Below are 72,089 nucleotides of genomic sequence, written 5' to 3'. Positions count from 1 at the left end.
ATGATTTTATGATTCTATCTCTACTCTAAGACCTGTGATTCTATTTCAAAAATTCAAAATTGAAAGTAAATTTAATATCAAAGTATATTTATGTCACCATATACAGCTCTGGGATTTATTTTCTTGCAACCGTACTCAGTAAATCCCAGAACCATAATAGAATCAATGAAAGACAATGAGCTAACAAGACGGAAAAACAACCGATGTGCAAAAGACAGCAAATCCTGCAAATACAAAATGATCAAAACCTTTCCTCATATTTGAAAATCTTCCAAACCTTTGTCGTTGTCAGCCAGAACTGTTTGAACATAGAACATAGAATACAGAACAACACAACACAGCTCTTCTGGCCCATTATATTGTGCCACACTTTTAAAAGTTTGAAGTAAATTTATTATCAAAGTATATACTTTATATGCCGCCACATACAACCCTGTAATTTATTTTCTTGCAGGCATTCACAGTAAATCGAAGAACCATAATAGATTCCAACAGGGCAGACAAACAATTAATGTTTGGCCAATCTCCTAAGCAACAACTCATCGTTTATTTACTGGACATTGAAGTTGATAAGAGGGAACGGATTTGCAAAAGTATATGAGGCTTTCTGCAACAATTCTGTTTTATTATTTTTTGTATGACAATTTTATCTTCTTCTTTCAACTCAATCTAATATCCACTTAGAGTCCTGGAAAATGTGGTGGTCAAGATGCTGGTCAAAGCCAGTGATTTTCCACGGTTAATTATCATTTGAATTATGCTTTCAAGAATATAGATCTGTAAGTCAATGGATCATACAAGTGACACTTTGATAACGTTCCAGTGATTTGAGTGCATGATGTTTGATCAAAATTAAAGCTCAAAAATAGAATTAGTTGGATTGAGATGTTGCAGAGTCAGGGGAATGTGGGTTTTAATCCCATTGGTTACTGAGAAATGGTAACAGGAAACATAACTCACAAAATGGATGTGAGATTTTTAAATATGTTATTTTACTATTTCTGCCATCTCAATAGAGCCCATGGATAGTAAACCTATGTCACAAATGTCCAAAATGGCATGCCGGCTGGGTACCAGCAGAATAAATTATTTTTAGTTTTCTTCTCTGGCCTTTGATGTTAATCCTTACCTCCTGTACTTAATAAAGTGGTCACTGAGAAAATGTTTGTGGTCTCCTGCTGCTATAGTCCATCCACTTCAAGGTTTGACATGTTGTGCATTCAGAAATGCTCTTCCGCACACCACTATGGTAACTTGAGGTTACTTGAGTTCCTGTCATCTTCCTGTCAGCTTGAACCAGTTTGGCCATTCTCCTCTGACCTCTCTTATTTAACAAGGCATATCACACATAGAACTGCCACTTACTGGGTGTATTTTGTTTCTTGCACCATTCTCTCTAATCTCTAGAAAGTGTCAGGTGTGAAAATCCCAGGAGATGAGCAGTTTCTGAGATACTCAAACCACCCCATCTGGCACCAACAACCATTCCACAGTCAAAATCACTTAGATCACATTTCTTCCCCATTCTGATGTTTGGTCTGAATAACAACTGAACTTCTTAACAATAATTGGATGCTTTTATGCATTGAGTTGCTGCCAGATGATTGGCTGATTATATATTTGTATTGGCAATCAGGTGAACCTAATAAAAATGGCCTCTGAGTGTATGTTTAATTGTCAAATAAATTCTTTAATCAGGTATTGGTCAGGATACCAGAATTTTAACCAAGGGCATAAATACAACTATGTCAGAGAACTATAATAGTAGAAGATATAATTTAGCTGAAATCCTAGTTTCATCTAAATGTCCAAGTTCAAACCAATAAAGTAGTGTCACTTTTTTTCAGTATAAATAATAACAAGGCTTCTTATCACCATTCTTAATCATAAAACTGATATCATGGTCAAAGGAATCAATGAATAGGAAGCAAATAGAACTGAAATTGAATAAAACACAAAATAAGTAAATACACTGCAGATGTACTGTATGTATTTTTCTAAACTACTTTTGCATAACTACTTCTATTGTGCTCAATAAAAGGGTAAACTCATTAGTTGCTTAAAAGCAAAAGAAATTTGTACTTTTGATCTCTGTTATTTCTGCTACAGTAATAGAAGTAGTCCACAAAAGAATCATAAACTGTCATGACAGACCACCCATGTTCCAAACATTGTCTAGCTAGCATCTGCAAAGAATAGTGCTAGCTTGGACCTATTTAAAATGGATGAATTATCATCGCTGCTGAAGCAAATGACCTGAAGGAGAAAGTCCTATGAGGCATACAGGCTGAAAGAGCATGCACAAGGAATACAGGATTCCTGGTGTTAAATGTAGGGATTAGTCCTTGGTTCTTCAATTCCTTTTCTACAATTAGAGTCATAGAGCACCACAGCACAGAAACAGGCTCTTTGGCCCATCTAGTCGTAGCAAACTATTAATCTGCCTAGTCTCATCTACCTGGCACCCAGACCATAAGCCTTCCATACCCCTCCCATCCATGTACATATCTTTTTTTCTGGTGGCATCCGTTGGTCTCGAGAGACCATGGATCTGCGCCTGGAGTTTCCAGGGCACAGCCTGGACAAGGTTGTATGGGAGACTGGCAGTTGCCCAAGCTGCAGGCCTTCCCCTCTCCACGCCACCGATGTTGTCCAAGGGAAGGTCATTTCTCTTAAATACTCTTAAATGCTCTTAAAACTTCTGTTATATGATGTATTCATATCCATATTCTTCACTTAGCTGGCAGCTCATTCCACAATCACACCACCCTCTGAGTGAAGAAGATCCCCTCAGGTTTACCTTAAATGTTTCAGCTTTCACCCTTAACCCATGACCCCTAGTTCTAGTCTAACCCAATCTCAGTGGAAAAAGCCTGCTTGCATGTATCCTATCTAAACCCATCATCGTTTTGTATATTGCTATCAAATCTCATCTCTTTCTCCTATATTCTAGGGAATAAAGTCTTAATTCACAGTTTATCTCTATCCAATTCCCGAACATGTACATTGTCACTTTGTCACATTGTCCTCTGTTGCCTGCAAGGAGTTTGTACGTTCTCCTCATGACTACATTGGTTTTCTCCAGGTGCTCAGGTTTCCTTCCACAGACCAAAGATGTACTAGTTTGTAGGTGAATTGGTCATTGCAAGATGTTCCTTGACTAGGCTAGGATTAAATTAGGGGGTTGTTGGGTGGTGTGGTCTGAAGGGCCGGAAGGGCCTATTCCATGTTGTGTATGAATAAAATGTATTCAAAACTATATCTATTGAGCACCTCTCTACCATACCAATATTTCACCTTCCATTACTGAATGATCCTACTCACACAATAATTCCCCTATATTTTTCTTGTAGCTTTTATTTTCCCACTGTTGAAATAGCTTTTTGATATTTAATTCTTCTCAGGGGATGAAGGGGAGATGAAGTGAGAAGCTGGGAGGTGATAGGTGGAAGAGGTAAAGTGCTGATGAAGAAGGAATCTGATAGGAGAGGAGTGTGGATCATGGGAGAAAGGGAAGGAGGAGAGGCACCAGTGGGAGGTGACAGGCAGGCGAGTTGAAGAGGAGGGCTAAGAGTGAAACCAGAATGGGGAATGGAAAAATGGAGAAGGGGGATGTGGAGGAAATTATTGGAAGTTCATGATATCAGGTTGGATCCTACCCAGACAGAATGTGAGATGCTGCTCTTCCACCCTGAGAGTGACCACATTGTTCCAGTTGGATATATTGCAACCTTCTGGTCTTAATATTCAATTAAACTAGTTCAGGTAACTTGCTATTTCTGTTTTTATCAGAACTGCCATTAACATTACCTTCTGGTAAATATTAACACAGATTTTCTTTCTCCACAGACACTGCCTGACCTGCTGGGAATTTCTGGCATTTTCCTTTTGCTTACCAGTTCAGCAATAATTCTGATCAAAATTTCACAGCTTTTACATCTCCTGTTTGCATCCTTTACTCTAATTACCTTCCTTACTCTTTTCATTTAATAGCTCCACAAACATTGGAATTGCCTAGTCAATATTGCTTTCTCCTAACCATATTGCCTTTGTTACATCCAACCCTCCTCCACATTCTTTGTAATTTAGAAGTAAATTGTTTTCTCACCTACCTGTCTTGATCCAATGTGATAATTCTAGTTCTCGTTCCACAGATGCTTGCTGATTTGCAGAGTATTTTCAGCATTTTCTGTTTGTAATACAATCCATACACCCTTCCAGTTTGTTATTTTTCACTGCTGGGAGTATTCACGTCTGAACTCCACTGAAGCTTCTGCTTTTTCAGTTAAGAGTAAGGCCAGTTCCTCTTACCCTACTGGATAATTCTTCTTTCTCCTCTGCTGACATTTGGGCTCCTTTCTTATCATACATTTGGTAATGACACTATCAGCCCAACTGAGCAGATCAGCCTTCTTCCCCTTTCACTAATTACTGACACCATTCAACACCTTGAACCTGAATTTTCAAACTCAAGGTTTCTTGAACCTTTGAACTTGAAGTAGAACACAGGGTTAATGACAGGATTCTTAGCATTTTGTCAACGAGTCATAGAGCTGTAGGGAAGTACAGCGCAGAAACAGGCCCTTTGGCCCATCTAGTCCATGTTGAAACCATTTAAACTACATACTCCCGTCAACCTGCACTAGGTCTATAGCCCTCCGTATCCCTACTATCAATGTACCTATCCAAACTTCTCGTAAATGTTGAAATCAAGCTTGCATGCATCACTTATGCTGTCAGCTCCTTCCACACTCCCACAACCCTAAGTTCGCCTTTAAACTTCTCACCTTTTACCCTTAACCCATGACCTCTGGTTTTAGTCTCACCCAACCTCAGTGGAAAAAGCCTGCTTTATCCTGTCTATACCTCTCATGATTTTGTATATCTCTATCAAATCTCCTCTCTTCTATTTTCTAAATAATACAGTCCTAACTTATTCAATCTTTCCATATAGCCCAGGTCCTCCAAGCCCAGCAATATCCTTGTAAATTTTATCTGCACTCTTTCAACCTTGTTTACACCTTTCCTGTAGGTAGGTGACCAAAACTCCACACAATAGTACAAATTAAGCCTCACCAATGTCTTATACAACATCAACATAACATCCCATTTCCTGTACTCAGTACTTTGATTAATGAAGGCCAATGTGTCAAAAGCTTTCTTTATGACCCTATCTACCTGTGATGACACTTCCAACAAATTATGGACCTGTATTCACAGATCCCTTTGTCTTACAACATTCCTCAGTGCCCCACTGTTCACTGTGTAAGACCTACCCTGGCTGGTCCTACTAAATTGCAAAACATTGCACTTGTATGCTTTAATTTCCAGCTCCCATTTTTCAGCCCATTTTTCCCCTGCAAGCCAAGATCACCTTCCTTACTGTCCATTACATCCCCAAACGTTATGTAATTTGCAAATTTGCTGATCCAGTTAACCACATTACCATCCAGATCATTGATACAGATGACAAACAGCAAAGCACTGGTCATTGATCAGCACTGGTCATTGGAGAGAACCACTAGTCACAGGTCGCCAGTCAGAGAGGCAACCCTCTGCTCCCACTCTCTGGCTCTCCCACAATGCCAATGCCTAATCCTGTGGAGAAACAATATCTTTGTTATCCTGTATCTTTGGTTTTCTTTGAAAGAATTCCAGGGTTTCCTTTGCTTTGTGGCTGTCTGTGGAGAAGATGAATGTCAAGTTTGTACATTGCATACATACTTTGATAATAAATTTACTTTGAATCGTTTGAAGTCCATAGATTCCTCAAAGTTGTCACACGACTTGATAGGGTAATTAAGAAGGTGTGTGGTGTGTTGGCCTTCATTAGCCAGGGGACTGAGTTCAAGAGCCATGATGTAATGTTGCAGCTCTAAAAACCCTGGTTAGATCACACTTGGAATAACGTGTTCAGTTCTGGTCCCCTCATTATAGGAAGGATGTGGAGGCTTTAGAGAGAGTAGAGAGGAGAGTTATCAAGATGCTGCCTAGATTAGACAGCATATTTTATGAGGATAGAATTAACAAACTAAACTTTTCTCTCTGGAGTGACGGAGGATGAGAAGTGACTTGATCAAGGTGTATAAGATGTTAACAGTCATAAGCAGACTTTTTCCTGGGATGGTAATGGTTAATATGAGGGGCCATAAATTTAAGGTGATTGGAGGAAAGTGTAGGGGAGATGTTACACTTAGTTTATTTTACAGAGAATGGTGGATGTGTAGAAAGCACTGCCAGGGGTGTTGGTAGAGACAGATACATTAGAGATATTTAAGAGGTTATTAGATAGGCACATGTATGAAAGAAGAATGGAGACTATAGGGGATGGGTTAGATTGATCTTAAAATAGATTAAAATTTTGACACACCATTGTGTGCAAAGGACCTATACTGTGCTGTAATGTTCTATATTCTGTCACCCACCTTCCTAAACCACATCGTGATTAGTTATCACTTTGATAAGAACTGGAATTCACCCTTGCCTCATGCTGAAGAACTACCTTTGCCTGCTGGCCAGTCTCCCTGTCAACTTAATTCCCTTATCAAGCCAATCCACTGCAACCTCTACTGATTCCAGTCTCTGACTGCTGCCGAAATAGCAAACACCAGAGGGCATATGTACAAGATTAGGGAGGAAAGTTTAGGGGAGACATCAAGGGTAAGTTTTTTACACAGAGGGTTGTGAGTGCCTGGAATGACTTGCCAGGGATGGTGTTGGGCCTGTACTGTGCTGTAGTGTTCTATGGTTCTATGGAAAAGAATCTTCACAAGAATTTTCATTGATGCTAACCACTGGCTGGAACTATATCTGGAGGAAATAAGTCCTTGGCAGAGCTGAGCTGAGGAAGGTAGACACATTATAATATTTGGTAGATAATGCTAAAAAATAGATATTTAATTTCAAAACTCCATCTGCATGAAACACTGTGTGATATACCTACGAAAGACTGATGATAACTTTCATGTTTAACCTTGTAAATTATAAAGGAAATAGTTGTAAAAATGTGCAATATGCACTTTCAAAGTTTTAAGCTTATCTCTAGTTCCCATGGTGTCTCAGTGACGTTCACATTTCTGCTCACGAAAACCCACAGGTCCAAAGTAATGAGATCAGCGGTTGACATTCTGACGATTCAATGAATGACAAATAATGAAACTAATTCAAAATTAATTCTGTATCAGTTCTGAGGTTTTCAGCACGACAAACAAAGGAGATGTGTTTCTTATTTCTCTGAGCTGTGAAGTGGAACTGCTTTCATACATTTAATCATTTCAAACCCAATTGTACAAATTTCGCTCAATCAGATGGAAATGAGTTGCCTGTAGAGGAGCTTTCAGTTGATCATTAATATTTCTGTAACATTTAGACTTGTATAATTATCTGAATTTATTGTCCAGTAATTGGTATACTTAAACCTGATAATTACCATGATAACTTGCTAAGTATTTAAGTCTATAGATCACATTGTAAAGAAAATGGAAACTGAAGGTGTGGAACATTTTTTTGTAAAGATGATTAACTTCACTTTTACACACAGTAACAGTTAATTGCTCGTGTGGTCAAGGTTCAAGAGTTTAAATTGTGATTAAAAAGTCATCTTGCAGAAGACTGTTTGTATTGGTGTTTTACTAAATGTAATTGCCCAAGGACTGATTGAACTGAGAGACATGGAGAGACTTCCATTAACATTTGCATGGATGTAGAATGTTTTAACAATATTTCTTCTGAAGCCAGGAAGACGTAGACTGTGATTATTTGTGGATAATCCACTGCAAGTTTGAATATGAAAAACATCTTTTTTATACATAGACACTCAGTGGCTTCTACATTAGGTAACTCCTGTACCTAAGAAAATAGTGACTGAGTGTAAGTTCATGGTCTTTTGCTGCTGTACGCCATCCACTTTAAAGTTTGATATGTTGTGCATTCAGAAATTCTCTTCTGCACATCACTGTTGTAATGTGTGAACATTTCAGTTACTGTCACGTTCTGGACAGTGTGAACCAGTCTCGCCATTCTCCTTTGACCTCTCTCATTAACAATGCATTTTAGTCTACAGAACTGCCACTCATTGCAAGTTTTCTTTTTTGTTTTTCATACCATTCTCTGTAAACTCTTTGTAGCCTTTTCCAGCTTCATGCACCTCCACAATTCTTCTAAAGTGCTCTGAAAGCTATTTTGATTGAGGCATGGTGCACATAAACAGATCCTTCCTGAGAATACCAGGCTCTGACCTTGTTAGTCTTTTTAATAGGGCAGGGCACCTCTACAACCCATACCTCCAATCTCATCTTATTGATTAGAACACCTGACTCCAAATACCTTTTGTAGAAGACATTACCCCAGAGGTTCCCAAATATCTTCCAACAAAAATAAGTATTATTGGATCATTTCCTCAACAAATAATGAACAAGTATAATACTTTTTGTGTTATTTATTTAATTGGCTTCCCTTTATTAGTTTTAGGACTCACATGAAGATTTGATTACATCTTAGGTCATACTTATGGAGAAATAGAGAAAATTCTACAACATTCACAAACTTTCTAGCATCTCTGTAACTCTGCAGGTCTTTAAGACACTCAAGCCTCCAAACCCTATGATAAGGTTGTGGTCTATTTATCTAACTATCTTTATTTTATTTCCACAGTTGCCTTCTTTTGCACACTGGTTGTTTGCCAGTCATTGTCTGTAGTTTTTCATTGCATTTCTTTGTTCTACTGTAAACGCCTGCAAGAAAATGAATCTCATTTTGGTGACACATAGATACTTTAATAATAAATATACTTTGAACATTTGAAGCTATTTTTATTATTATTCCAGCAACAGGAGTTCTAGATACAGCTTCCTTTGAAAAGAGAATTTAGAAAGCTAGGAAGAAAGCTCTGAAACAGGACCTCCTGGGTAGTAATTTCTGGATTACTGCCTGTGCCATGCACAAGTGAGGGCAAAAACAGGATTATCTGGCAGATAAATGTGTGGCTGAGAAGCTGGTACAGGGGTCGGGGCTTCAGATCTCTCCTGGGGGAGGTATGACCTGTTCAAAAGTGACTGGTTGCACCTGAACCCGAGGGGACCAATATTCTCACGGGCAGGTTTGTTTGAGCGGTTGGGGAGGGTTTAAACTAATTTGACAGGGGGGGGGGTGAGAACCAGAGTGACGGGACTCAGGATAGGATAGATGGTAAAAAAAAACGAAGATGGTGTGCAGTCAGACTGTAAGGAAGAACAGGCAGGTGATAGGACAGTGTTGCAACCAGTAGGCTGAATATCAGTGCATTGGGGATGCAGAATCAGAAAGGGTAGCAAATACAGTACTCAAAGTGTTATGTCTCAATGCACAGTGTATAAGGTGATCTTGTTGCACTAGTACAGATTGTCAGGTATGATGTTGCGGCTGTCACTGAATAATGGCTGAAGAATGGTTGTGGTTGGCAGCTGAATGTCCAAGGTTACACATTGTATTGGAGGGATGGGAAGGTAGGTAGAGGGGATGACCTGGCTTTGCTGGTAAAGAATGGAATCAAATCGGTAGAAATATGTGACTTAGGACTGGAAGATGCTGAATCCTTGTAGATTAAGTTAAGAACCTGTAGAGGTATAAGTTCCCTGATGGCAGTTATATACAGGCCTCCCAACAATAGCTGGGATGTGGACCACCGATCACAATGGGAAATAGAAAAGGCATGTCAAAAGGGCAACGATATGTTAGTCATGGGCATTTCAACATGTAGGTTGATTGGGGAAATCAGGTTATTAATGGATCTCAAGAGAATTAATTTGTTGAATTCATATGAGGTGGCTTTGTAAAGCCATTTGTTGTTGAGCCTACTAGAGGATCAGTTATATTGGATTAGGTGTTATATATGAACTGAAGGGGATTAGGGAACTTAAGATAAAGGAAACCTTAGGAGGCAGTGATCACAATATGATTGAATTCAACTTGAAGTTTGATAGGGAGAAAGTAAAGCCTGACATAGCAGTATTTCAGTGGAGTAAAGGAAATTACAGTGGTATGAGAGAGGAACAAATACGAGGAAATCTGCAGATGCTGGAAATTCAAATAACACACACAAAATGCTGGTGGAACACAGCAGGCCAGGCAGCATCTATAGGAGAAGTACTGTTGACGTTTCAGTCCTGACGAAGGGTCTTGGCCCGAAACATTGACAGTACTTCTCCTATAGATGTTGCCTGGCCTGCTGTGTTCCACCAGCATTTTGTGTGTGTTGTTGTATGAGAGAGGAGTCAGCCAAAATAAATCGAAAGGAGCTGCTGGGAGGGATGTCAGCAGAGCAGCAATGATGTCTGTTTCTTGGGAAAATGAGGAAGGTGCAGGACATGTGTATTCCAAAAATTAAGAAATACTCAACTAGTAAAATAGTACAACCATGGCTGACAAGGGAAGTCAAAGCTATTATAAAAGCAAAAGAAATGGCTTACAACAAAGCAAAAATTAGTGGGAAGATAGAGGATTGGGAATTTTTTTAAAACTTGCAGAGAGCAACTGAAACAATCATTAGAAGGGAGAAGGTGAAATACGAAAGCGAGCTAGCAAATAATATCAAAGTGAATAGTAAAAGCTTTTTCAAGTATGTAAAACATAAAAGAGAGATGAGACTGGATATACAACCACTAGAAAATGAGGCAGGAGAAATAATAACGGCAGACAAGGAGATGGCAGATGAACTAAATGGGTATTTTGCCTCAGTCTTCACTGTGGAAGACACTAGCAGTGTGCCAAGTGTTGAAGGGTGTGAGGGAAGAGAAGAGAGTACAGTTACTATTACAAGGGGGAAGGTGCTCAAAAAGCTGAAAGACCTAAAGGTGCATAAAGTCACTCGGATCTGATCAACTGCACCCTAGGGTTCTGAAAGAGGTAGCAGTAGAGATTTTGGAGGCATTAGCAATGATCTTTCAAAAATCATTGGACTCTGGCATGAGACCACAGGAAAAGAAAACTGCACGTGTCAATCCACTCTTTAAGAAAGAAGGAAGGCAGCAGAAAAGAAATTATAGAATAGTTAGCATGACTACATAAAGCTACAACTACTTTGCATTAATGGAAAGTATGTTGCCTAAGCTTGACTCCAAAAAATCGCTTGCTTAATGGACATTAGCTCATTCACGGTTTGGGAGTGCTTGCACTTAATGCCCACTTTATTAGGTACAGCTGTACACCTACTCATTAATGCAAATATCTAATCAGCCAGATCATGTGGCAGCAACTCAATGCATAAAAGCATGCAGATGTGGTCAAGAGGTTCAGTTGTTGTTTAGTCCAAACATTTGAGTGGGGAAGGAATGTGGTCCAAGTGGTTTTGATTGTGGATGATCGTTGGTGCCAGATGGGGTGGTTTGAGTATCTAAAAAATTTGCGATTTGGAATTTTCATGCACAACAATCTCTAGAGTTTGCAAAAAGTGGTGTGAAAAGCAAAAAAAAAATCCAGTGAGTGGCAGTTCTGTGAACAAAAACACCTTGGAGGGGCATTAAACTAATTAGAAAACTAATTTGGCAGGGGATGGGGACCGGAGTGATAATGCTGAAGATGAGGTAGCTGGTTTACAAATAGAAGTAATGTGTAGTAGTAGAGGCTGGTGGTAGGGCAAAATTGCAGTCAATAGGCTGAAGTTGCAATGTAAAAGGTGGACAAAATTGAAAAGGTGAATACAGGACTGAAGGACAGGGAGGAAGGCAGAGGAGAACGCATTGCTTCATTGGTTCAAAGATGAAATCAAATCATTAGGAAGAGGTGACAATGGTAAGAAGGTGTTGAATCGTTGTGGATAGAACTATGGAACTAAGGAACTGCAAGAGTAAAAAAACCCTGAAAGGAGTTTAGGAGTTGTATATAGACTCCCAAACAGTAGTAAGGATGTGGTCTACAAATTACAATGGGAGATAGAAAATGCATGGCAAACGGGCAATGTTACAATAGTCATGGAGCATTTCAGTATGTCGGTAGGTTGAGAAAATCAGCTGTGTGTAGGATTTAAAAGGGGAATTTCTAGAATGTCTACAAGATAGCTTTTTAGTGTAGCTCATGGTTGAGGCCACTAGGAGATCTGCTATTCTGGACTGGGTGTTGTGCAATGAACCAGAATTGATTAGAGAGCTTAAGGCAAAAGAACCCTTAGGAGTAAGTGATCATAATATGATCAAATTCACCCTGAAATTTGAGAAGATAGGAACTAAAGTCAGATGTACAATATCAGTATTACAGTGGAGTAAAGGAAATTACAGAGGTATGAGAGAGGAGCTGGTCTAAACGGACTAAAAAAGAACATTGGCAGGGTTGACAGCAGAGCAGCAATGGCTGGAATTTCTGGAAGATATTTGTAAGACACAAGATATTTACATCCCAAAGAGGAAGAAGTATTCTAAAGGTAAGATGACAAAACTGTGGCTAACATAAGAATTCAAAGCCAACATAAAAGCCAAAAGTAGTGCATATAATAGAGCAAAAATTAGTGGGAAGTTGGACGATTGGAAAATTTCTAAATATCAGCAGAAGATAACTAAAAAAGTCATTAATAAGGTCCAGATGGAATACTAAAGTAAGATAGCCAATAATATGAAAGAAGATACCAAAAGTTTCTTCAGATACATAAAGTGTAAAGGAAAGGCAGGTGTTGATATCAGACCATCGGAAAACGACGCTGCGGAGATAATAATGGGGGACAAGGAAATGGCAAACAAACTGACTAAGTATTTTGCATTAGTCTTCATTGTGAAAGACACTAGCAGTACGGTGGAAGTTCCAGATGTCAGGGGACATGAAGTGTGGAATATTACCATTACTAGATAGAAGGTTCTTGGGAAACTAAAAGGTCTGAAGGTAGATAAGTCACCCAGACCAGATGGTGTACACCCCAGGATTCTGAAAGAGGTGGCTGAAGAGATTGTGGAGGCATTAGTAATGATCTTTTATGAATCACTAGATTCTGGAATGGTTCCAGAACACTGGAAAATCACAAATGTCGCTTCACTCTTCAAGAAGGGAGAGAGGCAGAAGAAAAAAAACATAGGCTAGTTAGCTTGATCTCAGTGGTTGGGAAGATGTTGCAGTCAATTGTTCAGGATGTGGTTTTGGTGTATTTGAAAGCACATGATGAAATAGACTGTAGTCAGCATAGTTTCCTCAAGGAAAAATCTTGCCTGACAAATCTATTGGAACTCTTCAAAGAAATAACAAGCAGGGTAGTCAAAGGAGAATCATTGAGGTTGTGTATTTGGATTTTCAGACGGCCTTTGACAAAATGCTGCATATGATGCTGTTTAATAAGCTACGAGCATGTAGTAATACAGGGAAGATTCCAGCATGGACAAAGCAGTGGCTGATAGGTAGGAGATAAAGAGGGGGAATAAAGGGAACCTTTTCTGATTGGTTACGGTGACTAAGGGTGCTCCACACGGGTCTGTGTTGGAACTGATTCTTTTTACGTTATATGCCAATGATTTTGATGATGGAGTTAATGGATTTATTATAAACTTTGCAGATGATATGAAGATATATGGAGGGCACTTAGTCTTGAAGAATTAGGAAGGCTACAGAAGGACTTAGAATGGGCAAAGAAGTGGCAGATGGAATACAATGTTGGGAAGTGTATGGTCATGCACTTCAGCAGAAAAGATTAAAGAGTTGACAATTTTCTATATGGAGCGAAAATACAAAAGGCTCAAAGGGGCTTGTGAGTCCTTGTGCAGGATTCCCTAAAGGTTAATTTGCAACTTGAATCTGTGGTGAGGAAGGCAAATGCAATGTTAGCATTCATTTCAAAAGGACTAGAATATAAACACAAGAATGTAATGTTGAGACCTTATAAAGCACTGGTGAGGCCTCACTTGGAGTATTGTGAGCAGGTTTGGGCCTCTTATCTTAGAAAGGATGAGCTGAAACTGGAGAGGGTTCAAAGGAGGTTCACAAAAATAATTCCAGGATTGAATGGCTCATCATATGAAGAGTGTTTGATGGCTCATGGGCTGTATTCACTAGAATTCAGAAGAATGAGGGGTGACCTCATTGAAACCTATCGAATGGTGTAAGACCTTGATAGAATGGATGTGGAAAGCATGTTTCCTGAGGTGAAAGAGTCTAAGACTAGAGGACACAGCCTCAGAATAGAAGGGCGTCCTTTTAGAATGGAGATGAGGAGGAATTTCTTTAGCCAGGGAGTAGTGAATCTGTGGAATTCTTTGCCACAGGAAATTGTGAAGGCCAAGTCTTTATGTATATTTAAGGCAGAGATAAATAGATCCTTGAATGGTCAGGGCGTGAAAGGATATAAGGAGAAGACAGGAGATTGGGACTGAAAGGAATATTGGATCAGCCATGATGAAATGGCGGAGCAGACTCAATGGGCCAAATGGCCTAAATCTGCTCTTATATCATATTTTCTCATGGTCTTATTAATGAGAGAGTGCAGGTGTGTAGTCTAGTGCAGTTTTTATGTTGTTTTACATAGTCTAGTGTAGCCTTGTGCTGTCTCACATAGTCTAGTGTAGTTTTGTTTTGTTTCATGTAGCACCAGAGTCCTGGAGGAATGTTTTTTCATTTTTACTGTGTGCTGTACCAGCGGTCTATAGTCGAAATGACAATAAACTTGACTTGACTTGACAGAGGAGAGTGACCAGATGGGTTAAAGTTGACAGGAATGTTATATAACTCAAATAAACACATGTTACAAAAGTGCTGTGCAGAAGAACATCTCTGAACACACAACACATCAAACGTGGAAATGGATGGGCTTCTGCAGCAATATACCACAAAGATATAGAAGTACACTCAGTGGCAAATTTATTAGGAATCTCCTGTACCTAATAAAGTAGCCACTGCGTGTATAATCTCAATTACAATAAATGAAAATAGAAAGCCAACTAAAACACGATTCAAGAATATGCTAGTACATGTTACATTGGCAATAATGAAATATTTTCTATAACCAGATTCCTCACTGTTTGAAATGACATTATTTTGACTGTGAATGGTAGTTTTTCAGAAATTAACTTTTTACTACATTCCTTTAACAGTACATTATGTTGACAGTTATGAGATTGTATTGCATTTCACCAGAGACACACATGTGTAAGACTATTTATCAGACATCAAAGCCTGATGGGATCCTAATTTAATGACTTGCAAGCCATTTCATGTAGATACAGTATGTCATGTCAAGTCCAAGAAAACATTGTATGTCATCACTTCTCTTTTGTTTTATTACAATCATTATTTTGTTTGCTTTTCTTAGTCTCTCTCTACGGAATCATGGTAAAAATATTACCATTATTGAAGGTTGTTGCAAACATATCAGATTTTCAGCTTGCCTTGAAGGCATCAACATAACTAACATAGACAGATATACTCCATAATGCCTCATATTTGCTCTTTAAATGTCACTAATGAATGAGCTGGCCAGTTTTAACCCACTCCCTCTGCTTTGGCTTCTAAAGGGAGATGCTTTTTACTGAGCAAAAATACCTTGTAATTGAGCCTACTTAGGCTATCAGCTGTTCTGGATTGGTTTTGGTTAGGAAGTTTAAGGTAAAGGGACCTCAGAAGACAGTGATCACAATATGATAGAATTCACCCCACAATTTGAAAGCGAGAAGCTAAAGTCAAATGTATCAGTATTACAGTGGGATAAAGGGAATTACTGAGGCATGAGAAAAAGTTGGCCAAAGTTGATTGGAAAGGACACTATCAGGAATGAAGGCAGAGCAGCAATGGCTGGAGTTTACGACAGCAATTCGGTAGGCGCACGATAAATATTTCCCAAAGAAGAAGAAGGCAGGATGATGCAACCGTGGCTGACAAGGGAATTCAAAGCCAAAGGAAAAAAGAGGCATATAATAGAGTAAAAATTAGTGCGGTTAGACGATTGGGGACATTTTAAAAGATGACTTATGAAGATAAGCTAGTCAATAATATCAAAGTGGATACCATTAAGTTTTTTTTCAATTACATTTTCCGAACCTTCTGGACTTAATATTGAATTAGACAATTCAGTAACTTGCTATTTCTGTTTTGTCAGAACTGCTGTAACATTCATTATTATCATTTTGTCATGTGACATTGGTAATATCTCCACCCCGCTACCCAGAAGTTAATAGTATCAGGAGAAACACACCGGACTGGTTGGAGTCATAACTCTTGCGAAGGAAGATGGTTGAGGCTGTTGGAGCACGAGCACCCTAGCTTCGGGATATCACTGCAGGAGTCACGCAGGACACAGTCCCAGGCACTTCGGCTCTTTCATCCTTCACGTCAGAAGAAGGGATGGCAGCTGACAATGTCCAATACTATTTTCAACTGCTCAACAAGTCACTGAGAATCTCAACCAAGTCTGATGGCCTTCCTTTGCCAATGCAGTTCTCCACTTCCCTAGTAAAGTAAGGTAGATTCTTGACCTCACAATCGACCTCATTATTTATCTTGAACTTTATTATCTATCTGCACTGAGGTTTCTCTGCAGCTATTATGCTTAATTTCTTATTGCTATTGTTTAATCTTGTTCTGCCTCAACGCACTGTGTAATGCTATGATCTGTGTGAACATAGTTCAGGATAAGCATTTCATTGTATCTTGATATATCTGACAATAATAAAGCAAAGATAATTTTCTCTGTAATAGACGGTTGCAAGCCCGGATGCGAAAGGAGCAGGGTTGGGCATTGGGTTAGCCTATCCCATAAAAACCTAGACCTCAGAAATGCCAACAGAAGCTCCAAGGACCTCATCCCTGGGAGAGGAAGGAAGACATATAATGGGCTACATCAGGAGACAGCTTGGAAAACTGGCCCAGGACAGATGTCTCAGGTGAGCTGCTGTCAGTGGCCTATGCCCCAGTAAGGGTGATGGGCTTAAGGAGAAGAAGCAGAGTCACACCCAATGGCAATATCTTCTTTAAACTATTCATTATCGTAATCTGAATATTTATCTATGACCAGAACACAACTGGAATAGCCACATACCATCACTAAAAGGCCAGATCAGAGACATGACGTCCTGTGAGAAGTATCGATCCTCTGATTTCCTTGGTCTTCCCACTATCCAAATAGCACACGTCAACAACATGAGGGAATACTCTCTGTTTGATTGGATGCCCAGCGAATTGCAGAGCTGTTGAAGATGAGCAGGTGGAGAGGAGACACATTTCTCCTGACGGTAATAGGCACTCCATGAGTTTGAGAGCTCCAAATTGCTCCAGGTCACGAGTTTGTTTACCTCCTGGTGGTACATTGATTTGTTGCCTCTGGTGATTAGTCCAATGATAGTGATGACCACCTTATGAGTTTTACTGATGGATCTTTGGAGACGCAGTCATTAGTGTATCAAGAAAATATGAGAAGGGTCAGAGCATACCCTGTGGTCCACTATTGCTGACTGAGAGGGATGCCTAGTCTCACATTGTGCTGCCTGTCTTTGAGGAAGTTTGTGATCCACCTGCCAATGGGACCTGGTATGTTAAGTTCATGAAGTTTCTCTTGTTGAAGCTCAAAGATGGTATTGAAGGCTGAACTGAAATCAACAAAGAGAATTCTGCCATGTCCCTGGGGAGTCAAGGTTTTATACTCTGAAGCCCAGGCCAATATTAACTGTATCATCTACTGATCAGTTGGCTCTTCAGCAGATCTAGAAACAATTGAGTTATAGATGTAATAAATGACATGACCAGCCACCATACATTCTGTAATAATTTTCAAGAATCCTTGGTGACATACAAAGTATTTTCAAACCCTAAATGTAGTAGGCACACTGGCTTGCCTTCTTCATGATTACAGTAATATGTTGGGACCAGGATAGATCATCTGATCTGTTCATGCCCAGGAGCTGAAAACTGCTCCATGTTGACTCCATAATGAGGCCTGGTGTGCGTTGTCCTGACTTACCCTTCCTGAAATCCACAATCAATTCTTTGATCTTCATGACATTGGACTCAAAGTTGTTGCTATGACACCATTCAAACAGTCGATCTATCTCATTTCCTCACCTCCATTTCAGGTTTTACCAACAGTGATGTCATCTGTGAACTTCTGAATTGCATTTGAACTGTGCTTAAGTAACACAGTTATATAGAGAGTAGAACAGTGGGCTAAGTAGAAATCATTGAGGTGCTGATTGAGAGAGAGAAGTATTATCACTGAGTTGCACTGACTGTAGTCTCCTCATGAGGAAGTCAAGGAGCTAGTTGCAAAGGGAGGTACAGAGGTCCAAGATTAGAAACTTTTCATTTAATGTATGATATACACTCAGTGGATGTATTTTTATTTTGATGCTCACCATTCTCCTGTAAACTCTGGAGACTGTTGTATGTGAAAATCCAAAGAGATCAGCGGTTTCTGAAATACTCAAACCACCAATCTGGCACCAACAATCATTCCATGATCAAAGCCACTTATAGGTCACATTTTTGAACAATAGCTGAAGCCCTTGACCATGTCTGCATGCTTTAATGAATTGAGTTGCTGCTAGATGATTGATTAGATATTTACATTAACAAGCAGGTGTACAGATGTACATAATAAAGTGGCCACTGAGTGTATTACAGTATGTTACAGATGTAAGAGCTTCCAGGAATGAGTTTAATACAATATATGAGATAACTGTGTGTGCATCTTCTTTGAAATACTTACGAATTTTTGTCTATTTATTTTATAATCTCAAGCATGCAAATTCTTAATACAACTTTCTAGTGCCTGAGGTTAAGATCAGTTGTCACTTTTTACCACCCCAATTAATACATCTACCAGTATTTTGTTTTCTCTCCCAATTATGTTTAATCTTTTCCAATCCTGGGAATCAAGATCTCTGGGGTTCTAACCTGGTCCTAACATATCGATGCAGCTGTGAAGAAGGCAAGACAGCCGCTATATTTCATTAGGAGTTTGAAGGGATCTGGTATGTCAACAAATATACTCAAAAACTTCTATAGTTGTACCGTGGAGAGCATTCTGACAGGCTGCATCACTGTCTGGTATGGAGGGGCTACTACACAGGACCGAAAGAAGCTGCAGAAGGATGTAAATCTAGTCAGCTCCATCTTGGGTACTAGCCTACAAAGTACCCAAACATCTTCAGGTAGCGGTGTCTCAGAAAGGATGCATCCATCATTAAGGACCTCCATTGCCCAGGACATGCCGTCTTCTCCTTGTTACTGTCAGAAAGGAGGTACAGAAGCCTGAAGGCACACACTCAGTGATTCAGCAACAGCTTCTTTTAAGAGACTCCTGGATAGGTACATGGAGTTTAGAAAAATAGACGGCTATGGGTAACCCTAGGTAATTTCTAAAGTAAGTACATGTTCGGCACAGCATTGTGGGCTGAAGGGCCTGTATTGTGCTGTAGCTTTTCTGTGTTTCCATTTTCTATGTTTCTTCCGCTCTGCCGCCCGATTCCTAAATGGACATTGAACCCTTGGACACTGCCACACTTCTTTATATATTATTTCTGTTTTGCTCTATTTTTAATGTAACTATTTAATATAAATATATATACTTTTTTAATATAAATATATATACTTTTTTTTTCTTTCTATATTATCAAGTAGTGCATTGTACTGCAGCTTCATGACACATGCTGGTGATAATAAGCCTGATTCTGATTCCTATCGTCAAGGCCATAATTCCTTACTGGTCTGCATTGTTAATAGTGAGATTAGCTTTATAAGCATTAGCTTTATTTACCACATGTACACCAAACTGTGCAGTGAAATGCATTTGTTGCATCAGGGATGTTCTGGAGGTAGCCTGCGAATGTTGCCACACTTCTGGTGCCAATGTAAGATGCCCAAAAACTTAGTAACCCTAAGTCGTACGTCTTTGGAATGTGGGAGGAAACCAGAGCACCTGGAGGTCACCTGGAGAACATGCAAACTTCTTACCGACAGCAGCGGGATTTGAGCCCCATTCTTACAGCAGGCGCGCTGTAATGCGTTGTACTAATGACTCCACTGCATGCTTCTGCTGCAGTGTTGTAGCTTTGTCAAACATTGGGAATATCAATCCCCACCTCTTCTTTGAATTACAAGAAGCCCACGAACACAAAGTTCTAAATATTGTCTATCTTGACAACGTGAGGACTGAGACTCCCTCCTAGAGTTTTCCCTTTCCAAAAGGACTAAGTAGTGTGACTACTAATGAAATTTTTATCACATGTAGCACATTCTGCAAGTTGATAGGCTGGTTAACGAGGAGTATGGTGTGTCAGCCTTCGTTAGTCAGGGGATCGAGTTGCAGAGCCAAGTGTCAATGTTACAGCTCAATACAACTGGTTATACCACACATGGAATATTGTGTACAGTCCTGGTCATCTCATTATAGGAAGAACGTGGAAGCCTTATAACGGACGCAAAGGATATTTACCAGGATGCTGCCTGGGTTGGGGAGTATGTTTTATCAGGATAGGTAGAGTGAGCTAGAGCTTTTCCCTTTGAAGTGAAGGAGAACGACAGGCAACTTTACAGAGGTGTTTAAAGTAAGAGGTATAGTTCAGGTGGACATCACCATTTTCCCAAGGAAGCAATATGAGAGACTTTTTTTTAAGGTGATTAGAGGAAAGTACATGGGCAATGTCCGAGGGTAGTTTTTTCACAGAGTTGTGGGTGGGTGAAACGCACTGACAAGAGGTGTTGCTAGAGGCAGATACATTAAAGATATTCAAGATACTCTTAACATAGATACATGAATGAAAGAAAAATGGAGGATTGCGCAGGAGGGAAGGGTTAGATTGATCTTGGAGTAGTTTAAAAGGTCGGCACAATATTGTGGGCCAAAGGGCCTGTACTGTGCTGTACTGTTCTTTTTTCTATGTTCTATTTCATCGAGTGTTATGAACAATTTGGAAATAACCATGGAAAAGTATGTGAAAATGGATTGTATCCATTATTATTTGGTCCACAGTGCTTTGCAAAAGTGGATTTACAATTTAATAGATCTTAAGCCATTTAATTTTAAAAACCATATTGCAATTCAATGCTTATGAGACACTTGGAAGTTACGAGATCACTTAGAACGATCACAGGGGACATTTTAGTTGAAAATAAAGTTGTAGCAAAGGAAGAACAAATTGTTCTTAGCTGCAATTTAACCTTATAGAAATAAAAAGGAGCAGGCACATTGTTTAGTGTTGAATTTTAGTGCCTGTTCATCCCTTTGTATTTAAAGCTCAGGCGCCCTCTATTGAAAGGATTAAGAATTACAATTTATTGGTTCATGTATAGATTTTCAAGGGAACTGTGCAGTTTATGGTCAACACAGGAGAGTAGTGATCAGTGCAATTGTTTACAGAGCCCGTGATCACCGATCAGAGTTCGATCCCTGCCCCTGTCTGTAAGGAGTTTGTATGTTCACCCTGTAACTGTGTGGGTTTCCTCTGGGCGCAAGACACATAATCAAATTTTTAGGAACAGTTTCTTCCCCTCCAACATTTCTGAATAAACAATGAACCAGCCCATAAACGCCACCTCACTATTTTTGCACTACTTACTTAATTTAACTTTTCAAAAAATATTTCTTAGGGTAATTTATTGGTTTTTGTGTATTACAGTGTATTTCTGATGCAAAAACAACTAATTTAACAACATATGTCAGTGATAATAAACCTGATTTTGATTCTGATTCTCCTGTATCCTCCCATCTTTCAAAGACGTACCAGGTAAGGTTGGTATGATGTGATCTTGCTACGTTGGTGCTGGAAGCAAGGCGCCAATTGCATACTGTGCCCAGGATAACCCTTGAACAGTGTTGATCGTTGATGCAAAAGGTCACATTTGACTGTACAGTATGTTGCGTTGTACATGATCCAGAATTGTTATTACCCCTCAACCATCAGGCTATTGAACCAAAGGAGAGAACATCACTCAAGTTCACTTCATCATTAAAATGCCCCCACAACCTATAGACTCACTTTTAAGGACTCTTCATCTCGTGTTCTTGATATTTATTGATAATTTATTTTTATTATTTCTTTCATTTTGTATTTGCACAGTTTGGTCTTTTGCACACGGGTTGAACACCCAAATTGGTGCTGTCTTTCATTGATTCTACTATGGTTATTATTCTATTCTAGATTTATTGAGTACGTCTGGAAGAAAATTAATCTCAGATTTGTATATTGTAACAAATATGTACTTTGATAATAAATTGACTTTGAACTTTAAACATGCGACCAATAAAGTTAGTCAGCTTAATCTTTTTTTTTGCGGCATCCTATCCCAACACTCTTCTCTTTCCCAAAGACACTGTTAAGGGTTTAAGACGGTGCTTAACAGTTCAGCCGTACAACTGTGTGCAAACTTAATCAGCGACAGCACACAAGCATTTCAACATGGACGTATCCAATTCCATTCATCCAGTGCACATGCAAGTGAGAGCAAGATTTGTGATTTGTATTGAACTCAACGTTGATAGTCTTGGTTTCCCAATGTGAAACTTGTGAACTCTTTGACCACTGGGGTAGTTGAAGGCCTAATGTCTCCATGTTCGCGTCTGAATCCTTGTCCGCTGGAGGCTAGGGGCCAAAGGAATCAAACTATCTTGGGATTTGAGAACTAGGTAGGTGTATGGGTGGGAGGGGAGAAAGGGACTGTTTTGTTGTGTTCTGTTTTGCTGTGCTCTCTGTTGTTCCACTGAGCATTGTGGGCATAATATGTTGGCACCAGACTGTGTGGTGACACTTGCCCCAGCCCACCTTTAGGTACGTTGGTTGTTAATGCAAACAATGCAATTCACTGGATGTTTTGATATGAACATGGTAAATAAACTTGAATCTTGAAAGTTTAACTTTGTCTTTTTTGGTTGTGGAGAGTATCTTAATTTCATTGACCTGCAATATAGTTAGCTTTTCTCACGTGGGCGAAGATTGGAGTCTATTAACCAACCACATGTTTGTCCAATCCAGAGGGTGGATAATACTTAATTACATCGATGTGACTCAGGCCAAACAGGGTAAGAAAGCAGATTTTCCTCCCAGAAGGTTATTGTGGACCAAGTCCCTTCATTGTCACAAACTCAAGGATAAGCCCAGGGAAAGCATCCGACCAAGATCGGGTACTTGGCCGAGTACTAGAGACCTGAGCTGATCAACTGGCTGACCATCGGATGATTTGGATCCACTTAAATATCCCTACCATCACAACAGGTCTACAGCAGATGCCATTTCATTGGCTCTTCCTTCAACCCTGGAACATCTCAATGGTGAAGATGCATACATCAGGATGATCTTCAAGTGCAACTGTAGCATTTAATACCGTAATCAACTGAAAACTATTCAATAAGCTTCAAGACCTTGGCCTCAATACTTTCTTGTGCAATTTGATCCTCGATTTCCTCACTTGCAGATCCCAGTCAGTTGGAATTGGCAAAAACATCTCCTCCACAATCTTTATCAGCACAGATGCATCTCAAGGCTGTGTGCTTAGCCCCCTGCTCTATTCACTTTATACTTATGACTGAGAGGCTGACCACAGCTCCAAAGGCATATTTGAGTTTGCTGATCACTGTAATTGATCAACGTTTGCTGAATCAAGTCCAGCATATAGGAGGGAGAGTCAAAATCTGCACGCGTGGTGCCACAACAACAACCTCTCACTCAATTCAGCAAGACCAAGGATCTGATTATTGACCTCAGCTGGAAGAAATTGGAGGCCCATGAGCCAGTCCTCATCAGGGGATCAGAGATGGCGAGGGTCATTAACTTTAAATTCTTCAATGTTATCATTTCAAAAGTCCAGCAGCTTAGTGCCATTATGAAGAAAGCACAGCAGTGCTTCTACCTCCTTAGGAGTTTGCAAAGATTCAGCATGACATCTAAAACCTTGACAAACTTCTATAGATGTGTGGTGGAGAGTATATTGACTGGCTGCATCACAGCCTGGAATGGAAATACTTTGATCGAAACATCATAAAAAAGTAATGGATACGGCCCAGTCCATCGGGGGTAAAGCACTTCCCACCATTGAGTACATCTACTCAGAGTGCTGTCGCAGGAAGGCAGTATCCATTATCAAGGACACCCCCACCATCCAGGCCGTGCTCTCTTCTCACTGGTGCCATCAGGAAGAAGGTACAGGTGCCTCAGGACTCACACCCCCAGGTCCACGAACAGTTACTACCTCTCACCATCAGGCTTTTGAACCAGTGGGGATGAATTCACTCAACTTCACTCGCCCCATCACTGAGCTGTTGCTATAGCCTATGGACTTACTTTCAAGGATTATTCATGTCATGTTCTCAACATATCTTGCTTATTTATTCATTATTATTACGTTCTTGTCTTTCTTTTTATTTGTACTGTTTGTTGTCCTTTGCATGTTGACTGTTTGTCCGTCCTGCTGGGTGTGGCCTTTCATTGATTATATTGTGTTTCTTGGATTTACTGTGTATGCCGGCAAGAATCTCAGGGATGTATATAGTGGCATATATGTATTTCAATAATAAATGTATTTTGATGTTTGAACTTTAAATTGTTATTTTTAGAATCGCCATTAAAGAAAAAATGTGTTGATATCAAGTTTACTTTAGTTTCTGAAGTTAACATTTGCTTTGATGAGATTTTAACTCATGATCTTAGACTTTGCATTACAAGGGTGGTAACACAACAACAATGCCTGCAGAGCATCAAAGCTGACAGTTAGCAACACCTTACAAGAATAGGATTTAAAAATATGAGAGGATTAATGTATGAGAAGAGCTTGATTGTTCTGGGCCTGTGCTCACTGGAGTTTAGAAGAATGAGTGGGGCCATATTGAAACCTATCAAATATTGAAAGGCCTAGATAGAGTGGACATGCAAAGGATGTTTCCATTAGGGGGAAAATTGAGGACCAGAGTGCATAGCCTCAGAATACAAGGACATCCCTTTAGAACAGAGATGAGGAGGGATTTCTTTATGCAGAGAGTGGCGAATCTGTGTAATTTATTGCTGTAGAAGTCTCAGGAGGCCATGACATTTGCTATAGTTAAAATGGAGGTTGATAAGTTCTTGATTCATGGGCTGAAGTCCACTGAGGTACTGTGCAGTCCTGATGAATGGTCTTAGCCCGAAACATCAGCTGTTTATTCATCTCCTCTGCCTGACCTGTGTTCAGTTATCTAGATTTCCAGCATTTGCAAAATCTAGTGTTTCTGCTGTACTATGCTGAACTATTCTATGTTCTAAATAGAGTTCCAACCTCCTCAGGGGTATAGGCCCCAAATTCTTTAAGAAATATAAGCAAGAGTAAGCCATTGATCCCTTCCTGTCTGCTCTCTCATCCAATATCCATGATCAACTGAAGGGAACATCTTTTGGGAGAACATCCATTGTGCATATTCCTTGAAGGTAGAGGAAGTAACTTAGAACCAGAACAGATATTGAGATGCTAAGTCTCAAGAGTTTTGCTACTACTAGGTGGTTTACCAGTCTGGTTCAAGGCATGAACTCTTTACACTGAGATCATTCACCCTGAATTTCTAAAGCTGCAAGTAATATTGGGGATGAAGATTTTCCTGTGGTATCCAAGCATCATAATATAGGGGCATGCTCTCTGTTTTTTTTTCATTAATGGTCTACGGAGGATGGGTGGCACCATACTGCAGCCATTAGTGTAATGCTATGACAGTACCAATGACGCGGGTTCAATTCCTGCCACTCTCTGCAAGGATTTTCTATATTATCTCTGTGACATGTAGGTTTCCTCAGAGGGTTCCAGTTTCCTCCCACATTCCAAAGATGTATGGGTTAGTAGGTTACTTGATCACATAAGTGTAACTGGGCTGTGCAGGTCTATTGGGTGGAAGGGCCTTTTACTGTTTTGTATCTCTGAATAAAAAAAAATTAAAAATTTGAAAAGATAGAATTTTTATGGATGAGAAGTTTGTGAGGGATACTTAATTGTCTACTGATTTGATATTACCTGTCTTGTTCGATGGTTGAAAATCAATTGTCTTCCTGTAAATTCCAATTCCCTCGGAGTCCCACCAGATAAAAACAACCTTGGTGATTTGTGGACTGCCTTAGAAAAGAATGATGAAGGTAGCTGCCAAATTGTTGTTCAAAAGTGCCATATGAGGTCATTCTTACTTTCGGCCATCGGGCTCTTGTAATCTTTGACTTGTAAATCTTGTACATCTTAAGGTAAGTTATTTTTATTCATTCTTACTTCTCTTCTAATATTTGTATATCTGTGCACTTGAAATGCTACTGTGACAATTGCCCTTGGGATCAATAAAGTACTGATCTTTCTAAAACCTGAAGTATTTGTCAGGAAAATGAGCTTGCCAACTCCCTCCAACCCAGCCAGCAAACCATTCTATCCCCACAGTTTGTGGTGGAGTTTTAATTCCTTGAAGACAGTTAAGATGGTTATAAATACAAACTGACTATTGCTGCTTATTTTTCAACACCAATGATAAAGAAGGTAAGATACTTATCCAATGGAATGCCTGACCATGGATGAAGGAAGCAAAGAATTCAGCAAGGCACTAAAGTAGATTAAAAGGGAGAACGTTCCAATGCATTGCCACAAGTCGTAAAAGAGAACATTTTCGGCATTAGAAATGCACCATAGCAATTCCAGGCAACACGCACAAATTGCTGGAGGAACTCAGCAGGTCAGATGGCATCTATGGACAGGAATAAACAGTTGATATTTCAGGCCAAGACACTTCATCGGGATTGGAATGGAAGGGGAAAGAAGCCAGAATAAGAAGATGGAAGGGAGGGCAAGGAATATGAACTGGCAGGTGATAGGTGAGATCAGGTGAGGGGAAAGCTGTGTGGGTGGGGGAGCTACATCAGGGATGTGACATGATCAACAAGCCACAGAAGGGAATAGGCTGACCTGAGAGAGATAATGGGAGAGATAATGGTGAGAGAGGAAGCCATCTAATGGTGAAATTTGGGAAATGTATGCTGTTAGGCATAATAATCTAGAAATTGTTATTAGTGTTGCTGATCAAATGTGTATCTCCTTGTTTTACCTGCATAATCTGTGTATATTAATTGAAGTTTTTAGGAACAATTTTCTCAGCTGTAACACAAGGTGTAAATGAGATTTGAGTGTCTGCAAAGCTACAATTTCAATTTAGCAAATGCTGCAGCTCTAAAAATAGTTTCTATATGTTTGCAGTTATTCCACAGATAATGATCTAAAATCACATAATTTTCTTTAAGTAATAAAAAAACTTAGCTCATTCTTAAAAGCTCAACTAATGATGGTTAGGTTTCCATCTGAGGGCAGCACAGTAGTGTAGTGGCTGGCATAAACACTTTACAGCACAAGCGATTGGGGTTCAATTCCTGTCGTCGTCAGTAAGGAGTTTGTCTGCTCTCCCTGTGACAGAGTGTGTTTCCACCCACATATGGATCAGTAAGGGTTAGTAAGTTGTCTCCAGGTAATGTTGGCACCGGAGGCGTGGTGACACTTACGAGCTGCCCCAGCACATGTTCAGACTAATAAACAAAGAGTTATTTACCTCTTATACAATTTATATGATTAGTCCTCTTTGCACATTGGATGTGTATTGGTCTTTGGTTTTTCATAGATTCTAGTTATTTCTTTGTTTTCCTGTGGCTGCCTGGAAGAAAAGAATCTTGAGGTTGCATGTGATTTGCGTAATTGATAATAAATTTATTGAGCTACAGCGCGGAATAGGCCATTCCGGCCCTTTGTGCAGCGCCACCAACAATCCCCCGATTGAACCCAAGCTAATCACAGAACAATTTATAATCACTAATTAATCTACCAACCAGTACGTCTTTGGACTGTGGGAGGAAATTGCAACACCCAGAGGAAACCCAGGCCAGGCAGTCATGAGGAGAGCGTACAAACTCCTTACAGACAGCGCCGGGAGTTGAAACCCGAGTCACCTGTACTGTAAAGCAATGATGCAAAGACATGCTTCACTGAATTTTTCGATGCACAAGTGACAAATGAAGCTAATCGATCATCTTAATTCCATATGAACGCATTATTTTTAAAAATTTTGCTCTCTATAAAAATGTTTAAAATGTTGAAAATATATAACGTTTTATTTATGCCGGTCTGGCATCTGTACAATGTGATTGGCAATTCAGTGATGATATCACTGTTGCTGATGACAGTGATGATTCAAAGTTGACATCTGACAGTGACTGATGAGAGATAAACTGAATCCTACCCCACAAAGATAAGTGGATCCCTGTGAGCAGCTTTGTCACTGACGGTAGGAACCAGCCCAAAGGATTTTACACTTAAGGAACTTGCAATGCCTCACACAGAAGGCTGGTTAAACAGTGGCTGGTCAGTGGCCACTTTATTGGGTACAGCTGCTTGTTAATACAAATATCTAATCAACCAAACATGTGGCAGCAGCCCAATGCATTAAAGTATGTAGACATAATCAAGAGGTTCAGTTGCTGTTCAGACCAAACATCAGAATGGGGGAAAATATGATCTAAACGACTTTGACTGTGAGATGCTTGATGGTGTTAGATGGGGGTGGTTTCAGTACCACAGAAACTACTGATCTCCTGGGATTTTCATGCACAACTGTCTTTGGAGCAGGGGTTCCCAACCTGTGGCCCATAGACACCTTGCTTAATGGCATTGGTCTACAGTATAAAAAACGTTGGGAACCCTTGCTCTGGAGCTTACAGAAATGATGTAGAAAACAAAAAAAAACCCAGTAAGCAACAGTTCTTTGGGCAAAAATGCCTTGTTAATGGGAGAGGTGAGAGGAGATTGGCCAGAGTGGTTCCAGCTGACAGAACGGTGACAGTAACTCAAATAACCACATGTTATAACAGTAGTGTGCAGAAGAGTATCTCTGAACACACAACACGTTGAACCTTGAAGATGTGCTACAGCAGCAGAAGACCATAAACATACACTCAGTGGACACTTTATTAGGTACAGGAGGTACCTAATAAAATGGCTACTGAGTGTAATTTTAGAATAATTGCTACAGCTCAGGGAACTCTGAGGAAGATGTTCTGATCTTGAAATATATCTAACTGTAATTCACAAGGAAAATACATAATGGTGGCACATTATCGTAGTGGCTAGCATAATGCTTTATGAGCCAACAATTAGGGTTCAATTCCCATCACTGTCAGTAAGGAGTTTGTCCGTTTTCCCTGTGGACATGTGGGTTTCGTCCACTTTACACAGAAAGCAGGTTAAACGCAAATTTTGGAATTACTGCTTGCAGCTTGAGAAAGATATTCTAACTCTGGATAACAACTAACCATGATTCACAAGGAAGATACATGACATGAATTGACTCATAAGACCATAAGATATAGGAGCAGATTTAGGTCATTTAGCTCATTGAGTCTGCTTCGTCATTCTGTCACGCTGACCTAATTTTCCTCTCAGCCCCAATTTCCTGCCTTTTCCCTGTATCCCTTCATGCCCTGACCAACCAAGAATGTATCAACCTCTGCTTTAAATATACATAAAGACTTGGCCTTTGCCTGTGGCAAAGAATTCCACAGATTCACCACTCTCTGGCTAAAGAAATTCCTCCTCATCTCCGTTCTAAAAGGACATCCCTCTATTCTGAGGCTGTGCCCTCTGGTCTTAGATTCTCCCACCAAAGAAGACATCCTCTTCATATCCACACTAACTAGGCGTTTCAACATTTGATGGGTTGCATTTAGATCATCCTCATTCTTCTGCATTCAAGCGAATACAGACCCAGAGCCATCAAACACTCTTCATATGACAAGCCATTCAATCCTGAAATCATTTTTGTGAACCTCCTTTTGAACCCTCTCCAGTTTCAGCGCAACCTTTCTAGGATAAAGGGCCAAAAAAATGGCTCAAAATGGTCGAAGTGAGGCCTCATCTATCAGAGAGGATGGAAAAACTTGTTCTGTAACCTATAAGGTTAAAGATCTTAAGAAAATCATGGTAAATAAATGCAGCTAAACAAATTCAAGAATCAATATGAAAAGAGGTGAGGTGCTCGTGAATGATTCTGGATGTTGATATGTTATTGAGCAGTGTGTAGAAACAGTCATTTTGATTTTGCATGTATCATTTCATAGTAATTGAGGTCTATAGTGCATATTGCTTGAAGATAATACCATGAGCTCTGCTGGGCTGTGCACCTTTATATGTTAATTGTTGTCTTATCTAGAGTTGTTAAGCCCTTGAGCTTTCTGTTTGATTTTGCCAAGTTTATTTTGACAGGCATGCGTTTTCTGTGTGCTGTGATTATTTAAGGCGGACTCCCAATTAGTGCCTATCACGGGTCCTTGTATTTTGAGAATGATTCATCTCGCTGTGTTGCTCGGTCAAGCCATTGACATTCTGTTGGAATTCCTGTGAATAAACTCTTGTTTCTGTCTCTCCACGGGAGTCTGGCGTTCCTCCACAGCTGGGTTCAATCGTCTGTCAGTGTCCACCATGACAGATGGAGGTGGCAACTGAATAACAGATATCGGGATACTAAATCTGATATGTTTCTCTGCTTTTAGAAGGCTTAACAGTCTGGCCAATTGCCATGGTTCAAGGCATGCGTCTCTTTACATTGAGACCATTCACCCAGACTTTCCACTGCTGGAGTAATGTGAACTCTATCCATGGTCGGCAGGTCCTAGGGCAAAGTCTAAAGTGGGAGTTCTAACGTCTTTGTGTCTTAGAGTCTAGGGCCAAATGCTGGAGGCCCAGAGACAGTCTATCCTTGAGTTGGATACGTGTTGGTGAGAGTTTGGAAAAGGGACCTGTTTTGCTATTGTTGTTTTGTATAGTTGTTGTTGTTGTTGCTGTTTTCATTCTCCTGCTCAGCATTGTGCCCATGTGCCCATGCTCTGATGGCGCTGGAATGTGTGGCAAAACTTGTGGGCTGCTCCTGCCTTGTTCTTTGGTGTGTCAGTTGTTCATGCAAAACAACACTTTTTACTAACCGGAGAAAACCTACAGATGCTAGAAATCAAAGTAATACACACAAAATGCTGGAGGAACACAGCAGGCCAGGCAGCATCCATGGAAAAGAGACAGAGGCCATGGAAGAAAGGGAAGGGTGAAGAGCAACAGAGGGAGGAGACGGCCAGGTAAGGGGATAAGGTGAGAGAGAGAGAAATGCAATTCGAATTCCTATTCCCATTCTGACTTGTCAGTCCGTGACTTCCTCTACTGCTTCAAAGAGGCCACACTCATGATAGACAATAGATAATAGACAGTAGGTGCAGGAGTAGGCCATTCGGCCCTTCTAGCCAGCACCGCCATTCACTGTGATCATGGCTGAACATACACAATCAGTACCCTGTTCCTGCCCTCTCCCCATATCCCTTGACCCCGCTATCTATAAGAGCTCTATCTAACTCTCTCTCGAATGCATCCAGAGACTTGGCCTCCACTGCCTTCTGGGGCAGAGCATTCCACATATCCACCACTCTCTGTGTGAAAAAGTTTTTCCGCATCTCTGTTCTAAATGGCCTACCCCTTATTCTTAAACTGTGGCCTTTAGTTCTGGATTCACCCATCAGTGGGAACATGCTTCCTGCCTCCAGTGTGTCCAATCCCTTAATAATCTTATATGTTTCAATCAGATCCCCTCTCATCCTTCTAAATTTCAGTGTATACAAGCCCAGTCGCTCCAATCTTTCAACATATGACAGTCCCGCCAGTCCGGGAATTAACCTTGTGAACCTACACTGCACTCCCTCAATAGCAAGCATGTCCTTCCTCAAATTTGGAGACCAAAACTGCACACAACACTCCAGGTGGGGTCTCACCAGGGCCCTGTACAGCTGCAGAAGGACCTCTTTACTCCTATACTCAATTCCTCTTGTTATAAAGGCCAGCATGCCATTAGCTTTCTTCACTGCTTGCTTTACCTACATGCTTGATTTCATTGACTGATGTACAAGAACACCTAGATCTCGTTGTACTTCCCCTTTTCCTAACTTGACTCCAGTTAGATAGTAATCTGCCTTCCTGTTCTTACCACCAAAGTGGATAACCTCACATTTATCCACATTGAACTGCAGCTACCATACATTTGCCCACTCACCCAAGCTGTCCAAGTCACCCTGCATTCTCATAACACCTCCTGACATTTCACACTGCCACCCAGCTTTGTGTCATCGGCAAATTTGCTAATGTTACTTTTAATCCCTTCATCTAAATCATTAATGTATATTGCAAACAGCTGCAGTCCCAGCACCAAACCTTGCGGTACCCCACTGGTCACAGCCTGCCATTCCGAAAGGGACCCGTTAATCACTACTCTTTGTTTCCTGTCAGCCAGCCAATTTTCAATCCATGTCAGTACTTTGCCCCCAATACAATGTGCCCTAATTTTGCCCACTAATCTCCTATGTGGGACTTTATCAAAAGCTTTCTGGAAGTCCAGGTACACTACATCCACTGGCTCTCCCTTGTCCATTTTCATAGTTACATCCTTAAAAAAACTCCAGAAGATTAGTCAAGCATGATTTCCCCTTCATAAGTCGATGCTGAATCGGACTGATCCATCTACTGCTATCCAAATGTTTTGTAATTTCCTCTTTTATAATTGACTCCAGCATGTTTCCCACCACTGACATCAGGCTAACCGGTCTATAATTCCCTGTTTTCTCTCTCCTTCCTTTCTTGAAAAGTGGGACAACATTAGCCACCCTCCAATCAGCAGGAACTGTTCTGGGATCTATAGAACATTGGAAAATGATTACCAATGCATCCACGATTTCTTGAGCCACCTCTTTTAGTACCCTGGGATGCAGACCATCAGGTCCCGGGGACTTAACAGCCTTCAGACTCAACAGCCTATCCAACATCATTTCTTGCCTAATATAAATTTCCTTCAGTTCATCCTTTACCCTAGTTGCTTTGGTCACTATTATATCTGGGAGATATTCTGTCTGGGTAGCCTCCAACTTGATGGCATGAACATTGATTTCTCAAATTTCCGCTAATTGGTCCCCACCCCTTCACCATTCCCCATTCCCATTTTTCTCTCTCACCTTATCTACTTACCTGCCCATCACCTCCCTCTGGTGCTCCTCCCCCTTCCCTTTCTTCTGTGACCTTCTGTCCTCTCTTATCAGATTTCCCCTTTTCCAGCCCTGTATCTCTTTCACACAATCGACTTCCAGTTCTTTACTTCACCCTTCTCCTGGTTTCACCTAACACCTACTACCTTCCTCCCCACCTTCTTACTCTGACTTCTCATCTCTCTTTTGCCAGTCCTGATGAAGGGTTCACAGCCCGAAACCTCCACTGTTTACTCTTTTCCTTAGATGCTGCCTGGCCTGCTGAGTTCCTCCAGCATTTTGTGTGTGTAATGCATTTTGCTGTACGTTTTGATGTCGTTCGATGTATGATGTTCTCCCAGTGTTTGTCATCTGGGATTCCCTTAATGGAGAGTGCCTGTACGCGACTTCATTCATCGCGGGGAGGCGGCTGCATGGACAGCCATCACATGGTCCTTGACAGACTGGGGTCAGGGTCCAGTGGCAAGGATTGCAAGATGACTGGGGCACTGCTGCAGCCTTCACCACCTTCACTGCCATTGTGATGTGTCATCATTTTCCACCAGCTCCACCATTGAGGTCTTGGTTGGATCGCTCTTTGTCTGGAGCCTCCCCCTTGACGTTATCGCTGCGGGAGACCCTACCAGGAACTCAGCACCAGACGGCATCACTCCCGGGATCTCAGGATCTCACAAGCCTCTCCGTCCTGTGAAGGTGACGCTCTGATGTTTCAATGTACGGTACATGTAACAACTGAACCTGAACCTGAATTGGAAAAGTTCCAGGTCCTGCTCTTACTGGTCACAGACCCCATGGACAGGACAGTTCCAGCTGCTTAGTTTCTGCGCATAATCCCGCAAAACTCCATAGATCCCAACAGAACAGGCACTGAAACTGGGAAATGCCACATATTCACTGCTGACACAAAATATTATCTCCCTACAAGTGTGTCCTACCTACCCAAGTTGAGAAACATGTAGATTCCAGCTCACAGAGTCAATACCTGGAGTGTTCCAAATGCTGGAGGGGATCCTAAGGAGGTTCACAAGAATGGTCCTAGGATTGAAAGGGTTAAATTGTGAGGAGCATTTGATAGCTCTGGACATATACTCACTGTAGTTCAGAAGAACGAGGGGAGATCTCCTTGAAATCTACTGAATATTGAAAGGCCTGGATGGAGTGGAAGTGGAGAGGTTGTTTCCCATTGTGATGAAGTCTAGGACCAATCTCCTTAGAACAGAGGTGAGGAGGAATTTCTTTATCCAGAGCTTGGTGAATCTCTGGAATTCATTGCCACAGACTGTGGAAGCAAAGCTATTGGGTATATTTAAAGCGAAGGTTGAACATTTCTTGATTAGTAAGGACATTAAAGGTTATAGGAGAAAGCAAGAGTACAGGGCTCAGAGGGATAGTAAATCAGCTATGATAGAATCAGAGCAGATTTGATGAGTCAAGTGACCCAATCCTGCTCCTATGTCTTATGGTTTTACGGGATGCAAGGGTACTCCAAGTGTATAACACCTACGTTAAAAATTAATATGGCTGAGGTTATCCTCATGATTGTGTGACTGTGTGTCCTTTCTCCAGGTGCTCTGCTTTCCTCCACATTCTGAGGATGCGCGTGTTTAGGATTATTAAGTCGTGGGCATGCTATGTTGGCGTTAGAAGCATGGTGATACTTGTGGGCTGGATATCTGTTCCCAGCACGACCTTGGACAAACGACACACTTCACTGTATGTTTCAGTGACCATATGACAATTAAAGCAAATATGTCTTCTTTAATCTTTAGCTTCTATGGACATGACCAACTAGAATGACCCGGCCCATATATTGTAGGTTCTCCAAGAAGGGGAAGATTCCAGGAATCACTGTGGTGTGATTTGGAACAAATTAACAGTGGAAGTGGTGGATCTGGGTTTTATTACAATATTTAAGAGAAGTTTGGGTAAGTACACGGATGCCAGGGAGTTGGCGAGCTATGGTTCAGGTACAGGTCGCTGGGACTCAGCAAAATAACAGTTTAGCATGAACTAGATGGGGCGAAGAGTCGTTTCTATGTTGTAGTGCTGCATAACTCTGAAACATCTCAAATTCGCTCCGTATGTGAGTCTAACTGATCAGTCACCAACTGTACCCTTGATTGGTTTGTTCTGAAATGACACTAGCACTGGAAGAGCTTGCTATGTAACTCCACAATCATCATGGACAAGTTCAGAGCTCCCTTTTTATTCTCAATTCAGCCCTAATCATTTCAGAGATTTTACAGTCCTGTTCAACCATTTACCACTTCAGCTGTTAAAATGAGGTCCTCTTCTTATGAGTTGTGAACTCTGTCCGCTCCATCGTGGGCACTAGCCTCCGCAGCATCCAGGACATCTTCAAGGAACAATGCCTCCAAAAGGTGGCATCCATTACCCATGACATGCCCTCTTCTCCTGCTACCATCAGGAAGGAGGTATAGGAGCCTGAAGGCAGACATTTAACAATTCAGGAATAGCTTCTACCCTCTGTCATCAATCTTTGAAGTGGATGGGCTGCAGCAGTTGACGACCACGAACATACACTTAGTGGCCGCTTTAGGTGCATGAGGCCACTGAGTGTAGAAGGAGCAACACCAATGCCTTTGAATGGGAAATCCTACAAAAACTAATGGACATGGCCCAGTCTGTCACAGGTAACGCCCTCCCCACCTTTGAGCACTGTCAAGGTCACTTAGATCACAGTTCTTCCCCATTTGATGTTTGGTCCAAACAGTAGCTCTTGACCATGACTGCATACCTCTATGCATTGAGTTGCTGCCACATGATTGGCTGATTAGATATTTGCCTTAATGACTGACTATACAGCTGTGGCCAATACATGTGTCCATCTTAAAATATTATCAATACTATTTTCAGAATTTTCTGGAGCAACAGTCTGCTGGAAGAACAGTGGAGTGAGCAGCATCTGTGGGAAGAAATGAACTGTCAACACTTCAGTTTGAAACCCTGCATCAGCATCAATGATTCAGGATCGAGATTCCAGCATCTGCAGCCTCTTGTGTCTTCCTGCACTGACACGGTGAACTTGCCCTCGCTGAGAATCCTGCTTCATACCCATGAGTTACAACATTGAGGAGTAAATGGTTGTTATACTGGGTTCAAGGTGATGGGCAAAAGTCTACTAGCTGTTTCTACCTTACCACAGAAAACATCCAAATCATACTGTACTTTATTTTTCAGATTCAAATACTGAAGTCAATTGAGAATCAAAATCAATTGAGAAATTAAGCTTTGTAGAACAAAAATGGCAAATACTGTATTCTAGTGCCCGATTCTCACCGGAACATTTGTTTCTGCATATGACCTGTTAAGGCAGGGCTGAAATCACCTATCGCTCCCAATGACTGATGAATATGTCTGTGCATTTTGTCAAAGATTGCATGTACACACGGCCTGGCTAGACGACGCGTTATAACAGCCACTCTGATCCGATACATTTATTTATCATGCAGGTCAAAATGTGTCATTTGCATTAACAACCAGCACAACCCAAAGGTGTGCTGGGGGGCAGCCACAAATACTGCCACACATTCCAGTGCCAACATGACATGCCCACCATGTTTGTAGAATACACACAATCAACAACAACAGAACAGCAAGAAAACAACAGTACAACAAACCTCTTACCACACACGCACACACACACACACACACACAGACACACACACACACACACACACACACACACAGACACACACACACACACACACACACACACACACACACAAACACACCAGACAAAATGAGAGGGAGATTAGAGAGTAAAAAGAAACACGGGATGGAGCAATGGGAGAGTGAAGATGGGAGGCAGCTGCTGGCACAGTTGCTCTGGAGAATGTTCTAGCAAGCATTTCTTCCAAACAATAGAATCACCAAATGATCATTTGGTTCACTGGTTGTCCAATGAAAGAAACTCTGTGGAATTTCACCCCCACCCACTTGCTGAATCACAAATGTAATCAAGAAGAAGGCATACCATTTGGATTTTGAGTAGATTTGGGATGTCACCAAAGACAATTAAATTTTCTGATATATTTAGGGTGCTGAGCCTTCTGATTGGTTGTGTCACAATCAGAAATGGACGCCCCAATGCACTCAATTACTGCAGAAGGTTGCAGACTCAGGCAGCTCCATCAAGACACAACCATCTCCCATCTTTAAGAAGTGCTGCCTCAGGAAAGTCCTACTAAAAACCCTCACCATATGGGATATGCCCTCCTCTTGTTACTATCATTGGAGAAGAGGTTCATGAGCCTGAAGGCCCCCACTCAATGATTAGAAACGGCTTCTTCCCCTCTGCCATCAGATTTATGACCAGTCCGCGAGCCTTTTTGTTTTTTTCTTCGTAATTTTGTCTATGCTCTGTACTGCTGCTGCGAAGGAACAGGTTTCACGTTTTGTAAGCCAGTGATAATAAATTGATTCTGATTCTGAAGCAGACAATAGATGGTGGAATGATGTTGTAAGGCCCATCTCCCTCGGAGAGGTCAGTCTTTAAGAGGAGGTTCACAGACATGAGAAGCTTTTGGCATTTATCTGTTCAGATATATTGGGATACAGAATGGGCGACCCAGGATACAATTCACCCCACTCTTTACATACAGCACTCTCTTAAGCTCATAGAGAGAGTTTTTGGCAATGACATGATCTAGTGATTACCCCCCTCAAACACGCCCTATGAGTCACTGTCCCGCTATTGCAATTGGACCTACCCTGGTGGTTTTATAGCTGTGTAAGTTAGGGTTATAGAGTGATACAGTGCAGGAACCGGCCATTCTGTCCATCCACTCTGTGTCGAACTGTTACTCTGCCTAGTTCCATCGACCATAGCCCTCCATACTCCTCCCATCAATGTACTTAGCCAAATTTATCTTGTGCTGCAATCGACCCCGCATCCGCCACTTCCGCTGGCAGCTCTGACCACTCTCTGAGTGAAGAAGTTCTCCCTCAAATGCCACTTAAATGTTTCACCTTTCACCCTTAACCCATGACCTCTAGTTCTAGTCTTACCCAACCTCAGTGGAATATGCCTGTTTGAATTTACCTTATCTATTACCCTCACAATTTGGTACACTGCCACAACAGTGAACAACATGCAAAAGTAATTCAGAAAGACGGCGGGCTGAATGGCCTCCATTTCATTCGCCCATTGGTTGCAGTGCGTCAAATTCCCAAGTGTAGATCCACCGATTTCCTGTCTAGTGCGCACCATTGCTCCAAGCAAGGCGCTGCAATTCCCATCGAGTTTTATGAGCAAAGGTTGAAAGAGAGCCGGAGAAGTTCAAAATACCGGGGTTATGGCGTGAATGTACTGAACTTGTCAAGCACCCACCCCTACCCTCCTCTATCTATTTACCCTCGGTACTACATTACACTGTAAACACTTTAAACTACATTTTACAATGCTGTAAACACATGCTTGTTCTGATGCACAGTTTATTCCACATTTGTACTTGCAACTTCATTTTTATAGATTTCATCTCACTGTATCTCCTATTGTGCGGGAATCTAAGACTAGAGGGCACAGTCTCGGAATAAAAGGATGTCCCTTTGGAACGGAAATGAGGAATGTCTTTAGCCAGAGAGTGGTGAATCTGTGGAATTCATTGCCTCAGGCGGCTGTGCAGGACAAGTCGTTGGGTATATCTACAACAGAGGTTGATCGGTTCTTGATTAGTCAGGGTGTCAAAGGTTACGGGGAGAAGGCAGAAGAATGGCGTCGAGAGGGATAATAATTCACCCCTGATAGAATGGTGGAGCAGACCCGATGGGTCGAACGGCCTAATTCTGCTCCTATTTCTTATGATCTTATAATTCTTTATTCTGTATAGCAGTTGAATGTTGTCCTTTTGGTTGAATTGAACGCCAACACTCCACGGCGGTTTCCTAAGACATGTGGATAAGTGGCAAATAAAGTTGATGCTTAATCCTTCAGTTTCCAGTCAGAAACCTCGAATCGGTTCCTTAGTTACCGCTCCACACAACCTCATTGGGAAGGCAAGTTCAAGTCAGGACATAAACCGTAGAGGTTTTTAAACTATCCCGCAAGTGGTGTTTGATCGGATAACCCTCGGTTTTAAAATCGCGTCTGCAGAAGAATTAAGAAGTCTTGCGCTGCGAATATGTTGACAATACTGAAAACAATCAGTCAGGATCCGAATCACATACATATAGCAAGGCTTCATAAGGCTTCTACACAGTGCTGTACAGGAGCAGAATTAAGCCATTCGGCCCATCGAGGTTTTCCGCCATTCCATCATGGCTGACTTATTATCACTCTGATCCCCATTTCCCCCCTTCTCCCCGACTAATCACAAACCTATCAACCTCCGCGTTAAATATACCCAATGACCTGGCTCACACAGCTGCCCGTGACGATGAATTCCACAGACTAGCCTCCTTCTTGTCTAAAGCGGCGTCTTTCTATTCTGAGGCTGTGCCCTCTTGCCTTAGACTCCCCCCACTACAGTAAACACCCTCTCTACACACACTCTACCTAAGCCTTTCGATATTTGACCTCCCTCCATTGATGCTGCCTGATCCTCCAGCATTGCGTATGTGTGTGTTGCTTCACGTTAAGTTTGATCTGTTGGCCTGTTGTAGATGCCCACCAATCCCTGGTCTAGCTGTAGGGAAAGGTGCGAAATTAGTGCCTCGTTTCAGAGTAAACGTTCAACATTACCCAGACGAGGCTGGTGGACAACCGCCCGACATCTAACTTCACTCCAAAGACGGAAGGAAAAATGTTAAAGTAGTCGGCAAAGTGGGTGTCGGGGATAAGCCCCAATTTAACACACAAAGTGCGTGCGGAACTCAGCAGGTGAGACAGCATCTATGGAGAGACATAAACCATCGATGCTATTCTGCTTGACCTCAGGCATTGTGTATGTGTGAGTGTGTGAGTGAGTGTGTGTGTGAGTGTGTGTGTGTGTGTGTGTTGCTCTGAATTTCCAACATCTGAAGATCAAACTTATGTTTAAGCACCAGAATATCGGGCGCAAAAAAAAAGAGAGGCACTCAAAAGATTGAAGCATGGTTTGAATTTATTGATCTGGGTGAGAGCGATAGTCATTCGGATACCTAAATTTCCATTATAACTAAATAAAAATAAAGAATCCAAAACCAATGTTTATCCTTCACCAGCAAGGCATATCGTTCGTTTACCTTCAATGGATATTTTCTGCGCTGTCTGTACGAGAGTTTAACATCAGCACAGAACTCAAAAGGCGATGAAAGTTGTGGCAGCGATGACTGGACAAGCGATGAAAAGAAGCGGGCGGCAGGATGAGTGAAGCGTGCCGAGTTCTAAAAATCTTACACGCGCAAAGAGAAAAGCTGACACTAAAATAATAGAAAATATGGTGATTAGACCAGAAGATAAAGCAAGAAGAATAGGGCAATAACAAAGGAGATTTTAATGTAAAGGGGTCAGTGAGGGAGCGATGCAAATCGGATAACCTTTAGATGAAGTCCTCCCTTGAGTGACTAATGGTGGGGACGGTGAGGTTTTCAGCTTCGGTTATCGGAGAGCAGGACAACAGGTCGCCAACATCTCTCATTACCACCGCCTTTTACTAGGCGAGTGAAGGACTGGGTTATCGCTCCAGCCTTGTGAAAGCGTTCACTAGACACAAGCTGAACAACACGGCACCTCAGTCTGTCACTGGGATGAGATGACAGGCGGAGAAGGGTGTGTACTCGCGAGTTAAAAAAAGGTCACTGAAGCAAAAAAAAACACACAGAACTTTTCCCCCCCCTCTTTACACAATGGAAAATCTTGATAAGTTTTTCAAAATTAACAAAGGGACCCCTCGTAGAATCATTAAGGCACCATATCCGGCGCCGGGAGACACAATCGATCCGAAAGAGGGATGGATGATTTATACCACACCAACACATCACGCATGCCATCGTCAGCCGCTTTAATTCTGTCGGCTCCCCGTGATTTCGTCACGGTTTCTTATAAATTCCGCTCACAGCCGAAGAGAGACGGAGATCATTTCTGTGACTGAAGATCTATCTGAAACGCTCCGGGACAGCGTTTTTCCCAGTCTAGAGGGAAAGAAAGAGAGAGAAGAAGGGGAAGGGAGGGAGATTGGCGAGCAACTACCGGGAGATGGGGTCGGAACTGATTTTTTGGAAACATCGTTTGCTCCTGTCTCTGATAGTTTTCAGCATTGCTACTTCCAAAGTCCATTATGGACTTGCTGCTCCAGTTCCAAATCACGGCGGTTTGTCTAAGATGATCCCCAGAGGCAGCCACTGGGCGGTGGGTGAGTATACAATTTTATTGCTGCTTGTTTCAAACCTGATTCAACTTGGCAAGGGGGCACAGATGGACACTTTATTGGCCTGATTGGCTGGTTGCGATTTTGCCAATTATGTCTTGTGTTCAACCTTCTGAATTCGAGGATCTACAGACTGAAGAAGGATCTCATTGAAACCTGTCGAATATTGAAAAGCCCAGAGAGTGGACGTGGAGAGGAAGTTTCCTACAGGGCAGGTTCCCAAACCGGGGTTGCATTGGTCCATGACCCTAAAGAAAAGTTGGTAACGCCTGCGTGAGGGTCTCGGACCGGAGGACGCAGCATCGGAATAGGAAGACGTCCCTTTAGAACAGGGGTGAGGAGAACTGTGGAATTCATTGGCACGAACGGCTGAGCCGACAACATCCTCGGGTATACTTCAAGCGGAGTTTGATAGGTACTTCATTCGTGAGGGCGTCAAACGTTACGGGAAGAAGGCAGGAGAACGGGGTTGAGAGGGGTAATGATTGAATGGTGCAGCAGACACGATGGGTTGAATGGCCTAATTCTGCTCCTGTCTTATGCTGTTATGGCCAAATGTGACTTCTCTTTCAAATATCAACTATCGGAATTTTACTGAAAATATTTTGAATGCGTATTTGTTTAAAATTTAAGCAGAACTTCTGCGCACTTGCTCCACCTCTGCTGTCGAGTTTCGGCACTCTTTCCAGCCTAGAACAACTTTAAACGTTTTGTTTTCTTCGGGTTCAGAACTGTTTATCATCTGCCCATCGAAACATACTGTGAAATGCGCCGTTTGCGCCAACAGCTAGCACAGCAAATGATGTGCTGGGGGCAGCCCACAAGTGTCGCCACACTTTGCTTCTTTTTAAGTAGCTTCGACGCTTTCGATAAATTCATTTGGCAAAGCGTTATATAACGCGTTCGCCCAGAACTTTTCTTCCACGGGAGCGCTGCCTGAACACAGTTGCGAAGCTCTATTAAAGTCAAATAGAAGTTAGAGGTTAGCACAACGCTTTACAATACCAGCAACCCGGGTTCAGCTCCCGCCGCTGCCTGTAAGGAGTTCGTACGTTCCCCCGCTCCCCCCCCCCCCCGTGACCGCGTGGGTTTCCACCCAGTGTTCCGGTTTCCTCTCACAATCCAAAGACTCGCCGGTTAGTATGTTAATTGGTCATTGTAAATTGCCCCGCGATTAGGCACGGATTAAATAGGTGGGTTGTTGGATGACGCGGCTCCAAGGACCGGAAAGGCTCTGTATCTTAATAAATAAATAAATAAATAAATAGATAGATAGATAGATAAGCAGAGTAACGAGACTCATTTATGCTAATGAAAGGTTTAACCGGATCAAAATGCAACCTCAGACAGAGCTTTTTCTCTTTGGAGTGGAGGAGAACGGGAAGTCACTTGATGGAGACAAACGAGTTGGTATCCAGAGACTTTCCCCCAAGGCGGAAGTGGCTCATAGGAAAGGGCATAACCGTTAGGTATGGGCTGGGGGCGACAGGCTGACGGACTGAGCGGATGAAATCCACAGGGAGATCCAACGGCCAGGAGGGCGGTTCGGCAACGTTCCGTGGAGAGGGACGGCACGACCAGGCACAGAAGACGCCATGGTCATCCGCCGCAACCCCAGGTTGTGACGCTTGGACTTCTGAGGTGGACGGGGTGGAACTCCCCCAGTGCAAAGCCTTTTCCACTTAAAGAAAAAAGCTCTACCACTCAGGTTTCCTGTTATCGTCGAACACGATGGACAACCACCATAATATGGGGGTGGGGGGAGGATACCAGAACCAAGTTTCTTTTACACGGTAGCAACACACACAAAATGCTGGAGGAACTCAGCAGGTCAGGCAGTGTCTATGGAGATGTCGTTTGAGGTCGTGACCCTTCTTCAGGACGCTTTCACATGGAAGGTGGCATGCGTTGGGGCGCAGAGGCGGTGCTAGGGGCAGATGCATTAAAGATGTTTAAGAGCCTGTCAGATAGGCACAAGGACAATAGGAAAATGGACGGCTATGTGGGAATAAAGGATTAGTTTTAATCTTGGAGTAAGGTGTACTGTACTGTTATGTATTATGCGTTCTGAAACCCCTATAGTGTACTTAGTATTTAACAGTTTGACGCTGTCCCTGTTAACCTGGGTCGTCCTCCTACAACTTTCTCTAATTTACTGTAGGACGGAAGTATTTGTTCACCCCTGAGGGGCAAAAAGTGCATCAACAGTAGAAGAAGTGCGCCCAGTTAAAAGGCAAGTGGTCTCGTCTCCTATTATAATTCTGTCTCCCTCTCTGGAGCGGGGTAATTGGATTGCAGAGAAGATTTTCAGTCTCTAACGCCGTCATTTCACGGACTTCCGAAGAATAGAGTGGTGATTTCTATGGAGCCTAGAACAGGAGACTGCTCCAGACCAAAACTCCTCGACATACTGTATTTACAAACCAAAGGGAACAGACCTCTGTAACGCAGTATTCACCCGTGAGGGAGGCGCATCCAAATCGCTCGTAATTTTTCAGCTAATTTTAAGACGTAAGAGGAGAGTTAGGCCGTTCGGCCCATCGAGTCCACTCTGCCATTCCGTCACACCCATTCTCCTGTCTTTTCTCCGTAACCTTTAACGACCTGACTAATCAAGAACCTATCAACATCCGCTTTAAATATACCTAGCGGCTTGGCCGCCACGGCTGTTTGTGGCAATTGATCCCACAGACGGTGGAATGACAATTCATTGTAACGGCGTCATTTCGGATGAAGGTGCTGCCTGACCCGTTGAATTCCTCCAGCAATTTGTGTGTGCGTTATTTCGCAAATTAAAAAAAAATCAACTTCATTCGCCATATACTTAGGAATTTGCTGTGGTGTGTCGGCGCGATGTGATACAAAAAAAAACCCCAATATTCAACACTTATAGGAATAAATAATTAAATAAAATAATCTTAGAGGTTAAAAAGCGGTGTGAAATAAAATGTGCATAAAAACCGTAATAAAAAGGGGTTTAACGTGTTTACAGTGCGGTGGTGTGATTGAGGTAATAGATTTGCTGTGTCTGGACCAAATTCTCTTATTACAAAGGCCGACAACAGAACAGTTAGGGTCAGTTTATTAAACAGGCAATATGGTAGAAGTTTGCTTTCTTGGCTCTTGGTATTTCCGCAGATACTGTGCAACTTTCAGGTGAGCGGCAGGATCCCTAATTTGCGGTGGTTTGCGCCACCTCGTGTTAATGTTTGTAATAACAGGCTGACCGCATTCACAGGTTGGCACTCTGAGTCACAGCCGTCGAAATGGGCTGTAGTCAGAGCAGGTGAACAGTTTCGACATCTAAAGGATACATTTCCCTTGTTTATCTTGTTGCAAAATTTTCCGCTGTTTCGTGTGAATACTTTTCAAGAAATATTCAATGTACTCTGAGAATTCTTAAAAATGTGCCAACTTGTACTCCTTCTGTTCCCCCCACCCAGCACCTTCTCCCTCACTTGATCTCACCTATCATCTGCCAGCTTATTTTCCATTACCTCCTCCCAATTTCTTATTTTGGCTTTTGTCCCCTCCCTTCCAGTACTGATGGAACTGTTTATTCCTCCCCATAAATACTGCTGATCTCCTTCAGTACTTCAGTGTGTTGCTCAAGATTTCCAGCATATGCAGAACCTCTTGTGTTATTATTCTGGCTTCTGTTCCCTTCCCTCCTGATCCCGATGATGGGTTTCCTCCTAAAATATCAATTGTTTATTGCTTTCCCTAGATGCTGCCCGACCAGCTGATTTTCTGCAGAATTTTTTTCTGTGTGGTGCTCAAGACATCAAGCATCTGCAGAATCTCTTGCATCTTGAGAATGTGTCCACTGTTTTATAAAGGCATTTTTTTTTAACCAGCTGCGGTGGGGTGGGATCTATTCTAGATTTCCACAGGCAGTCAAATCAGACTTGAAAGAGCTATTAGGTACTGCCATTAGCAACCCTTCTGAATATAATCATTGATTGGCATATAGATAGACTCATTGTGATAACTGTTTGATCAGCTTTGCATGGGTCTGTAAAGTAGGATTACTCAATAAAAATCATTCTGCTCCAGGGTAAGTAATATACAAAGACCCCCACAATCCAGGTAATGTCCTCCTGTCACATAAGAAATAGGCACAGTAGTTCATCTGGCCCGTCGAGCCTGCTCTGCCATTTAATAAGATCATGGCTGATCTGGCCATGGACTCATCTCCACCTACCTGCCTTTTTCCCATACCCCTACTATGCAAAAATCTATCCAACATTGTCTTAAATATATTTGCTGACATAGCCTTCACTGCTTAATTGGGCAAAAAGTTTCACAGATACATCACTCTTTGGGAAAAGCAGTTCCTCCTCATCTCCACCCTAAATCTACTCCCCCAAATCTTGAGGCAATGTCCCAGGCAACTCAACCTTGCCTCATAGTCTAACCCCCTCATCTCTGGAATCAACCATCAGGCAAGAGGTAAAAAAAGCCTACACCATTAGATTCAGGAATAGTTTTTACCCTACAAACATCAGGCTCCCAAACTGAACTGGATAACTTCACTCACCTCAACTCTGAACTGATTCCACAATCTAGAGATTTACTTTCAAGGACTCTTTATAACTTTGTCTTATTTTGTGCACTGGTTATTTATCAGTATGTTTCTGTTTGTATATAGTTTTTCATAAAATTTTGTTGTATTTCTTTCTTTTGCTGTCAATGCCTGCAAGAAAATGAATTGCAACGTTATGTATAGTAACATAGTGGCCACTTTATTAAGCACACCAGTGCACCTGCTCATTAATGTAATTAACTAATCAGCCAATCATGTGGCAGCTACTCAATGCATAAAAACATGCAGACGTGGTCAAGGGGTTCAGTTGTTCTTCAGACCAAACATTAGAATGAGAAAAAAATGTGATCTAAGATTCTCTGACCATGGAATGATTGTTGGTGACAGACAGGGTGGTTTGAGTATCTCAGAAGCTGCTGATCTCCTGGGATTTTCACACATGACAGTCTCTTGAGTTTACAGAGAATGTTGCGAAAAGAAAACATCTAATGAACAGCAGTTCTGTGGGTGAAATCACCTTGTTAATGAGAGAGGTCAGAGGAGAATGGGCAGACTGGTTCAAACTGACAGGAAGGTGACAGTAACTCGCATAACCAGGTGTTACAGCAGTGGTGTGCAGAGGAACATCTCTGAATGCATAACGCATCAAACCTTGAAGCGGACTGGTTACAGTAGCAGAAGACTGCACAGGGTTCCACTCCTGTATCTTTCAAGAATAAATGGACTCTGGCATGGTTCTGGAGAAGTGGAAAACTGGAAATATCACTCCATTCCTTAAGAAAGCAGGGAGGCAGCAGAAAGGAAATTATAGACCAGTTAGACTGGCCTCAGTGGTTGAGAAGATGTTAGAGTCAATTGTTAAGGATGAGGTTATGGACTACTTTGTGACACAGGACAAGATGGGACAAAGTCAGCATGGTTTTCCTCAGGGAAAATCCTGCCTGATGAACCTGTTGGAATTCTTTGAGGAGATTACAAGTAGGATAGATAAAGGGGATGTGGTGAATGTTGTATGTATGGCTTTTCAAAAGGCTTTTGACAAGGTGCCTCAAGCTGGTGAGGCTGCTTACCAGGAAAGTTACTAGCATGGTTTGAGCATTGACTAATTGGTAGGAGGCAGTGATTGGGAATAAAAAGATTCTTTTCTGGTTGGCTGCCAGTGACTAGAGGTGTTCCGCAGGGTTGGTGTTGGGACCGCTTCTTTTTATGCTCCATATCAATAATTTAGATGATGGAATAGTTGGCTTTGTTGCCAAGTTTGCAGATGATACGAAGATTGGGGGAGGGGAAGTAGTGTTAAGGAAACAGGAAGACTGCGTAAGGACTTAGAGAGATTAGGGCAATGGGCATGGGAGTGGCAAATGAAATACAATGTTAGAGCATGCATGTTCATGCACTTTGATAAACAAAGTAAATGTGCAGAATATTTTCTAAATGGGGAGAAAATCCAAAAATCTGAGATGCAAAGGGGCTTGGGATTCTTGTGCAGAACACCCTAAAGGTTAACTTGCAGGTTGAGTTGGTGGTGAGGAAGGTAAATGCCATGTTAACATTCATTTGAAGAAGTTTAGAATACAAGAGCAAGGATGTGATGCTGAGAGTTTATAAGGCACTAGTGAGGCCTCACCTTGAGTATTGTGGACAGTTTGGGCTACTCACCCAAGAGAAGATGTGTTGGCATTGGAGAGAGTCCAGGGGAGGTTCACAAGGAGGATTCCAGGAATGAAATGGTTATCATATGAGGAACGTTTGATAGCTCTAGGCCTGTTGGAATTTAGAAGGGTGAGGAGGGATCTCATTGAAACCTTTTGAATGTTGAAAGGCCTAGACAGAGTAGATGTGGAAAAGGGGCATCTAGGACAAGAGGGCATGGCCTCAGGATAGAGGGGTGTCCATTTAAAACTGAAATGTAGAAAAATTTCTGTAGCCTGAGGGTAGAGAATTTGTGGAACTGGTTACCACAGGCAGCTCTGGGGGTCAGGTCTTTGCATGTATTTGGGGCGGAGATTGATTGGTTCTCCATTGGCCAGGCATCAAAGGCAATGGGGAGAAGGCCAGGGAGTGGAACTGAGGAGGGAAAAAAATGATTAGCCGTGATCGAATGGCGGAGCAGCCTCGACAAGCCAATTAGCCTAATTCAATGTCTTGTGGTTTTATGACTTTATAGTCTAATCTGAACGCACAACACACTGAACCTTGAAGCTGATGGGTTACAGCAGCAGAAGATCAGTTTCCACTCCTGTACCTAATAAAGTGGCCACTGATTGTATGCCTCTGTATTTGACAATAAGTTTACTTTGAGCTTGGAATAATACAAGATTGTGAGTGACAGGAAAGAATTGTTGAAATTGCTCCAGAATTCTAAGATTCGCATCCGGCCTACAGAAAGTATCGGCCTCACAGCGAAGGATTGTTCATAATGAATCTGCTGCACCCAGTAATGGAGAGAACCCCCCTTCTATTGGGAAAACTTCACCTTAAGTGTTCCTAGCTGGATGCTTCTAACATGGAAGCTTTTATCAGAGTCAAAAGATGAATTGGACATTCTTGATCTAATTAAAAATGCAAGAGTCTAATTCAATGAAAATTATGTAGTACTGTTTGCACTTTGAGAGGTGAAAGGAAGTACTCTGGAAACTTCTATATAATTTTATGGAAGCTAATATCAGTTAGAGAATTACCCGCATAAAGTGTTCCAGATACTCTGAAAAGCCATACTTTCAACAGTGATTTATTAAGATATATATAAGATCTGTAAATTGTGAATTGAAATGTGCTGACAAGCATTAGTATTTGCTAACGCGGTGGTAGCTAATTATGATCGTGTTTTTGTTAAAAGCGAAAATTAAACTGATTTTTGGATCCTTTCCAAGTGTGTGGAGACTGAGCTTTTGGTAAGGGACTGTATCCTGAAGGAACAGTTAATACTGATCAGACTTTCATTACCAGCTGAAGTGTAGAATAATAGTGGTGGCTGAAAGAATTGTGAAGCGGCTGTGATAGTCTTGTGCATGGCTGCTATACATTTTAAATGGTCTCCAGGTGACAGAGTGAATCTCAGAGTTGTATAGGGTGACATATATCAGAATCAGGTTTATTATCACCGGCATGTGTCATGAAATTTGTTAACTTAGCAGCAGCAGTTCAATGTAATACATGATAATATGGAAAGAAAATAAATAAATAAATCACTTGCAGTAAGTGTGTATATCTAATAGTTAGATTAAATATAATGCAGAAACAGAAATAATATTAAATAAAGTGAGGTAGTGTTCAATGTCCATTTAGGAATCGGATGGCAAAGGGGAAGGAACTGTTCCTGAATCGCTGAGTGTGTGCCTTCAGGTTTCTGTGCCTCATTCCTGGTGGTAACAATGAGAAGGCGTGTCCTGGGTGGTGGGGGTCCGCTTTTCTGAGGTACGGCTCCTTGAAGGTTCATTTGATACCACAAATTTTACAATTTTCTGTAGCTTCTTTTGATCCTGTGCCCCATACCATACAGCGATGCAATCTGTCAGAATGTTCTCCACGGTATACCTGTAGAAGTTTTCAAGTGTTTTAGGTGACAAACAAAATCACTTCAAACGCCTAAAGAAATATAGCCACTGTTTTGCCTTCCTCACAGCTGCTTCAATATACTGGGACCAGGTTAGATCCTCGGAGATCTTGACACCTTGGAACTTGAAATTGCTCACTCTCTCCACTTCTGATCCCTCTATGAGGATTGGTTTGTGTTCCCTCGTTTTACTCCTCCTGAAGTCCACAATCAGCTCTTTGGTGCTACGTCAAGGTTGTTGCTGTGGCACTACTCAATCCTAATGCTGTGATACTTCTCAACCAGCTGGTATATCTCACGCTGTACGCCCACTTGTCTCCACCTGAGATTCTACCAACAATGGTTGTATCATCAGCAAATTTATAGATGGTATTTGAGCTACACCTAGCCACAAAGTCATGGGTGTAGAGAGAGTAGAGCAGTGGGCTAAGCACACACCACTGAGATGCACTAGTGTTGATGATCAGTGAGGAGGAGATGTTATCACCAATCCACACAGACTGTGGTCTTCCAGTTAGGAAGCTGAGGATCCAATTGCAGAGGGAGGTGCAGAGGCCCAAGTTCTTTGATAATATGTACTTTGATAATAAATTTACTTTGTACTTTGAATTTTTCAACCAGAATACCTGAAGAATATTAACAGGGAAAATGTTAAAGTTGAAGGGAGTATTGCATGCTGCCAACGGAAGTGGTAGATGGAGGTTTGGTTATAGCATTTAAGAGATATTTGGATAGGTACAAGAAGGGGAAGGGTATGGAGGGCTATGCTCCAGGTGTGGGTTGATGAGACTCGGCAGATTAATAGTTTGGCATGAACTAGATGGGCCAAAGTGCCTTTTTCTACCCTCTAGTGCTCTATGACTCTAAATACTCAGAAACACAAGCATATTTTGCCCTGATAAAGGGCCTCTACCTGAAATATTGGCCATTTATTTCCCTTCATAGATGCTGCCTGACCTGCTGAGTTCCTCCAGCAGTTTATGTGCATTGTTTGAAATACTCAGCAGCTCCGACTGCATTGTCATAAGGGAAACCAAGTCAACCTTTCAGGTTGATTAACCCTTCATCAGATGAGATGGCGTTGACCTGCAACATCAGTTATTTCAGTCTTTGCAGATCTCTACTCTACTGCCCGTTATGCCGCTGGCTTTTGGGGCAGCAATGAAGGTCCTCCATCTCTGGTGGTGTTCAGAGCTTCCTTCATCATGTCAGTAGCTCAGTTTTCACTGCTGTCAGTCATGCAAGTTCTAGGTGGAGACTCAGGAATACCACCTCACTCAGATGTAGAAGGTTTCTTCTTTACTGTTTCCATAAAAATTCTCTTTTTGACCAGTCAGGGTTGTTATCCCTGAGCTGAACCCAGGAACATGGAAGACCAATGGGCCACTCTTATCTGGGCTCTATATTGTGACCTGTTGGGCAAGAGCAACCCTACCAAAAGCCAAGTAACAAAGCTCTGACTCAGCGAACACAGCCCTCCGGGTCATTGAGGCATGCAAGCCTTCAAAATCTTCAACAAAGTTGTGGTCCTCTTGGGGGAGTCTTCGCGGATGCTGTCTGAAATCCTTTGCATTTCCAGCAAGTTGTATTCACTTCAAATTTCTGACATCTTTTGATTTCTGGTATTAAGTGTTGCTTGTTTGAAAATACATTGTGTAAAGATTAAAGATTCAATAAGAATTGTCACAGGTAAATTGAATCATCAAAACAAATGAGTCATTAGCGTTAATGACCAACACAGTCTAGAGATGTACTGGGGGGGGGGGGGGGAACAACCTGAAAGTGTATTATTTGCATGTAATTTTAATATTGAACCTGTATCAGTCAAAATATTTAAAATGACTCCTTTCATTCCTGGTGAAGGTTCTGCCTTCAAGGAAATGCGGAGATGCATTGAAAAATATTATTTGTGAAGTCCTGCTTCTAGAGTAAAATTTTCTTTGTTTCATTTTTCAAAAGGACACTTGATGGGGAAAAAGAGTATAGATGATACTCTTTATGGCTATGCCAATGGAGACAGCATGATATATCCAGTTCTGTCAGGAGTTGCTAAGCAGCCAGATGACAGCTTGCAGTTGACCGAAGTGGCCAAGAATTTCTTAAATTTGTGGGAAGAAACCTTGTCAACAGGCATTCAGAAATCAAGAGAAGACATTCCAGTACTTAACAAGAAAACACAGCAGACAGCTGACTACAACTTCAAAGAGGCAAGTGTGTTTAAAACAAAATACATTTTGTAAAATTATTAGCCCCTTGTTATGGCTTATACAAGAGGATGTAAATTGAAGGTGTTGGGTAGAAAGTATAGGGGGGGATGTCAGAGGCATATTTTTTTTTACACAGAAAGTAAAATGTGCTGCCAGGAATGAAGGAAGGGTCAGATACATTAGGGGTATTTTTAGAACATAGAACCTCCTGACAAAGGGTTTCGGCCTGAAATGTCAATAGTGCTTCTCCCTATAGATGCTGCCTGGCCTGCTGTGTTTTCACCAGCATTTTGTATGTACTAAATGACTTGGCTTCCACTGCCGTCTGTGGCAATGAATTCCATAGACTCACCACCCTATAAAAATTCCTCCATATCTCTCCATTATGTTCTATGTTCTAAAAACAGAGTATCCCAGGTTTAATTTTGGGAAACAGCATGTTGTATGATAGTTGGATTTAATAATTGTATAATGCATTTTGGAATGAGGGTTCAGGTAATCATCATTTTATAGTAAATCCCTATTAAAGCATTTGCTTACGATGTACTGGAGAAACAGGCCTGCAACCAATGTTCATGAAGGAGAGCAATTTTTGTAAAGCAGAGGAGATCATTTCTTGTCTAAAGAAAAACACAGTTCAGTCAGAAAGGAAAAGAAGAATGTTGAAAGATGAAACAAAACTTGACCTAGCTATTGAGTTTAACTGTCACGAGGTAATGTTGCAGCCCTATAAAATTCTGGTCAGACAACACTTATTGTTTATGGTCAATGCTGGACACCTCATTATAGGAAGGATATAGAAGTTTTAGAGAGGATGCTGATGAGATTTACCAGGATGCTAACTCAATTAGAGAGCGCGTCGAATGAGGAAAGGTTGAGTAAGTTAAGGCTTTCTATTTAGAGTGAATAAGGATGGGAGATGTCTTGATAGAGGTGTATAAAATGATAAGAGGCATTGAAAGAATAAGCACTCGGTGCCCTTTCCCAGGGCAGCTTAATTTTAAGATGATTGGAGGGAAGTATGCGGGGAGTGTTAGAGGAAGTTTTTTTTCCACACAGAGAGTGCTAAATGCATTGAACATACTGCCAGGGGTGGTGGTAAAGGCAGATACATCAGGGACGTTTTTGATACTCTTAATGTTAGTGTTGATTTTATTTGATAATGGTGCTGTGAATTGATGGGAATAAACTGTTGTACCAAAGTTGTGATTTAAATAGAGAATTATTGTCTGAAAAATGGATCAATTGTTCACCTGGCAGGATGAAAGAAAAATGGCAGGGGAGGGTTAGATTGATCTTGGAGTAGGCTGAAAGGTCAGAACAACATCATGGACCGAAGGACCTGTACTGTGCTGTACTGCTCTATGTCCTATTTTCAGATAGTTTTCTATAAATGTGATAACTCTATCTAATTTATAGTCATAAAATGTACAACAGTGACAACACAAACAGGTGCCTAGTAGAGATGAACATCAAGCAGATACCAAGATAAGAAGCTTAGTCAAAGTATTTGTTCTTTCAAAGCATCTTTGACAGAAAACTTCAGGGTGGTAATTCCTGATACTGGAATTGAAAGCCTTGAAACTAAGAAAAGCAATTAGTATCATTACAATGGTTTTGGGAAGGCCATGCCCATTTTTTGTATAAGAGGGTGAGGAAGTGTAGTTTTTCACTATAATTTCTTTAAGATACTCAAACTAAATTTTTTTGTTATTTACATGAGCATGTGTTAGTGTTGAGTTTATTTGTTAATGATCCTGTGAATTGATGGGAATAAACTGTTGTACTAAAGTTGTGATTTAAATAGAAAGTTATTGTCTGAAAAACTGACCAATTATTGACTTTGCAGGTTTTGGTCTAGTTGTTGGTGACAGTGGCAATTGTTTCTTACCAAAAAAACCTCAAAGAGCATTTTTACACAAAAATAACTGATTTTCATTGATGCCTATTGTCAGTTTAGAAGTAGCCGATTTGTTTTGGTTTTATTTTCTTTGTCCTTTCTAAGGCAGCTCTGTTTTGTTTTGCTTATATTTCTGATAAACATAGGTGCTCAGGTATGCTTTACATTAATACAATGTACCCAGCCTTGATGAAGGATCTCAGCCCAAAATGTCGATTCCTTATTCCTTTCCATAGATGCTGCCTGACGTGTTGAATTTCTCCAGCATTTTGTGTGTGCTGATCTAAGATTTACATTCCCTGAATATAATAAGTTATCCATGTAATTTAAGTTCAAGTTCAAGTTTAATTGTCAACCATACATGAACATCCAAAGAATACGGCCAAATAAGTCAGCGTTCCTCTGGGGCCAAGGTGCAACACAACAGTCATACTTAGCACAGGCATATATAACACATTTAAAATAGCAAAGACATATAAGTTAGCAATAAAATACAGTCACACAAAAAGAAATATAGCCCAAGTCCCTGAGTCCATGAACGTTGCAGCAGTCTGCAGTTGAACACAGTACACTGGTCTTCTGCCGAACAAACTCTAGCATGGATGCATTGCCACACCACCTCCAGCATTCCGGCACTTCCGATTTGGTCTGTGGTAAAAGTAGAATATAAATTCATTTTAGTCACCGGTGTTAACCAAATACTAGAGCATTAGTTGTATTTTTGGTCCTTTGGCCTCTTGAATCTGACAGAGCTAAAGCATTGTTACATATTGCAACATCCGACCTATGAAAGCATGAAACATCAGGAAAATCAGACAAAGAAATAGAAGCCTATTGACAGATTTAAACTCTGCCATGAAAGCATCTTACTGGGATCGCTCAAAAAGCCTAGGTCGACATGGGTTTAATTATCCATAATGCTGTGCAAGTAAAGAAAACTGTGCAAAAAGAAAGAGGAAAAGGGTGATTATAATAATAATAAATAAATAAGCAATAATTATCAAGAACATGAGATGAAGAGTCCAAAAAGAGAGTCCAGTTCAGTGGGAAAAGTTCAGTGATGTGCAAATTGAGTGAAGTTATTCCCTCTGGTTCAGGAGCCTAATGGTTGAGGGGTAATAAAAGTTCCTATTGTCTTATTTATTATTTATTGTAATGCCTGCACTGTTTTGTACACTTTATGCAGTCCTGGGTAGGTCTGTAGTCCAGTGTAGTTTTTTTGTGTTTTTTACATAATTCAGTCTAGTTTTTGTACTGTGTCATGTAACACCATGGTCCTGAAAAAACGTTGTCTCATTTTTACTGTGTACTGTACCAGCTTTAAGGTCCTCAGGACCTTATTTATTATTATCACCGAGGATCTCATGTGGTCTGTACACACCAGCAGTGTGGTGAAAAAGGCACAAGAGCGCCTCCTTCACATCAGACGGTTGAGGAAGTTTGGTATGGGCCCTCAAATCCTAAGAACTTTCTACAGGGGCACAATTGAGAGCATCCTAACAGGTTGCATCACGGCCTGGTACGGGAGCTGTACATCCCTTAATTGCAGGATTCTGCAAAGAGTGGTGCAGACAGCCCAACATATCTGTAGATGCGAACTTCGCATGATTCAGGACATTTACAAAGACAGGTGTGTAAAAAGAGCCCGTGGGATCATTGGGGACCTGAGTCACCCCTAACATCATCTATTCTAGCTGCTACCATCCAGGAAACAGTACTGCAGCATAAAAACCAGGGCCACCAGGCTCCAGGACAGCTTCTTCCACCAGGCCATCAGACTGATTAACTCACGCTGATTGAGCGTATTTCTATGTTACATTGATTGTTCTATTTATTATAAATTACTATGATTGCACATTGCACATTTAGATGGAGACATAACGTAAAGATTTTTACTCCTCATGTAAGCGAAGAATGTAAGAAATAAAGTCAATTCAATTCAATTCAACTCAATAATCTTCTCCTTGGTCTTGCAGATGTTGAGCGAGAGGGTGTTGTTGTGATACCACTCAGACAGGTTTAAAATCTCCCTCCTATATGCTGGTTTGTCACCATCATTGTTTGGCCAATGATAGTGGTGCCATTGGCAAACTCAAATATGGTTTTAGATCTGTGGTTAGCCTCACGGTCATAAGTATAAAGTGAGTAGAGCAGGGAGCTAAGCACACAGCCTTGTGGTGGACCTGTGTTGATGGAAGCTATGGAGTAGATGTTATTGCCAATCCAAACAGACTGGTGTCTGCAAGTGAGGAAATCGAGGATTGAACTGCACAAGGATGAGTAGAGACCTAGATCTGGGAGCTTACTGATTAGCTTTGAGGGGATGATAGTAATGAATACTGAGCTGTAGTGAATGAAGAGTTTCCTAATGTGTGCACCTTCGCTGTCTAGATGTTCCAGGGTTAAGTCAGGAGCCAATAAGATGGCATTTTGCTGTTCTCCTGTTGTGATAGTGAGCAAATGGAGTGGATTCAAGCCCCTTCTCAGGCAGGAGTTAATGTGTTTCATCACCAACCTCTCAAAACACTTCTTCATTATGGATGTGGTGCTACTGGACGAGGCAGGTTACCACATATATCTTGGGCACCGGTATGATTGGTAAAATAGGCAAGTTTCCCCTTGTTTCTTTGGAACACTGTGCCACTTAATTTGGACAGGAGACTGTTGCAGAACGGTTTCTAACCAGAGTCAGTCATTTGCACTTGTGCAGCCATTAGGCTCTACCCTGTGCTTCGAGCAAATAGTTTTAAAATAGTATCAGTAGCTCATATTTTGTGTTCAAAATCAATAATTTTTATCACTGATAATTGGTGAGAAGTAAGCACTAAGACAATTCAGTATCATTTTGTTCACTGTGGTTTCAAGCATTCAGTCTTAGAGATGCCAGAAACTGCTGAAAGTGAAAATGAAACAATTTCCCTTCCTCCACCATCAATGCTGTCCTCAATCATATCTCTTCCATTTCACACAGTCTGCTCTCACCTCATCCTCCTGCCACCCTACCAGGGATAGGGTTTCTCTTGTCCTCACCTTCCACCCCACCTGCCTCCACGTCCAGCACATAATTCTCCAGAACTTCCACCATCTCCAATGGGATACCACCACCAAGCCCATCGTTCCCTTCCTCCCCAATTTCTGCTTTCCACAGAGATCACTTCCTACCTGACCCCCTTGTCCATTCATCCCTCCCCACTGATCTCCCTCCTGGCACTTACCCGAGGAACAAGTGCTACACCTGTCCGTACTCCTCCTCCCTCACTATCATTCAGGACCCCAAACAGTCCTTCCAAGTGAGGTGACACTTCACCTGTGAGTCTGTTGGGGTCATAAACTGTGTCTCGTGCTCCTAGTGTGGTCTCCTGTATATCGATGAGACCTGAAGTAGATTGCGAGACCGCTTCACCAGAAAAAATGGGATCTCACAGTGATCACCCATTTTAATTCCGGTTCCCATTCCCAGTCCGATGTGTCAATTCATGCCCCCTCTACTGTCATGATGAAGCCACACTCAGGTTGGAGGAACAACACCTTATATACCGGCTGGGTTGCCTTCAACCTGATGGAATGAACATTGATTTCTTGAACTTCCAGTAATAACACCCCCCCCCCCCCACCAGTCTCCATACCCTTTTCCCTCTCTTCCTCTTTCACCTTATCTCCTTGCCTGCCATCACCTCTCTCTGGTGCTCCCCCACCCTTTTCTTTCTTCCACAGCCTTCTGTCTTCTCCTATTAGATTCCCCCTTCTCCAGCCCTATATCTCTTTCACCAATCAACTTCCAGCTCTTTACTTCACAACACCTTGTGATTCTCCCTCCCCTCCCCCCACCTTTTAACTCTACTCCTCATCTTCTTTTCTTCAGTCCTGCCAAAGGGATTTGGCCCGAAATGTCAACTGTACTTTTTTCCATGGATGCTGCCTGCGCTGCTGAATTCCTCCAGCAGTTTGTCTGTGTTGCTTAGATTTCCAGCTTCCTGCAGATTTTCTCTTGTTTTTGAAAGTTCCATTCTATTCTATTCTATTTACAGTGGCAAGTTAACTTGCCAACATGCATGTCTTTGGGATGTGGGAGGAAACCTGAGCACAGAGAGAAATCCCATATGGGAATGTGCCCAGTCCTTGCGGGCATCATCAAAGGGTCCGGATTGAACCCAAGCCACTAGAACTCTGAGACAACAATCCCATTAGCTCTGGCCCCATGCCACCAGGCAGCATCTGTTGAATGAGAATCAAAAGTTAATATTTGAAGCTGAAGACTCTATCACAGATTTCAGAGACCAAAAGAGCATAAGACATAGAAGCAGAATTAGGCCATTCAGCCCATCGAGTCAGCTCCGCCATTCCATCAGGGCTGATCCCGGATCCCACTCAACCCCATTCACCTGCCTTCTCACAGAGAGGGGGATTCCTTTTGCAAAATTCTTTTCTGCACTTTTGGGTAAACTTTTAAAATTTTCTAGATTTGGGCTCTGATACTATGTTACAAAAGCCATTTGCTTAAATATCAACAATCAAATTTATTTGCCATATACATTTTCGTATGAATTTTTGCTGTGATGTATTGGTGTGACATACATCAAGAACATTATTCAACAGTTATAAGAGTAAAGAGTGAAAATAAACTTAAGAGGTTGAAGTACAGACATGGAATAAAATTTGTATAAGTACATAAATTCCAGAAACTACAATATAAACGGCATTATAAAAAGTGGTTTAAAGTCTTTCCAATGCAATGCATGACTGAGGTAATAGACAGAGGGGGCTGGGGTGTCTAACCAGAATGATTGATCAGATTAAGTGCCTGGGGAAGTAACTTTTAAGATGGTGCGTATTTTTTGTTTTAATGCTACAGGGATATAAAAACAAAAAGCTTTATGCCATCTTAAATATCTCTTAATAGCAAGGAAAAACAGCTAAAACGGTACCAAAAAATGGAAAATACTTAACTCAATTGTACTGTGTCTACAGATTTTGTGCATCCATTTACTGTTTTGGGGGCAGCACGGTACCGTATAGCAGTTAGCATAAAACTCTTATGGCAGCAGGAAATGGGGTTCAATTCCAATGCTGTCTGAAGGGAGTTTGCATGTCCTCTCCATGACTGTGTAGGATTCTTCTGGGTGCTCCTGTTTCTCCCTACATTCCAAAGGTGTATAGTTCAGTAGGGTAATCGGGCTCATGGGGCCCATGCCTGTTACTGCAGGATGGGGTGGCGATACATCTCTATCAACTGAGGTGCAAGGTGCTCCGTACCTCTGCTAGCCTGCAGGTCACTCTTTGGCAAGGGGTGACACCTGCTCACCCCCTCCCCCCCCCCCCCCCCCGGATCAGGGTCACGTGAAGCCACGGGAGCAGGTGGTGGATGGTCTTTATGAGCTACCGGTGCATATCCCAAGTCCTGGTTATGCGACCATTGATGCCAGTGAGAAAATCTTTGTAGAGTATTGATGATGGCTGGGGTCAACCATCTTGTAAAGACACTTGGCCAGAAAGAGGCAATGTCAAACCACTTCTGTAGAAAAATTTGCCAAGAACAATGGTGGACAAAGATGACAGGGCACATAATGATAATGATGATGGGCCTGTTACTTGCTGTATCTCTAATTAAGCTTTCGGTTGGGCCGAAAGGGGGATCTTCACCATGTTTGTAACAAATCTAAGCCTCACCGTATCTGCATTTTACCAAAGATCAGCGAGGAAGTACAGAGATCTGAAATCAAGTCAAATGCCCTTTGTTCTATTTGCCTTCTTTTTGTGAGATCAATAATCAAGAGGAAAAGAGAGCTAATAAGGATGAGGGAAATAAAATATAAAAATGCAAATATTATTACTCTTTGAAATGTCTAAAACCAGAAGGCCTGTATTTAAGGTGAGAGGAAGTAATTTCAAAGGAGATGTGAGGGGAAAGTTTTTTACACAGAGTGGTGGGTGCCTGGGGTGGTGGGAGAGGCAGATACATTAGAGACTTTTAAGAGACATTTAGACAGGCACATGAATGTGAGGAAAGTGAAAGGATCTGGATATTTCATAGGCAGAAAAGTTTAGTGTAGTTGGCTGTTTGATTACTAATTTAATTGGTTCGAAAGAACATTGTGGGCCAAAGCGTCTGTTCCCGTGCTGAACTGTTCTATGTTCTAAACATCCTTAAATGATTAAAATTACCACTCTTTTGCTAATGATAAATATTTCTTCTTTGACAGATGGTGGACTATCTTCTACAGTTTATGAACGTGAAGGACGAAACCCCAAGCTGAATACACAACAAGAGTTCAACCAGAAATATTCTAAAGAGACTATTATGTTTTTGTCCTCCAAGTGTTTAGCGCCACCAAATACCAGACTAAATCGCTTTTGTTTTAAAATAACTGAATGTTCTTGTACATCTGAACTTGAACTAAATGATTTTCACACAGCAGATTATGCTTTGATGTTTTTCATGTAAATAAGTATTGTAAGGGCCAGTCTTCCAATAGAAAGTTCCTGTTGTTACTCTATCTGTGTTTTATCATCATTCACCTTTTTGTTTGCAGCTGCATTATGAATTAAAGAATAAAATCATAATTCATATCATATTAGTTCATAAAGTCACAGTTATTAAAGCCCATTTTAAAATGGCTTTAATTTAAGAGTCTGTTAGTAGTTACACATAATCTGAATGTTCGCTATGGAACATCACTGCATATTGCAGAACTGTTCCCCCCAGCCCACAATGTTGTGCCTAACTTTGAACCTACTCTACGATTAATCTGCAAAGAGTTGTAAGCATAGTCAGCTCCATCATGGGCACTAGACTCTGTATTATCCAGGACATCTTCGAGGAGCAATGCCTCAAAAAGGTGGCATCCATCATTAAAGACCCCTATCACCCATATCATGGCTTGTTCTCATTGCTACCATCAGGAAGGAGGTACAGGAGCCTGAAGGCACACACTCGACGATTCTTCCCCTCTGCCATTTGCTTTCTGAATGGACTACCTTACAATTTTTTTTTTATTTCTATTAAACTATTTGTTTAATTTAACTATTATAACTTACTGTAATTCACATCTTTTTCTCTGTTATTATGTATTGCAATGTACTGCTGCTGCAAAGACAACAAATTTCATGACATCTACTAGTGATATTAAACCTGATTCTGATTCCTCCCACAGAGCCCTCAATTTCTCTATCACCCATGTGCCTATCTGAGTCTCTTGTGTCCTTAATGTATCTGCCTCTACACCAGCCTTGGCAGCGGGTTCCACACACCTAGCACTATCTGTGTTAAAATAAAACTTACCTCTGATATTCCCCTCTACTTTCCTCCAATCATCTTGAAATTATGCCTCCTCATATTAGCCATTTCCGTCCCGGGAAAAAGCTTCTGTCTGTCCACTCTCTGTATGCCCCTTATCATCTTTTACATCTCTATCAAGTGACCTCTCATCCTCCTTTGCTTTAATGAGAAAAGCTCAAAGTATCTGCATGACGTGCTCTCCATTCCAGGCAGCATCCAAGTAAATCTCCTCTGCACCATCTCTAAAGCTTCCACATTCTTCCTATAATGAGGTGACCAGAACTGAATACAATATTGCAAGTGTGGTCTAACCAGGGTTTGACTGAGCACAGATGAATAATCAACGTCAGGGAGTGCATAAAAAGAGCTTTCTTTCAGTCAGGCTCACTTTCAAGATTTAATAAGCTGGGTTTCATGCACTTTTCTCTGAGTTGGACGATGGATGTCAGGGAGTGGGTAAAAAGAGCTAGCTTTCAATCAGGATGGAGATTTTAAAGGCCGAGCTTCGCGGCAGTTTCTCTGAGTTGAGGAGTGACCAATCAGCAGGAGGGATTCATTGGAAACGGCCAATAAAAGTATCATGGGTGCGAGTGGAGCAGTCATTCTTGAGAGTGTGTCAGGGTTTAGGCTCTGGCTCATCATGCTTAGGTGAGTACAGGCTTGGGTGAGGTTAAGTATCTTGAAAGTATCTCTTTCTGTTCTTATCTGTTCATTCCTCATCTGTTAGGGCACAGTAGTTGAGTGAGAATGGCTCCGGGGGCAGTGCTTTGTACTCTGTGCGAGATGTGGGAAGTCTGGGAGACCTCCAGTCTCCCAGAAAAAACACATCTGCACCGGGTGCACCGAGTTGCAGCTGCTTAGAGAACGTATTAAGGAACTGGAGCTGCAGATCGATGACCTTCAATTCATATGAGAAACTGAGGAGGTGATAGAGAGGAGCTACAGGGAGGTAGTCACCCGTAGGAAGGAAAATGTACAGCCAGTGCAGAGGACAACTGAGGCCATTCACCTTAATAATAAGTTTACAACTTTAGATACTATTGAGAGGGACAACTTACCAGTGGGGAGCTACAATGACCGGGTCTTTGGGACTGAGTCTTGTGCTGTGGCACAGAAGAACAGAGAGATGAAGAGGACTGCAATGTTCATAGGAGATTCCCTCATCGGAGGAACAGAGATGAGATTCTGTGGGCATGTTGGAGACATCGAGATGGCATGTTGCCTCCCTGGTGCCAGAATCAGGGATGTCTCAGATTGAGTGAGTGGGAGTGAGCAGCCAGAAGTCTTGATACATATTGGCACTAATGACATAGGTAGACAAGGTGAGGAATCCTGGAGAGATTTTAGGGAGCTAGGTAGAAAGCTGAGAAGCAGGACCTCCAGGGTGGTAATCTCCAGATTGCTGCCTTTTCCATGTGCTATTGAGGGTAGGAATAGAATGATTTGGCAGGTAATGCATGACTGAGGAACTGTTGCAGGGGGCAGGGATTCATATTTATGGATCATTAGGATCTTTACTGGGGTAGGTATGAGCTGTACAAAAGAGGCGAATTACAAGGTGTGGATTTAAACTAATTTGGAAGGGAGGGGGTGGGAACTGGAGTGATAGGGCTGAAGATGAGGTGGCCGGTTTACAAAACAGAGGCAATGTGTAGTGAGGAGAAGCTGTTGATAGGGCAAAATTGCAGTCAACAGGATGAGCTGCAATGAAAAAACAGACAAAATTGAAAAAGATGAGTACAGGACTGAAGGTGTTATATTGGAACGTGCGCAAGATACGGAATAATGTAGATGAACTTGTAGCACAGTTACAGATTGGCAAGCATGTTGTAGGCATTTCAGGATCATGGCTGAAAGAAGATTCTAACTGGGAGCTTAATGTCCAAGAATACACATTGTATTGAAAGGACAGGCAGGAAGGCAGAGGGGGCAGCATTGCTCTGTTGGTAAAAAACTGAAATCAAATCATTGGAAAGAGGTGACAGAGGGTTGGAAGGTGTTGAATAATTGTGGATAGAGCTAAGGAACTGCAAGGGTAAAAAGACCCTGATGGGACTTGTATACACCCCCCCCCCAAATAGGAGTAAGGATAGGGTTTCCAAATTACAACAGGAGATAGAAAATTCATGCCAAAAGGGCAGTGTTACAATCGTCAATATGCAGCGAGATTGGGAAAATTAGGTTGGTGTTGAGTTCCACAAGGGTGAGTTTCTAGAATGCCTGTAAGACGGGTTTTTAAGAGCAGCTCTTAGCTGAGCCCACTAGGGGACCTCCCATTCTGGATCACCTATATAGGCTTCCAAATAGTAGCCAAGATATGGGGTTGAGATTGCAAAGGGAGCTGGAAAGGGCATGTCACAGTTGTAATGAGAAACTTCAATATGCAAGGGGATTGGGAAAATAAGGTTGGAGTCAGACTGCAGGAGAGGAATTCGCCGAATGCTTTTTAGAGCAGCTTGTGTTTGAGCCTACTCACGGAACGACTATCTTAGAATAGGTGTTGTGTAATAATCCAGATTTATTAAGAATCTTAAGGTAAAGAAACCTTTAGGAGGCAGTCATCATAATTTGATTGGATTCATACTGCAATTTGAGAGGGAGAAGCACAAGTCAGATGCGTCAGTGTTGCAACGGAATAACGGGAATTACAGAGGCAAAAGAGAAGGGCTTGCCAGGTGGATCAGAGGGGCATACCGGAGGAAATGACGGCAGAGGAGAGGTGGCTGAAGTTTCTGGGAATAGTTCACAAAGCGTAGGATAGAGGTGTCCCACAGAAGAAGTTCTCAAACGGTAGAGGTAGGCAAACTTGGCTGACAAGGGAGGTTTGCATAAAAGCCAAGGAAGGAACATGTAATGCAGTAGCAAAAGTGAGTGGGAAGTTGGATGATTGGGAAGTTTTTAACATCCAACAAAAGGGAACTAAAAAAGCCTTTGGAATGGAAAAGATGAAATACGAGGGCAAACTAGCCAATAATATAAAGCAGGTTACTAAAAGTTTTTTTTTAGTGATTGAAGGAATAAAAGGGAGATGCAAGCTGATTTTGGACCACTGGAAAATGATGCTGCTGAGGTAGTAATGGGGGACAAAGAAATGGTGGATGAACTTAATAAGTATCTTACATCAGTATTCACTGTGGAGGGACACGAGCTGTATGCCAGAGGTCTGTGAGTGTCAGGGAGCAGGAGTGAGTGCCATTGCTATTACAAAGGAAAAAGTGCTAAGGCAAACTGAAAGGTTGTAAGGTGGATAAGTCACCTGGACCAGGTGGACTTCATCCCAGAGTTCTGAAAGAGGCTGCTAAAGAGGTAGCAGATGCATTGATTATGATCTTTCAACAATCATTTGATTGTGGCACAGTTCGGAGGAATGAAAACTTACAAATGTCACTCCACTCTTTAAGAAGGGAAGAAGGCAAAATAAAGGAAATTGTTGGCCAATTACCCTGACCTCAGTGGTTGGGAAAGTGTTGGAGCCCATTATTAAGGATGAGGTTTGGAGGTTCTTGGAGACTAATATAAAATAACTCAAAGTCAGCATGGTTTCTGTGAAGGGAAATCTTGCCTGACTAATCTGTTGGAGTTCTTTGAGGAAGTAACAAGCAGGGTGGACAAAAGAGAGGCAGTGGATGCCATTTATTTGGATTTTCAGAAAGTATTTGATAAGGTTCCACACATGATGCTGCTTAGGCAAGGTAAAATCCCATGGTATTACAGGGAAGATACTGGTATAGACAGAGAAATGGCTGACAGGCAGGAAGCAGTGAGTAGGAATAAAGGAGACTTTTTTTGGCTGCCAGTTACTAATGGTATTCCTCAGGGGTCAGTATTGGGACCGCTACTTTTCACATTGTTTGCCACATTGATGGCTTTGTGGCAAAGTTTGCAGATGATACGAAGATAGGTGGAGGGGTAAGTAATGTTGAAGAAGCAATGTGATTGCAGAAGGACTTAGACAAATTGAAAGAATGGGCAATAAAGTAGCAGATGTAATACAATGTTGGGAAATGAATGATAATGCATTTTGGTAAAAGGAACAAAAGTGCAGACTGTTATCTAACTGGGGAGAAAATTCAAACATCAGAGTGCAGAGGGACTTAGGAGTCCTTGTGCAAGACTCCCAGAAGGTTAATTTACAGGTTGAGTCTGCGGTAGAGAAGGCAAATGCAATGTTGGCATTTATTTCAAGGGGAATCGAATATAAAAACAAGGAGATAATGCTGAGGCTTTATAAGCCACTAGTTAGGCCACATCTGGAGTATTGTCAGCAGATTAGGGCCCCAGAAAGGAAGTTTTGCCATTGGAGAGAGTCCGGAGGAGGTTCATGAGGACGATTCCAAGAATGAAAGGGTTAACAGATGAGAAGCAGTTAACAGCTTTGGGCCTGTACTCACTGGTATTTGGAAGAATGCGTGGGGATCGCATTGAAACCTGCCAGATGTTGAAAGGACTAGAAAAGGTGGATGTAGGGAGGATGTTTCCTGTGGTGGGGGTATCCAGAACTAGAGGGCACAGCCTCAAAATAGAGAGGCAACCCTTTAGAACAGAGGTAAGGAGGAATCTTTTTAGCCAGTGTAGCGAATCTGTGGAATGCTCTGTCACAGATAGCTGTGGAGGCCGACTGTGAGTATATTTAATGCAAAATTTGGTAGTTTCCTGATTGGTCAGGGCATCAAAGGTTATGGTGAGAAGACAGGTGTATGGGATTGAGTGGAAATGGGAGATCATTGTTAATATGTTGGGGAGAGCATTGCATGGAATGTCTAGAACAGCGACCATCTCAAAATAAAGAGCCATCTATTTGACTAGAATGCATAGAAATTTCCTCACCTTGTGTGGTGAACTATGTGCCTGTCTGGACACGCCCCCTGCTGACTGCTCCTGTGGCTCCTCCCACAGGCCCCTGTATAAAGGCGACCTGAGGCCTGACGCTCGGCCTCAGTCTCCAGGACATGGTATGATGGACACTCACTCCTGGTTCCTTCTTCCAGTCAATAAAAGCTGATATCTCGCCTTACGTCTCAGTGTGAGTTATTGATGGTGCATCACCTTGATGCTGGTAAATCTTTGGAAATCTTTTCTGTGGAAGCTCTGTCAGCAGAATCTAATGAGCTGATACAATGGGGTTAGTACAATAATATGGTGCTGAAATAAAAGATTAAAATGTTCTAATTGAATGATTAAGCAGATACAAGATGTCAAATAGACTATTCCTTCTCTGTTTCTCCTGGTTCAAATCCCGAGGCCAGCCTGGACAGTGGTCTCCGCGCTTCCCAGATGAATTAACAAAGTTGACCGATCAACCAACATTCAGAATCTAACCACAAGAGATTCCGCAGATAATGGAAATCTTCAGCAACACACACAAAATGCTGGAGGAACTCAGCTGATCAGGCAGCTGAGGACTGGAAAGAAGACTGAATAAGAAGTTGGGGGCAGGAAGCAGCGAGTAGAAGTTGGGGGGAGGGGAAGGTGTACAAGTGACAGGTGATAGGTGAGGCCAGGTGAGGGGGGATGTAGGTGGGTTGGAAGGGAGGGGATGAAATAAGAAGCTAGGAGGTGATAGGTGGAAGAAGTTAAAGGCTGAAGAAGAAGGAATCTGGTAGGAGTGAACAATGGACTATGGAAGAAAGGAAGGAGGGACACCAGAGGGAGGTGATTGGCAGCTAAAGAGAAGGGGTGAGAGGGGAGCCAGAATAGAGGATAAAAAAAGAGAGGGGAGGAAAGAATCTCGTACCTGTCCATGATACTGTTGACTTTTAACCCACTCTAAGATTAATCTAATCCTTCCCTCCTACATAGCCCTCAATTTTTCTATCATGCTTGTGCATATCTTAGAGTTTCTTAAATGCACCCAAGGTATCTTCCTCTCCCACTATCCTTGGCAGCAAATTCCATGCACCCACAACTCTCCATGTAAAAATAACTTAATTCTGACATCCCCCTATACTTCCCTCAAATCACCTTAAAATTAGCCCCTCTATTATCAGAATTACTTCCTTTTTTTCATTTGGCCTCTCTGTTCTCTAGGTTAACTCTATTGAAAAGTTTAGTTCCTGAACTTAGCTACTTGTAACAATTTCGCAGTAAAGACAATTAGATTGTTCCTTTTTATGACTATTCTGCCACCAGCTGACTTGTCTTATTTTAAGTGCAGCATGCACAGGACATGGAACATTACAATATGAGCCCTTCAATATACCATAAGATACAGGAGCAGAATCAGGCCATTTGACCTATCGAGTCTGCTCCACCGTTTCACCATGGCTAAACCATTTCCCTCTTGGTCTTCTCCCTGTATCCCATCATGCCCTGACTAATCAAGATCCTGTCAACCTCTGCCTTAAGAACAACCTAAAGGTTAACTTGCAGGTGTGAAGAAGGCAAATGCAATGTTAGTATTCATTTCAACACAAGAGCAGGGATGTGATGATGAGGCTTTGTAAGGCACTGGTGAGGTCTCACCTTGAGTATTGTGAACAGTTTTGAGATAAGATCCTAAGTCACATCTTTCTACTGATTTGATGCCATTCTTTGCCAGCAGAGCCATGCCACCCTCTCTGCCTACCTTCCTATCCCTCTGATACTGATGCCAGGCAGAGTTTTGATCTTCACATCTAAGGAAAGATGTACTGTCATTGGAAAGGGTTCAGAGGAGGTTCACAAGGATGATTCCAGGAATGGAAGGGTTATCATACAAGGAATGTTTGATTCCACCCCCCCCCCCCCCCGTTTTTGCTAGAATTTAGGATGGGGGGGACCTCATTGAAAACTTTCATATGTTGATGGGTCTAGACAGAGTAGATGTGGAAAGGATGTTTCCCATGGTGGGGGAGTCAAGGACAAGAGGGCACAGCCTCAGGATAGCAGGGTGTTCCATTTAAAACAGAGATGCGGAGAAATTTCTTTAGCCAGAGGGTGGTGAATTTGTGGAATTGTTCCCACGTACAGCTGTGAAGGCCAGGTCATTGGGTGTATTTAAGGCAAAGATTGATAGGTTCTTGATTGGACATGGCATCAAATGTTACAGGGAGAAGGTTGGGGAGTGGGGCTGAGGAGGGGAGAAAATGATAACTGTGATTGAATGGTGGAGCAGACTCGACACAAAAAATGGCCTAATTCTGCTCCTATATCTTATGGTCGCATAACCATGACCTATGTCTTATGGTATAAATACTGGCTGCACATACGACCATCTGCCCCAATGGCTTTATGTGACCCTGATTGCGGGGGTTTGCTAAGCAGTTGCTACACCTTTCCCAAGGAAGACCTGCAGGGCAGTGGACGAAAGGAGCACGTTACACTTCCTTTGGTAGAGATTTATCTCTACCCCACCACCCAATGGTATTCATATTTTGATAATAAATGTACTTTGACTTTGATTATTGCTTTGCCCCTTGTTTTGCCTTTTGCCAAAGGGTGACAGGACAGTGCCTAAGCGATTGTATAGCTAATGCATAGTCGCCACTGGTACCTCATTCCTGCTAAAATCCAATATCAGAAACCTCGGGGCAAATGGACCCACCTATTTTACAAGGTTTCTCTATGTGCGCATAACACACACAAAATGCTGGTGGAACACAGCAGGCCAGGCAGCAACTGTAAGGAGAAGCACTGTCGATGTTTTGGGCCGAGACCCTTCGCCAGGACTAACTGAAAGGAAAGACAGTAAGCGATTTGGAAGTAATGGGGGGAGGGGGAAATGCGAAATGATAGGAGAAGACCGAAGGGGGTGGGATGAAGCTAAGAGCTGGAAAGGTGATTGGCGAAAGTGATACAGAGCTGGAGAAGAGAAAGGATCATGGGACGGAAGGCCTCAGGAGAAAGAAAGGGGGAAGGGGGGAGCACCAGAGGGAGATGGAGAACAGGTAAAGTGATGGTCAGAGAGAGAGGAAAAAAAACAAACAACTAACTATGTCAGGGATGGGGTAAGAAGGGGAGGAGGGGCATTAATGGAAGTTAGAGAAGTCAATATTCATGCCATCAGGTTGGAGGCTACCCAGCCGGTATATAAGGTGTTGTTCCTCCAACCTGAGTTTGGATTGATTTTGACAATAGAGGAGGCCATGGATAGACATATCAGAATGGGAATGGGACGTGGAATTAAACTGTGTGGCCACTGGGAGATCCTGCTTTCTCTGGTGGACCAAGTGTAGATGTTCCACGAAATGGTCTCCCAGGCTGCGTCGGGTCTCACCAATATATAAAAGGCCACACCGGGAGCACCGGACGCAGTATACCACACCAGCCGACTCACAGGTGAAGTGTCGCCTCACCTGGAAGGACTGTCTGGGGCCCTGAATGGTGGTGAGGGAGGAAGTGTAAGAGCAGGTGTAGCACTTGTTCCGCTTACAAGGATAAGTGCCAGGAAGGAGATTGGTGGGAAGGGATGGTGGGGGGGGGGGGGGGTGGGAACAAGTGGACAAGGGAGTCGCATAGGGAGCGATCCCTGTGGAAAGCAGAATGAGGGGGGGGGGGAGGGAAAGATGTGCTTGGTAGTGGGATCCTGTTAGAGGTGGCAGAAGTTACAGAGAATTATACGTTGGACCTGGAGGCTGGTGGGGTGGTAGGTGAGGACAAGGGGAACCCCACTTCCTCCAAACCAAGGGTGTAGCCATGGGCACCCGCATGGGTCCCAGATATGCCTGCCTTTTTGCTGGCTTTGTGTAGCAGTCCATGTTCCAAGTCTATACGGGTATCCATCCCCATCTTTTCCTTCGCTACATCGACGACTGCATTGGCGCTGCCTCTTGCATGCGTGCTGAGCTCTTTGATTTCATTAACTTTGCCTCCAACTTTTACCCTGCCCTCAAATTTACCTGGTCCATTTCCGACACCTCCCTCCCCTTTCTAGATCTTTCTGTTTCCATCTCTGGAGATGGCTTATCTACTGATATCTACTATAAACCTACAGATTCTCACAGCTACCTGGACTATTCCTCTTCTCACCCTGTCTGTTGCAAAAATGCTACCTCCTTCTCACAATTCCTCCGTCTCCACCACATCTGCTCTCAGGATGAGGCTTTTCATTTCAGGGCGAAGGAGATGTCTTCCTTTTTTAAACAAAGGGGCCTCCCTTCTTCCACCATCAACTCTGCTCTCAAACGTATCTCTCCCATTTCCTGCACATCTGCCCTCACCCCATCCACCCGCCACCCCACTCGGGATAGGGTTCCCCTTGTCCTCACCAGCCTCCAAGTCCAACGTATAATTCTCCATAACTTCCGCCACCTCCAACAGGATCCCACTACCAAGCACATCTTTCCCTCCCCCCCCCTTTCTGCTTTCCACAGGGATCACTCCCTATGCGACTCCCTTGTCCACTCGTTCCCACCCCCTCATCCCTTCCCACTGATCTCCTTCCTGGCACTTATCCTTGTAAGGGGAACAAGTGCTACACCTGCCCTTACACTTCCTCCCTCACCACCATTCAGGGCCCCAGACAGTCCTTCCAGGTGAGGCGACACTTCACCTGTGAGTTGGCTGGTGTGGTATACTGCGTCCGGTGCTCCTGATGTGGCCTTTTATATATTGGCGAGACCCGACGCAGACTGGGAGACCGTTTCGCTGAACACCTACGCTCGGTCCACCAGAGAAAGCAGGATCTCCTAGTGGCCACATATTTTACTTCCACATCCCATTCCTATTCTGATATGTCTATCCATGGCCTCCTCTACTGTCAAAATCAATCCAAACTCAGGTTGGAGGAACAACACCTTATATACCGGCTGGGTAGCCTCCAACCTGATGGCATGAACATTGACTTCTCTAACCCATTAATGCCCCTCCTCCCCTTCTTACCCCATCCCTGACATACTTAGTTGTTTGTTTCTCTCTCTCTCTCTCTCTCTCTCTCTCTGCCCATCACCCTGCCTTGTTCTCCAACTCCCTCTGATGATCCCCTCCCCCTTTCTTTCTCCTGAGGCCTCCCGTCCCATGATCCCCTTCTCCAGCTCTGTGTCCCTTTTGCCAATCACCTTTCCAGCTCTTAGCTTCATCCCACCCCCTCCGGTCTTCTATCATTTCGCACTTCCCCCTCCCTCTCCTACTTTCAAATCTCTTACTATCTTTCCTTTCAGTTAGACCTGATGAAGGGTCCCGGCCCGAAACGTCGACAGTGCTTCTCCCTATAGATGCTGCCTGGCCTGCTGTGTTCCACCAGCATTTTGTGTGTGTTATTTGAATTTCCAGCATCTGCAGATTTCCTCGTGTTTGTTCTTTATGTGTGCTCTGTGATAGTTTGAATCAACCAGGGTTCAGAGACCAAAACTAAGACTCCTGCACAATTCAGCACTAGGGAACTCTAATATAAATGTTCTCTTCAGCACTTAACTGTCAAGGATTTCTTTAGAATTTTACGAACTTTTGTTGCCTGTCACATTGATTGATGGCTACGCTACCCCTCATTCCATTTTCAAAACAAACAGTACTGTTGAGGACAAAGATGTTTCTTTCACCTTATGAATAAGAGTCTAATATAAAAGAGTGCAAATTTAAAGGCAAAACAGCCACATTCAGAATCGCGTATAATGGTTTCACGAGGACTACCTGAATGCCTAAATGATTTCCTCATTTAAAACCTGGGACTCTTACAGCAAAACATGGATAATACAGAGTGAATTCAAAGCAATGTACACTCAATGCCATTTGCTGAATAGCCTGTCTCATTTGCAACAAGGAATACTTTATGAAATTAAACATCAATCGTTGGCACAATCAGCTAAGCTTTTCATCCCCCACTGCTTCAAGAATTCTTGTGATTGAATTCATTTCTGCCAGGAACTTAATATGAAATAATTACCTGCTAATCGTTAAATTACCATGTTGATCCTAATGAATTAAGTCAGAATGCTTTGGGCATATAATGAGCTAATATACCCTAATAGGTCTTAGGACCAGTCTCAACATTATAATTTTCTTTATTTGCAAGCATATTTTCTCTTAATTTTGCTGGAATATGGTATAATGGGTGCAAACTCTCTTTTTACTGTAACAGAACTGAATAGACTTGTCTCAGGTGTACTGTATGGCTGGACAGTAAATTTATTTTACTTAGAGCTACAGCAGGAACAGGCTGTTCTGAAATAAAATGTTCACAAATAAAAAAAGTATACAATACTGATTCCTAATGAAGATTCTGATATAATCCATCAACTGGTCCCTAAAGCCTATTAGGATATATTAGCTCATTATATGCCCAAAACATTCTGACTTAATTGATTAGGATCAACATGGTAATTTAACGATTAGCAGGTAATTATTATTTCATATTGTGTCCCTAGCAGAAATGAATTCAATCATAAGAATGCCCAGCAACCTACCTATTTGACCC

The 72,089-nt window shown here is 42.0% G+C and overlaps 1 protein-coding gene across 1 annotated transcript; it reads left to right on the top strand.

Annotated features, from left to right (window-relative positions):
• Nucleotides 1-41,103: 41,103 nt before the first annotated feature.
• grp (gastrin-releasing peptide) lies at nucleotides 41,104-59,738 on the top strand. Its single transcript, XM_059988621.1, has 3 exons — nucleotides 41,104-41,260; nucleotides 51,337-51,584; nucleotides 59,685-59,738. The coding sequence occupies exons 1-3, from the start codon at nucleotides 41,104-41,106 to the stop codon at nucleotides 59,736-59,738; spliced, it is 459 nt and encodes a 152-aa protein (XP_059844604.1).
• Nucleotides 59,739-72,089: the final 12,351 nt, after the last annotated feature.

Source organism: Hypanus sabinus, chromosome 14 (genome assembly GCF_030144855.1).
Source record: "Hypanus sabinus isolate sHypSab1 chromosome 14, sHypSab1.hap1, whole genome shotgun sequence".
Classification (NCBI taxonomy): Eukaryota; Metazoa; Chordata; class Chondrichthyes; order Myliobatiformes; family Dasyatidae; genus Hypanus; species Hypanus sabinus.
The sequence above is the reverse complement of the archived record's forward strand: the minus strand, read 5'-3'. Positions and strand labels throughout refer to the sequence as shown.

Coding starts and splice junctions, on each gene's coding strand:
- grp (XM_059988621.1), top strand. CDS start 41,104: ATGGGGTCGGAACTGATTTTTTGGAAACATCGTTTGCTCCTGTCTCTG. Junction 41,261..51,336: donor AGGCAGCCACTGGGCGGTGG/GTGAGTATACAA, acceptor ATTTTTCAAAAG/GACACTTGATGGGGAAAAAG. Junction 51,585..59,684: donor CTGACTACAACTTCAAAGAG/GCAAGTGTGTTT, acceptor CTTCTTTGACAG/ATGGTGGACTATCTTCTACA.